Genomic DNA, 68,582 nt, shown 5'->3' with positions numbered 1-68,582 from the left:
AAGACAAAAGTCAAGTGCTGCAGATATCAATTATGCAGCCTTTGCTGTTGACCTGCACTATGGAAGATCGGGTTGTCTTTGCACCTTGTGTCAGCATGCACAGTCAAACTTGTTTAGTACAAGCATCTACAAGAACATTCCTGGGTGTTTATTGCACTCTGTGTTTAAAGTGATCCTGATATTGCAAACATAATCCTCCCCTTCTCTCACTGACTCACATACTGATGTGCTTTATATCGATTTCCTGACCAGCCGGGTTTCCTTCTCTCCCCAGTCTGTGAGCATCCTGAGGAGTCAGTTAATGGTGCGTTACTAACTCCAGCTCAGTCATCCTTTACATGCTGCTCTCACAAGAGCTCCTTCACCCTGAATATCCATTACTACCGGACTGCATAGTAGCGGCAGGCCGTGCTCATAACATATTTATGAATGCTGCCTCAGGGAGGCTCGTGTTCTGAATGCTGATGTGAAGTTCAGGCGTCACATTTTTATTACTTTATCACTTTTTCCTCCGGTACTTTTTTAACCACAATCTTGACACTTTAAGGATAAAATATCTGTTACACCATAATGACACTGAATTGCCAGGACATGTTGTACTGACACCTTTTAGCAAATTGCAAACTAAGAGTCCACTTGTTTCAAAGTTCTTTAAAAAATAAATGTCAAGTTTCAGAATGTCAAAATGATAAAAAAAATCTTTGTTTTCTAAAAAGGTTTGTATTATAATCATGAAATATCAGGCTATATTATCTATACATTTCGAAAATTCATGATAGAAATATGCTTTCAATAAGTGTGCATTTACTGGTGTCTAGTAATGAAAGAAAAACATAACTAGTTTCTATCTTCCCCCCAACTATGTGGTATTTCCTTTATCAATTCAATTGTGCAAATATAAACACGTGCAAGTCTTCTTGGTTGTGTTTGATTTAAGGATGAAGAAAGAAAAGACACAGGTTTGACCTGTATCTGCCAGCATTTTAAGCAATATACACATGTCTAGCCACTCCATCTTCTCACCATGAATCACTCAGTGTGAAAGAATCGGCTACATATATAATATGCTTGTAAATATATCTCTAAGTCGTGATCCCTCTCTCAGCAAAAACAAGTGGAAAACACTGCTTTGCAGTCAAGCAGGATGCAGATGAGCAAGACTCTGAGGCAGATAACAAAACAGGTGTTGAATGTTAAAGTTTATTGTGAAACACAAAGGATTGGATAGCAAGAGGGAATGTTAACAATGAAGCCTATAGTCATCACAGGTGGGGACCATGAAATAAAGCGCATTTGTTTAGGGCAAATACTTCACAAGTTATTTCAAAATTAAATGAATATAAAAACTGAAATTGTGGTCTGCTTGATTCAGTGTTTATTTTATTAACAGCCATATTTTATTCCAGTTTTCACCTACAATATAACACATTCAACAAATCACAACAAAACCACACACATGGCAACAGCTACATAGCAACTAACTGTACTATAACAGCAAGAGTGGTTCGCATACATTTTTGCATTTCATTGCAGCTGGCCCTCAAAAACTGCACTCAGATAAGAGCACTTGGACACCACTTAGCAGTCTAATGACAACATGTCCTTATTAAAAGTTAAAATGATGAGTTTTGGCAACTGGTCAATTATGTCCATTGGACGCTCGCTCACAGAGACTGTGTGCTCCTCCGTGGTGATGGCGGCTTGCGTTACAAAATTATAAACAACATAGGCCTATTTTTAAAGTGGGGGGACACAAACGGGATTTCGAAAAGTGACACGGTTAAACTCCTTATGAAGTAGTGAGGTGCTGCTCCACTTGCTTTTTCCCGACTGCAACGCTGTTTGTGTGTGTGTGTGTGTGTGTGTGTGTGTGTGTGTGTGTGTGTGTGTGTGTGTGTGTGTGTGTGTGTGTGTGTGTGTGTGTGTGTGTGTGTGTGTGGTGTTGTGTGTGTGTGTGTGTGTGGTGTTGTGTGTGTGTGTGTGTGTGTGTGTGTGTGTGTGGTGTGGTGTGTGTGTGTGTGTGTGTGAGCGTTTCACATGTGTGTATGAGAGATTTTTACATAGGCTATGTCTGTCAATGATTTTGGTTTCCGTTGTGTGTGTGTGAGCAGGCTCGGATTGGCCATCGGGAGATTCGGGCCTTTTCCCGGTGGGCCGCTGCCTTTGGTGGGCCGCTGGCTCTGACATAGGTGGGCCGTGGTCTTTCACAGCGCCGGTACCCACCCCCCAAACACCCGCCTGCCACTCTGGCGGCTCCGGATCCTATCCGCGCTGTGAAAGTCCACCGCCGTTGCGAGTCTCCGGCTGTAACAGTCCACTAACGCCTGCGAGGACCCAGGTTCGATTCCGGCCTGAAGTCCAAAAAAATAAAATAAAAAAAACGTCCCGCTCATCGCGTCCATCACATCTCTGCGCCCCACCGGTGGGGCGCGCCTCACACTTTGAGAAACGCTGGGCTAAAAGATCGATTGTTTTAGCCGCAATGCATGTCGGGATATGGTGTTTATATGAAATCGGAAAAACATTAAAAAAAAATTAAATACTTTATTCCGAGTGTTCTTGCTTTTCTCTTTGGAAGTCATCACATAACGGCATTGTAATACACGGTTCAGCTGCATTAAATATTACATATTTAATTAGAGCCCTGATCAGAAGACCTTTTGACAAACTGTAAGAAATGCCGCCAAAACTGAATACGTGACGTGGATCATAAATATATTAGCAATTAAACAACATCTTCCATTTATTTTCACACAATACGTCTCCTTGCGGTATCAACACTAATTATATTTGATCCAATTGATATACAGATTATATTTACACCATAACGGCACAGCTGATAGAAAGGGATTTTTTTGTAGTTTTTAAAGATATTATTTACTGAACTACCTTTCCAACTCCTCATGCAGTTGACTGTTACAGGTCTATACCAGTGACGTGCGGTGAGGTTCATGGCTGGTGAGGCACTGACTCTTTCAGAGTCAGATTTACAAATATTATATTTTGACCTTAATCGAAATGTTCGGTTATTTTCAAAAGCTTTTTTAGTCTGATGCTTCGATTCATTTTAAACAGACTGTTCAACAAAAGGATACCCAAAATCTAAATATTGAATTGTTCTTTCTTAGTAAGATGTTCATTACAATTGTGGTCTTACCTTGACTTGAAGATGAAGTCGATGCTCTCCTTCTGGACAACAATCTCCATTACATTTTTGTAAAAGTCCTGCTTATCTTCCTCTAGTTTCAAAAGTCTAGCTTGTTGTTTGTGTCTGCGTAGAATAACAGTAGCAACAAGAACCTGTGGGCTCACGTGCGCCCCCTTCAGTGCGGCAGAGGTTATGGCTGCCTCTCCTGGTGCTTTTTTCATTGCCGTTGTATGATGAGACCAGCGGGCCTAAATATCATATATACGTGAAATAAGTTATTTAGAGACTATGGATGGCTAGGATAAATGTAATAAAGGGATCTATAAACATTACATTGGTGACATACAGTGAGATGGTGCAGGCATGCGCTTAGGGCCCGCTTTCCAGCCAGTTTTTGTGGGGTGACGCATTCTGAGGTGAGGCAGAGCTCATCTGTGCCTCACCTCACCACACAGTAACTGGCTTGAGCGCGCTCACAAAATAAGTGCCCGCGCTACATTAGTGCCCGCGCTCCAGCCAGTTACTGTGGGTTTACGTGAGGCAGAGCTCGTCCCTGCCTCACTCCTCATCGCTCCCATTTAGTTGTAGCGGAGCTCGGCCAATTTGCTGATTTTGACTATAAAAAGCGATTGGAATCATACAGAAATCACACTTACAACACAGATCAGTGGAGACATTTTATTATTATTACTATTTAGTTTTTCTTTAGTTGTTTTTCCGTTACATTGGAGTATGACAGGTCATGGCACGTCGCTGGTCTATACAGGTTCATCATGGTACAATGCATAAGCTTCAAATCGAGAGACTGAAACTGTACTTTCCTTTACCGTTCTGTCATATTATGTTTGATATTATTATATGTTTTATTAACTACAACTGAACACTTCGAGACCGTAAAAACTGTTTTCACCCACGCTAAATTTACATGGAAGCTGCATACACGTTATCCTGGCGAGACCTCAAATCATCTTCGTAATATCTATGAAACTATAGATCCTACACATCGACTGGATGTGGATTCTAAGAGTACAATATACACTTCTCGCCAGAAGTCGAATCAAAAAGCATTTTAATGACCAAACTATTCCACAATCTAGGATTTTCCAGAGAGGGTTATTTGTGAATAAACGTCCCTCCGAGCGTTTGCAATGAACGGGCCGGGAGCATGTTGTTTCTTACACGACCACTAGAGTGGTCGTGTAAGAAACAACATGCACTTTAAAACGTGTCTCTGGGTCTTAACTTAAGCCCCGAGCCTGTTTTTCAGGTCTCAGGCTTGAAAATGACATTCCCAGAACAAATGACCATATCTTCCCTTCTAAAAGGGTTAAATTAATAATCCTTTTTCTCAAAGCAAGGTTACACCTGTGAGTTGGATGTAGAAGTGTCAGAATCAATATAGATGTTTTTATTTGAAAGTAAATTCAGATTGAACACAGTAAAACAATTTTAATTATTGTGTCCGTCCAAAAAAAAAAAATTACTTATAGTGAAAACCACGCTTGAATGATGGGATGGTAGACTAAAAGCTTTAGGAATCCAAACTACAACATATAATAAGTACCCTGTATCAAGATTGATGCAAAACAAGTGAAATTTGACCTTTTTAGAGAGATTTAGCACAAAAAACCCACTTCTGGGGTCATTTGGGTGGATTTACATTAATATGTTCTTAAATATTAAGATCCCCTGAGACACAGTGTTGTGAATAAGAAAAAAAAGTACCCGCCGGCGGGGACCTTGGGGCTTAACAGGTTTTAACCTGTTAAACCCCGAAGACCCTGGTTTATTTTTTCACGACACCATTTTTTACCAAAACAAAACACAAGTCTCATAAGAAGCATCTAAATGACCCCTTAGCGAAAAATGCTAACGGACATTGGCACAGAACTCAAGATAAAAGTACCCTTATTACTTATCGTAGCTGCACATACAAGATATCCGACTAAAGCTGAGGTTCCACAGATTATTTAGGTATATAGTATCATCACTGAGTCATCCGAACTCGCGACAGGGGAAGCAAACACAGACATCACAACACTAGGGCTGTGCAATTTAATCGATCCTGCGATATATATCGATATTTAGTTTTCCGAGAAAGTATCGATATTTCAGCCGCGGGTATCGATACATTAAGTCTGATAACTGTGTTCGTTATTCTCGCGTCCAGGAGAGAAGATTTATAAAAGGAGACTAATTGAGTCTCTGAGAAGGTTCAAATGTATACTTTAATTAATAAAAAGCGCGGTAATGTTACAAGCAGAAGATGGTTCAGTCAGAAAAACAGCTGTGTTCTGGCTCTCGTGAGCGAAGGGAAGAGAGCGAGCTCCATCTTTCCAGCTGTTAAATATCCTCTGCTGGCTCCTCCCCGTGGGCCGGTTGGCGCTGCTGGGGGCCGGCCCTCCACGTCTCCAATGTTCGTTGTTGCGCATTACAGAGGATAGACGCATTAAATATCTAAACACTTTTCTCCTCCTTATCTCTTTCATGACTTTTCATTTAATACATTTTAAACGCTGTAATCAATACTCCAAAAATACCTCACGGCTGGTATCATTTCCGGATGTTGTCTCATGCTACCCACGTCTGTAAACAAACGTATTCAAATAAACTACCTTCATTTAATATTCAGCAATAATAATATCTCGACGTCTATAGTTGTAGTGTTGAAATCAGTAGGTTTCGGTGTGCAACACTCCGTGTCATATCGCTACTAAATTCACCGCTATAGTAAATGGTATATTAGCCACATGCTAAATGCTAACCGGAGATGAAGGATTTTCAGAATAAAAGCTTAACAACTGGTTGTGCACAAGAACTTCTGGTTTTTCAGTATAAAACAGCATTTAAACTGACAGTATGTTTAAGGTACTTTATGCCATCAAAACATTGATTTTAATTTCGAACAAGTCCCATTCAAATCCCCCGTGTTCCGCCACCTGCTGCACCTTTTAATTCTCCATTGTCCATTGTGATACTGCACTTTATGTACTTACGTTTCAAAGGCTTGTAAGCTACAGTTTGCACTGTTTCAATAAATTAAACTAATTTTCTCACCACATCTTTTGATTCATTTTGTCCAGCATTTGCAAGCTGTAGACTCTCTGTCAGAGCCATATATTGTATAATTGATGCTTTCAGTTTTCAGTTGAATTAATTCAATCCAAGTCAATGGAACACTCACAAGATGTCACCAAAATCACACTGTCCCTTTAAAATCTTTCAGAAAATGATATAAGTGTATCGAATGATATCGAAACGTATCGAATCGTATCGTTGGCTGAATTTCGTGATATATATCGTATTGTGAGCTGAATATCGTGTATCGTATCGTATCGTGAGATTAGTGTATCGCTATAGCCCTACACAACACGTACCTTTACGGAGCTTCTAGGGAGATCGTCTCACCGTAGCTGTCAATCTGATCAAAATACGTGTTCAATGGCATTACAACGAGAAAAAACGCGGCTGAATCGGTTAATACATAGGTTTTTAACGTCTCTGTATAAACAAATTATTTCATTTATAATCCATAATTCCATTTTAATGTAAAAATCGGAGAGCAAAAGTTAGCTGCTAATGGTAGCCACCAGAGTGGCTGCTGCTTCCGGTCTTGGCAATGTAGCAGTCTAACACACACACATTACCAAATAAGGACTATGTGGGAGTTCCCCTCGATTCCATTGGCTCTGACGGTTAGAAAGATATGTCACATGTCAAAATCCAGCAAGGGGGGCCAGAGATATGAAAATGCACCCAAATGGCCCCAGAAGAGGTTTTTTTTTGCTAAATCTGTCTAAAAAGGTCAAATATCACTTGTTTTGCATCAATCTGGATACAGGGTACTTATTATATGTTGTACTTTGGATTCCTAAAGCTTTTAGTCTACTAACCCTTCATCCAAGGTTAGTTTTCACTATAAGTACAACATATCTTTTGGACGGACACTATAATTTACAGTTTTTTACCATGTTCAATCTGAATTTTCTTTAAAATTAAAAACATCTATATTGATTCTGACTCTTCTACATCCAACTCACAGGTTTATCATTACTTTGAGAAAAAAGATTATTAATTTAACCCTTTTAGAAGGGAATATATGGTCATTTGTTCTGGGAATGTCATTTTCGAGCCTGAAACCTGAAAAACAGGCTCGGGGCATGAACAATCGGCCTATATGGTCGTTTTTTGTAGGAGGACAGGCTGCCTCAATGTTTGGCACTGACTTAATCAAAGGTGAGATTCTCTTTTGATTAGGACATGTTACTTTTCACTTGAGATCCATACTAGATGTGTTAATTAAAACAGAATTCAGACAGTGTGATGGCAATTTTTAATGTTCCAATGTCCTATATCCTATTGCCATTACTTCACAGGAGGGTTTGGAGTGATCCAGACGCAGACACAAACAGATGAATCTCCAGTCTTTTGCTGCAGTTTAGAATGATGTTTTATTTAGCGTTTCACATACCAAGGTTTATCATACAGTCAATTGTTGTGGTGAGCATCTGCCGGGCTGGTGGAATCGGTATGCTCCATAGGTATGCTCTCTTCCTCCTGCGTCCTCGTCATTTCCTGTCACCTGTGACCCCTTTTATACACCCGGTGCAGCTACACCCCGCCACCAAGTGTTACAAATAATATTGCACTATACATATAAATTAAATAAACTGAGACACCAACAACACCCATAAAATGGCTCCTACAGACAGTAATGAACGGAGACACACTCAACAAGTACAGAATCTTTTGATGTTATAAATTGCTTTTTCACAGTCATGGACATGGCAAATATTTGCATGTGCATAACTCCCCCTGATGGCCTTCTGATGAGTCTACCTCTTCCTTAAAAGACAAGACAATTCTGCTCTCAGAAGCCATTATCCTATAAAATTACAATGCACCAATACAAAAATGTGAATAACCTTTTCCTCACCAAAATCTGTGATCATTATCGGATTTGAAAAGAGGGAGAACATTACGCCTTCTAGTAGAGGAATTTAAATAAGCCTGTCGAAAATCTCCCTGGAACCATAGTCCATAAATAATATTTTTGGACCAGATTCAAAAGTTAACCAAAAAACAGTCCATCATTTGGTGGATAGGTAAATCTTCTCTCTGACCTGTTTTAACTGTCCATAATCCACAATGTTAATATGCTCTTAAAATGGTTTAGTTTTTTTAGAAGCTATAATGTAGGCTACTTGCAGGATTCTTGCTGTTCTGAATTTGTGTTCTAATGGTTGATTGCACTTATTGTTAATCAAAATAGAAAACGATGGCTTTAAGCCTAACACACCTTACTTTCACACAAACACGCATCATCGTACACCAAACAAGAAGATTTGAGTCACTTCTGCCCTCACATAATGGATCACAGAAAGAAGGAATACAGGAAAGCGAAGCTCCCGCTAGCAACCATTAAGACATGGAACAAAGGAGGAAGCTAGTCAACCTCAGAAAATGTTGTTACCTAAGCCCTAAGTTTTCAGTTTTAATTGTAGTGCTCACTTAAACTTGTACAATGTAGTAGGAGCAGTTGCACCTAACTACGTTTTTAGAAAAGTAGCAATTACCACTGACACCTATTTGCATTCTAAATGAGTGCCACTGAGCAGCACCTGCACAAATATGCACATATGGCCTGCTAGCTTTTGTTTACTTCAGTGCCATATGTGCTGAGAAGCGTATGCCGCTCTTAGCATTCCTATTTACACATATTATTTGTGGATGCACACAGCCACCTATTCTCAATGCACAAATACAAATAAATACACCCACTCCTGTTTGAAAAGGCAAAAGGAGTACAGTAATGTTTTCATTATCAAAACCCAAATCAACATAAGAGGAAATCAACGCCAGATGAACACTTGGTACAAAGAGCAGTGAAGAATAGCAGAGAGTGGGGCAGGACAAAGATACTCCAGAGATCAAAATGACAAGGCTGCAGTCACTCTTTGTTTTTCTCCAGATGATACAGAGTTGGCTTTTATCATTAATTAAACATTAAGCACCTCAGCTCCTGAATGTTGTTTTTTGACAGATGCAATTGTTTGCAATGTGCCACAGAGCCATAATGTCACACGAGAAAGGAAGTGAACCAGGTGCAGCTGTAGAAGCATTCATCTGATTTCTGTGAACTTTTTTAGGTGACAATCCGGATATATTCATTCCTTATAGAGCTACAGCATGAAATTTGTCCGATGATTATTGGGTCAGCAAGTTTATAATCCAACAATCATAAGATGCATCCATTTTCAACCATTCAAGGCTTCTCTTCGTTTCATGAATTAACCTTAAAATCTTCCAATGCCAATGATTATTCAGAACAGCACTGTGGAGGGGGAAGAAAATCCTATCCATCCCCAAATAAATGCCTGATAAAAGCAGAACAAAGACCCTGAGTAGAATAGGGAGATCTACTTGAAGCTGCACATGGACTGTGTATATTGATTTATTTTTCCCAGACATATACATGATTTTACCAGTACGAAAATAGACGTGTCTGAACTTAATAAAAAGACCATCGTGATTACATTTGTGCTTAATCCAGATAGCACTGATTGAAGTATCAATAGCTTCTACTTTTAGCTAGCACTTCAGTTTCACTAATAACTAGTGTGTGAGGAGGATGTGATTAGTAGTTGGTACTAAATGGATTTTCTTATTTGATCAATAACAAATTTGGTTGAATAGTTCAATCCATCAACGGCTTTACTCATATATGTGTATATATATATATATATATATATATATATATATATATATTATATTAGGGCTGTCAAACGATTACAAATTTTAATCAGATTAATCACAGTTTAAAAAATAATATCATGAATTAATCACCATTCGAACTATGTCCAAAATATGCCATTTATTTATGTATATTGTTGTGGGAATGGAAATATAAATGAAAGAAGGCGGATATTTCCATTTAACATACAGTATCTATGTTATTATAACATTTTTTCTGCGTGTCAAATGAAAGACAACCCACACACCTATCAATCATTCAACAGTGGGGTCTTAATTCATTACGTGTTTGATTTCTATCAACGGGGGAGTAATTCAGGAAAGTCGACAGAGGGGGGGGCGGCGGCGGCTAGTGAGTACTTCGTGACCACAGAAGTGTGAACGTTGTGATCAGCTGTTTTAGCGCAAGTTCTCCAGTGAAGGGGGGGGGGGGGAGTCTCCCTCCGCAGCCGGTTGGCGTAGTTTTGGCACAATTCCGTTGTACAGACCGACGTTAACAGCAGCCCTGTCTGTGCACATGGAGACCGACTCTGTCGTCCGGTGATCTAACCGCCTTCTGGAAAAGCTTCACAAGTACGTCGGTACGCAAATGCGGCTTTTGTGACACAAGTGACGGTACGCATTTCAGAGAGATTACGCACATAACCTGCGTACCAGTTATGTGCACCCCTGTACTACAGCAAAAGTATTCTCCGTCGGGACTTCCTGCAAACAACACCACGCCGTTATCAAATATGTTCTATTGAGAAGACGATCACTACGTGACAAAAGTTTTCAAAACCGTGGCTCCTGAAATCAATCTTACTAGCTGCTGTCTGTGCAATTTACTACGCGCGAGTTGGCAGACTTTATTTTGCTTACTTTAACATCATTTTTCATGGTGGGGCTAAGCCATTTCTGGTGTAGCCTACCCCAGCCATACCCTGGCGCTGCCACTGGTGGCACATATGGGGCGGGCCATTCTGCACATGCGTTAAATGCGTTAAATATTTTAACGCAATTAATTCAAAAAATTAATTACCGCCGTTAACGCGATAATTTTTGACAGCACTAATATATATATATATATATTAGGGCTGTCAGTCGATTACAAATATTTAATCCGCGATTAATTGCATGATTGTCCATAGTTAATCGCGATTAATCGCAAATTATCGCACATTTTTTATCTGTTCTAAATGTACCTTAGAGGAATATTTTTCAAGTTTTTAATACTCTTATCCACATATGAGTGGACAAATATGCTTTATGCTAATGTTTTATTATCATTTGAACAATGGACAAATATCCTCATGATATTAAACACAACAACCTCTGAACATTACAAATATTCGCCTCCAATTCAAACTGGAACCTCTCTCATACAATAATACAATACAAATGGTGTGTGGTGTGTGTGTGTGTGTGTGTGTGTGTGTGTGTTGTGTGTGTGTGTGTGTGTGTGTGTGGTGTGTGTGTGGTGTGTGTGTGTGTGTGTGTTGTGTGTGTGTTGTGTTGTGGTGTGTGTGTGTGTGTGTGTGTGTGTGTTGTATTGTGTTGTGTGTGTGTGTGTGTGGTGTGTTTGTGTGTGTGTGTGTGATGGATCGTTGGAGCTAGTGCACACTCAAGGCAATATGCTCGAACGGGAGCTGCCTGGACGCTGCAATCGTGGTTGCGCACTATCCGTGCTGGAGTGTGCTGACTTTTCGTACAATGTCCCACTGTCTGGCTTCCTGCATAAAGTCAAGTGCTCGGCGCAGTTGTGGCGAAATGTCGCTCCTCTGTTTTAATTTAAACAGCTCCATATCCGTTAGCGCCGCTAGCTAGCACCAGATGCTAACAACAACAATGCACGTAAGGTCTCTCTCTCGCTCGCTCGTGCCACACATACACACACCCTCCCGGTCCTCCCAACAGCCAGTCGGTGCCTGCCGGTGAGCGTGGAAGTGTGGTCTGCCCACAAGCGGACGGCAGGAGCGGGGCTGTCAGCATCAGCTTGGAGATGGTATTTTAAACTCGATGCGCTCTGAAAACTACGGGGCGGCCGAGAAAAAAAATACACATGCGTTAATCGCGTTAAAATAATTAGTGGCGTTAATTTTTTTTGCGTTAACGCGTTATTAAGCGTTTAACTTGACAGCCCTAATATATATATATATATAAAATCCGAGGCTGACTGCTCATTTGTCATCATGTCCACTTCTATTCTCATCACTCTAATGATTGGATGGTCGACACACAGGGATATTCTTTAGCAACTCGGTCCCTGTGTGAATTTCTCTTAATGAGGTGGTCGGCGGTATTGAATTCAGCCCTCGATGGAGTAGGGACGTTGATGGCGGGTAAAAATAACCATAGTTATGACTTCTGGCGGACTAAAGACAATTATCTGTGGAGCTGCTCTTGATCGAGGTGACAGATGGATTTGACCTGGAACCTAATTAGATTGTTAAGTGGACCTAGAGCAGTCTTCACACTCTGAAGGCTGGTAATTGATTATTATTACACTGGAAGTGTTGAAGCTGAAATAACTATTGTCCACACATTTAAAGTCCAAAGCTATTTCAAGGGTCCTGAATATGTTGTCTTTAGTTATTCTGATTGTCAATGCATGTATCCTTGTTTCTAGTATGTGTGAATGTTTTACTCGATGAAAATAGAGTTCATCATCAATGCACTGCCATTGGTTTTACAAAGTTTCCATTGGGTTGAAAGTGTAATACATAAAGTTTAAACAAACAACAATATTAATAGAGTTCTATTTAATTAATATTAATTCGTTTTTTTTTTTTTTTAAATGTATGGACTATAGCCCAAATAATTCTGGGACAATAGTTGAAAGTTAACTGGTACTGTGGCTATTGTTCAGGTTACAGGTCCTGTTTAAAGTACACAGCTAGGGTTCTGGGAAATGATTAGTTTGGAGAAATGGAAGGTCTGAAAGCTGACAGCCAACAAACTCGAGACCAAGGTCAATGTGGGCTAACAACTTGATATCAGGAGTCTGATGTGTCCAGACATGAGGCTCCAGTATGGGATTCAGGTCAGTACAGGTCAGATTCAGATCCAATCAGTGGAGCACAGAGAGAGAAAAGTTGTCCTGTAGAGGTCAGGACTGAAGAGGTGTAACACTCCTAATTGGTGGTGAAGTGAAGAGCAAAGTGCTGCTGACTTGATAATATAAAATGTCAGATTCAATCTATGTCAGGTCCACTGCAACAGGGGAACACTTTGTTTTAACCTGACTGCCTGTGATTTATCTTTCTCCACTACGCACACCACACTCAAGCGCACGCATTTGTACCCACTACCCATGCACATGCACACACACACCACACACACACACACACACACACACACACACACACACACACACACACACACACACACACACACACCACACACACACACACACACACACACACACCACACACACACACACACACACACACACACACACACACACACACACACACATGCACACAATACCCTTCGCTCAAGAATGCTCACTGACCCATGAATACAGTGTGAGAATCAGAGACATCTCCAACCAATACCTGCCACAACAGAACAGGGGGAAAAGGAGGTGAAAGTTAATCCACTAGCCCCTTGAAAGCTTTCTTTGACGTCAAAGAAAACTTTCCCTGTTCAATAACAAAGTTCAACAGGGAAACTAAACCATGACGTTTGGATAATTTAACAATATATGCTTACATCAGGCTGAAAGCAGTAGCTTTCAGCACTATTTGTCTCAAGTTTTCACAACTTTCATTACAATTGTAGCACACTCACAAAGTCCTGTTATGGGACTTTCCTCCACACAAAAACCCATGTATGAGAATGGAGCCTAGTGGGGTACATATATGATATATTCTGAAAGTGCACGCTTCATTTTGTGTATGGAGAGTGAAAGAAAGAGGAGAATCAGACCCAGAATACCCACATAATAAACAGTCTATGGCTGCGATGGTGCCCTCCATAACACTCCCCTCCCTTGCTTTTGGGGAAATCCATCATGTAGAGCAAGCTGCTTCAGGCTCCGGCTGATCAAATTATAACCTCCCTGCATATGACCTGCCTGCTGCTTTGTAGTTCACAAACATGAGGTAAACAAATCCCTGGAAAACAGCTTCATACCCCCACAACTCTGACTTGAGTTTAACATTTTTGTCCTTTGAGATAATTGAATGTGGAAAAAACGTAATACGAGGATGAAAAGCATATTTACAAATCACATTCAGAGAAGCTTATTACAACTAGTCAAATTACAGAAATGTGTGCCTGGTTACTCTAAGTTTGACCCATCCCACAATTCTTACAAGCAACATGGACCAGAAAACAAATGAGTCTAGCTCCTCGGAACAAATCATAATACAATAACCCATCAGTTCCATTTAAATGCTAACAATGTGACCGCTTTACTCCATAGTAAGTTAATACAGTTTCAAATGTAAAGGTGACTTCTGACATTTTTCGGTTTGGGAGATGTTTTTATGTAACCCATTCGTTAATTATGTAACTGTTCGGACATCATTTTACCTAAACACAGAAGAAAGTCAAAGCTATCAACATATCCTTGAGGCCTAACAAATGCATTTCCTAAAACATTTGCAAAGCATTGTTTTGTGATGTTCCCCTTCTTTTTTGACTTTGTCCATTTTGTTTTGATTAGTCAATAAACCTTAAATAGAAAGTGTACAGAGTAGACACATCTTTAACAATCACGTGCTTCCTCAACCTTACTTCCACAGCCTATATACTATAGGCTACCAAAAAATGAGAGTTCAACCCAAATATGTTAAATGAAACACTGCATTACTGTCGTTCTATGGAGTTCCAACAAATATTGCAAATTGGACAGAAGCAGTGACTTGCAGTAAAGTGAGGTGGCTGCTGTTCTGATCATTATTTTGAAAAATCGTTTGACACTTTATTTGTTTGACTTATTAATATCTACTAAACATTATAACCACTGTAAAAAACTAGATGGATCACTAAACCTTGTAGTTAGAAAACTAGTTTAAAGTTCAGCGATCAAACAGATGTTGGTATTAAATTGTTTTTCTCCCTTCCGGCAGTGATGCTGATTACACTCGGAGGTGAGCAGTGAGCCTGCCGATACAACTCATTTAATAGCACACTCTATGCTTTCATGGTCCCATTTAAGTGATTGATTCTGGGCAACCCTACCAGCTCCATATGCATTAGTGTATGAATGCCGCTTTGATTTAATGGTCTCTTGTGGAGGCACTTTCAAATCATGCTAATTTCTTAAACAACACAAACACCTGTATTTCTAGTGGTCTTTTCTATCATTGGTAAGAACACTGAATGTCAAATAAACATGATTTCACTGAGGAAATAGAACCGTATGTTTAAATATGTTCTCTTAGTCCTCAATCTTGGTCTGTTGACATACAGTATGTCGCCTAAGTTGGAAATTGCACTCAGCATAGAGCACATTATATCTCCTCATAGTTATTGCAAACATGACATTTTATCTGAAATGTCGTATTTTGAAATGTATGTAACTGCCAGCTGTCACACATATAATGTCTTTAATAAAGTATCTCTTTACATTCTGTATTTGTGGGTTAAATGGCTGCATGCTCGAAGGAGATTGCTATAATCTGCCTTGATAAAAGTGTGATGCTCGGAATGAACAACAAAACCCTGAGGGTACAATGACAAAAATCCTCTGTTGCCTCATACTCAGAGCACCGATTTGTGATTTGTAGCTCTAAACCATCCATAGAGGACATGTTGCAGGGACTGTCAACATTATTATTGGTATCAAGCACACATCATTCCTTCAAGAGCAAAGGACAAAAGAAACACTTTCCCCCTCTTCATCACAGGCATATGGATACAAGTCTCTAAGCAGGCCAATTCTGTGTCTGGCAATGCTACAAAGGAAGAATCAAAATCCAGAAATCTCAATTGGATGTGATTGTTACCCAGCCGGCAGGTTTTTGTATATTACATTGTCAGGTAATTCATAACCTGCCCAGATTGAATTGAGGTTTTTTTCTAATGTGATTTACCTGTTTAAACAACATAAACTAACCTTTGATATCACTTAAAAACTCTTTATATCAACAGTATTCAATGTTTTTTAACTGTTGTTTTGTGTGCATTATATCCCATTTAGCAGACAAAGACCATGGTTATCTTTTTCCTGCATGATTATAAACTTACGATTCCTTTTTTTCCTAATTTTCTTCGATTCAATAGACCATTTATACCTGTTATCATAATACGTTGGCATTTACGAAATACTTATCCTCATGCTGATCCTGTACCTGAGCTGGTACAATATTATCTATATATATTTGATGAGCCAAATCACTGATACTTGTAAGACAAAGATAGGGAGCAAGGTTATTATCAAAGTTATGAGCCAAATGTACTGCTGTTAATAAATGCGACTTTTCAAGTGATCTTCTGCAATAACTCATCAAGGGCTCAATCCATTATCCCAGAACCAGTTGGGGAATATATCAGCATATTAATTGGTTGACATTATAATTTATTATCAACACTGATTAGCTCTGCATCTCTCAATACATTTGGAAGTCACAGGGAGATGTCATTAAACTCCAATTTGAATAAGTTAATAAGGGGGCAAGGTATAAAAATACCAGGAGGACGCAGCATTAACATTAACCTCTCCCACACAAATCACCTCTTATTTCCTCTGAAGGCCTCATTAGTCGCGGGTGGAACTTCGACTGATATATTTTCCTGTACCTCTTGTTGCTACATTTATATATTTTGGAAATGCATTGTAGGCTTACGGTGAGCAAGGTCATTGCTAATACCCTTCTGAAATTGACAGCGCTTTTTAAATGTTCTTAGCATGTTCGCCAGTTAGAGCAATTCAAAATTAGCAATGTTACATTTGCTTTGAGGGGAAATCAGTCATAGTTTCCATCAATATGCTGTTACTAAAGTATGCATTAAAGGTGTCCTATTATGCAATTTTTAGGCATATATTATGGGTCTCAGATATATACAAATATATAAAAAACATGTCTATGATGTGTTTTGCTCAAAAACAGATCATGCATTTTGGACATCCCTCATATCCCTCTGTTTTAGCCCTTGTAGGTACCATATCTGCACGGCCTACCAGATCAGCACGGGGTCCCATTACGCTTACTAATGACATCACACATTGGCTGTACGGCAACCCAAGAGGACATTTTACACGGCCAAATTCCGCAAAGAATATTAAAAAATAACAATCGACAGTGAATGTATGTTAGTGGAACTGTGTCAGGAGAGTGAAGTGTTAATTAAGTAATGTTATTGAAAAACTGAAATGCATAAAATTGAAAGTTAATATGTATCATATCCCTCCGAAATGGTATCTGGTGTTTCCATAGCAACAACAACTTCCTGTCAACAGCGTAAACTCCCACAGACAGTACACACATTCATCTTCTGTGTATACTGTCTGTTAAAAAAATTGTAGGAACCCAGAACACAGACAAAAAAACATAACCCCCTTCACATCTCAACTATTGTAAATGTTACGTGTCCCCAATGTGACCACAGTAGCAGTGATGATAACTGTATTAAGCAGGTGAAACAGGAGCTGTTGACAGGAAGTTGTTGTTGCTATGGAAACAAGATGACGGTATCTGATATCATAAAGACAGAAAAAGTAAAGAATAAAGTTTATGTTTAAATGTTAGCACCCCCCGAAGAGGCACAAGCTCTTACGTTGAGTCTGGAGTTTCAATAAATTCTAAATCATCAGTAAAGTCTACGACCATATTTCGGAGGGATATGATACATATTAACTTTCAATTTTATGCATTTCAGTTCTTCAATAACATTACTTAATTATCACTTCACTTTCCTGACACAGTTCCACTAACATACATTCACTGTCGATTGTTATTTTTTAATATTCTTTGCGGAATTTGGCCGTGGAAAATGTCCTCTTGGGTTGCCGTACAGCCAATGCGTGACGGACCCCGTGCTAATCTGGTAGGCCGTGCAGATATGGTACCTACTGTCACTACCCGATCTAAAGCTCTGCCCGATCTGCAGTGCGCATGTGCGAGATGGTCTGCCTGTTAGACAATTATCATACTGAATACAGTTTTTCTTGATTGCTAACACACTTTTTTTTTTTAATTGCTCAGTTTCTCAGAACACTAAACACAATTCACAAAACCACACACCCAAAGTGCAAAACACCTCATTTTTCCTGCTAAGTGAAGAACTGCACTCAAAACTACATAAACACTTTCCAAATGCAAACCTTTGCACCAAATATAACACACTTCATTCATAATACTAGATTGTTTGACCACCCAACTACACACTGCTGAGCATACTCTAAAGCACTTTCATCTGTTATGGGCTGTGCTCTGTACATAGAGGTTTCTGCAGAGAAAGTTGCTTGAGTTTACAGAAATACAGTAAGTTGGGAAATACAAATGAGTTGTTGAAAAAAAATCACATTGTATTCAAAGATAACACTGTGCAACATGCATCTCAGCACATAGTTACTATGCTTAGGATCTCTCTAAGTGTGATGCATTGTTTGCCAAAACCCAGTTTGTAACTGCTGCTTCCTGTGCCTCATTGAAAACCCTTAACCTTCCACCTGCACCTCTTTTTTTCTCAGTCCTTCAAATAAACAACAAAGACATAGTGGTTGGTCAGTGTCTGTGTTGCATAAAAGTAAGTTTACCACAGTACATTGTGCAGGATGTTTGTACAGTTATAGTATGCAACATGCTAACAATTCAATTACAGTAATGAAGTAAATACGTTTCACACAACAGATATAAGCACTGACATATCATGAATTAGGCAGAGCTACAAACTGGTAACTAACCTGTTTTCAAGTCTAAGTGTCCGGATTACAGAGGCGACAGTAAATCGGCTGAGATTAGACTGAACCCTGTGTCCAGCCTCTCTCATCGTCACACCATGTGATAACATTTCATTAGAGAGTATTCTTCTTTGTCCACATTCTCTCCCTCCAGCTCTACTTCTACCTTTCATTCTTCCTCCTCTCACTCTCACCCCAACTCTTCCTCCTCCTCTCACTCTCACCCCACCTCTTCCTCCTCTCACTCTCACCCCACCTCTTCCTCCTCTCACTCTCACCCACCTCTTCTTCCTCCTCTCACTCTCACCCACCTCTTCCTCCTCCTCTCACTCTCAGCCCCAGCTCTTCCTCTTCCTCCTCCTCTTGCTCTTGCTTCCATGTTGGCTTCCATTGTTTCTGTAAGAAAGTTCTCACCTGTGGTCTTTTTATAGTGCTAACATCCTGATTGATGAGCCAACAATGATGCTATCAGGTGTTTGGTCAGGTGGAACGTGTTTCTTGATCATTGGTCCATGTGTGAGGCATTTTGAATATCAGTGTGTTAAACCAGCTAACACGTGACTTTATGTCAGATTCCTGTGTCTTACGTGGAGAAACGTGTGCAGTGGTTTGCAAAAAGTGCCATGTTGATTTGCAAATTGTGTGAAAAGCTGAAAACATGTTTAGAGTTTTGGAGATTTGAGCCGATGTTTTGCTCTTTGAGTGTCAGTTAAAATAATTGTGCTTTATGTATAATTTTAGTGTGTTAGCAATCGAGAAAAACTGTAAATATTTACTGTGAATGTATGCAAAAATGTATGGCATATAGCTGTCTAACAGAAGTTAAATCCATTTCTCACTTATTCTGACAATGCACTTAACCCCAAATAAAAGAACCCAATGAAAAGAGTTGTTAAATAATAGTGAAGTCACGTTGTAATAACAATAACTCATCCCTCTCGAGTTTTATTTTTGAGCTTTGCTAAAAGCCACTGTGTCAAGTGTCCTACTAGGGTTGCCGTCCGGAGTTGTCCAATATGGCGGACCATCTCGCACATGCGCAGTACCGATCGGGCAGAGCTGCAGATCGGGTAGTGACAGTGACACCTACACCCTGTTAGAGAACTGCTGATTCGGGGTCCTTAGCTTGAAAAATAAAAAGAGGTGGAGTTAATGCCTGCTCAGAATTACACGGCAGATTCAGTTCAATGCAGCCATGACTAAATGCCATCATGTTCCAAACCACATCAAGGATTATTTCTGAAACAGTATGGAGCTCAAATGGTTTTTTCTCTTGCGGGTTTACTACAAGGTGAGTTCCTTTTTTATTGCCTGCTGTTTACACATGTGCTCTCTCCAGTACAGGTTAGCTCTGAGTGTTAGCATGCTTGCTAATGTAAACAAAAAGACCATATTATGTCCAAAACAGTTGGGCATAGTTTCTGATAGCAACTTTCTGACAGTGCAGTGGGTCCACATTGCCGATATTACGTCATATGGGAAGCAAATCTGGATCAGCTCAGTTGTACCCCCGTTTTTAGAGATGTGGGTACGGAGGAAAAGAGAGAGGGTTTTGTTTTCTGACAATTTGTGAGTTCCCTGACACACCGAGGACACATATTTATGTATAAAAGACATACAAAAGTGCATTTTGCATGATAGGAGACCTTAAAGTTAAAATTACTAGTCAGGTGGTTACTGAAGTCTCTAAAGTTAAACATTTGGTAGCGTGGTAGATAGATGCATATAATGGAGAATTTAATTGATACTATCCGGATATTCAGACTCATTTATAGGTTTCACTTCAACATTCAGTCTGACATTGTGTTCATGTCAGCCATTTCATGTTTGAGAGGGTCACAAATAGGGTTCAAAATCACCTGTATCATCACCATTTATTTCTTTCCAGTTCTGGAACAGGAAGATGTCGCACACATGAATAATTTGGCCTAAAAAGCTGTGATTATCTCAGCTGTGTATTCAACTGGGGAATGAGCAATCAATGAGCACAACACCAGACGTGTAGTATAAACTGTATAGTAGTTCATTCATTAATGTTGTCTGGCTGTGTGCATGGTCATATTTATGTATGGGAATAAACAGTATGGCCATGAATGTAAATGTGATTACATGTACGATGCATGATATGTGCTTGGAAATGCTGCCCTGTTTATTTGAAGGCCTGACAATTTAGAAACGTCAAGATTAATACTGCAGCTGGCTGGTAAAGTATGTATTACTTCAAAGTGTTAACTTTTCAGGAAATAGGAATAACAGTCAAGGTTTGGCCTGATAATTTTAGCTTCACTGCACTGGCTGCCCATACATTTTAGGAATAATTAAAAAAACATTTTATTTACTTTTAAATCCCTCAATGGCCTGGCCCTGACCTCTCTGAGCTGCTACACCCCTACACGCCCACTCACCTTCTCAGGTCAGAAGATAACCTCCTGATGCTCCTGGATGTACCTATAGTCAAAGCTCATAGGGGACCGTGCTTTCGCTGCTGCGGCCCCTGAACTGTGGAACGACCTGCCCCTCCACATTAGACTTAAACTCACCTCTTCTCCTCAGCTTTCTACACTTTGTTAATTGTTGTTAAATTATATATTGTTTTACTATATGTCTGTTATTTTTTCATTCTTGTTTATTTTGTGTTCTTACCTTTATTTGATTTTGATTGTGAGCTGTGCTGGGTGATTTGATATTTCTTTGTACAGCACTTTGGACTCGAGGTTTTAAAGTGGATCGGATTGGAATGGTTTTTGTGCGAACTCAGTAGTGCTATTTTCTAGCTTTTAGAGATTTCTGCAGTAAAGACTTATAACCCTTAAAGGGATAACACAGACTGAAGTCCTTGATTTATCAGGACAATGACATATTGTGTTGTTTTGAAAGAAGTGTTAAAGACGTTTGGAAATCACTGAAAAAAATGTGTATTAAACTTCATGTTTTTGTAAACAAAAGGGATTCATTCGACTGCAGTTTTACAGATCAATAACTTGAAGAAAAAAAACAATTACGGGCAGCAAAAGACACACGATAAGTGTGATAACCGCTAAGGAGATAGTGGAAAGACAGGGTGAGAAAGAAGGAGGAGGAGGACACATTGGAATGTCATTATCGCGAAGACGAAGGTTTGCTTTGGAGCAGCATCTACACGACAAATCGACCTTCCAAGTCTGCGCCGCTCAGGAAACTGTTTACACAATTTGCTTATGCGTGGCTAATGTAATAACTCACAGCAAATACGCAGCCTGAATAAACACTGTCGTTTCTCACAAGTGCAGAATTTGCAGAGATTAAAGCTCTATCCAATGACAAATTGTCCCTGTTTTGAATTTCACAGAATCAATAACTTGGCAGAGAAGCTAATTGTGTTGTTTTCCCATTTATATCATCAACAGAGTTTGCCATCTGCGTTTCATTAGGCTCATTTGATTGCAATATGTAAAAGATGAAAGAAAGTTCATTCAACACGTGGTCATGTGATGTGCGGAGTAGAAAGCCGCTGTTTTCACTGTGCCTCTTGTTTACAGAGGCGTAGAAATTGATTAGATTTGCCTTGCAACGTGTTGTCGAACAAAGCCGTCAGTTGCCCGGGGACACACTGCGCTTTCTAACATCAATCAGTGGTAAACATCCAGATATGCTTTAATCTTGGGAACTATAGCAATAAGCCAAACAAGACTATAGTCAAACTGAAGCACTTCTGAGACTGTAATACTACACGCTGTCACAAAATACCCTGGGTGTAAGAGCCACAAAATGATGTCTGGGAAAATGTTTTATGTTGGCAGGACAGATTGTGTATTCTTGAATTTCATTTGAATTGACACCACCATTTTAGTTTTGCTTTGTGTTTTGCTATGGTTATGCTTTTGTTGTTGTTAACAACAGGTGATAGTCCCGTGAAACAGATTTCAGAGTGCATGTCTTACAGTTTAAACTGAGTTACAACAAGTTGTGCGTAACAACACATGGTGGAAGACTGCAAGCAAGGCACAAATAAGTATGAAGGGCCGTGTAGGCCAAAATTCAAACTCACCTCGCACACACACTACTGAAAACATCTGGCCTTGCACACACACTACTGAAATACTCTCACATTCACTACTGAATCAGTAGTAGTAGTATCAGTATGAGAAAAACGACACCCTCTATCCTCATGAAAAACGATTCCAAAATAACAGTAAAATAAAAAGGACCCCAACTATACAATAATACACAATCCAACTGATAAGATACAATAAGGGCTGTGATATCCAGCACCTTTTTTTAAGGATAACAAAAAGATTATGACATGACATTTGCATGTAAAAAAAGTCTGTGACCAACACATTGTTACTTTACATATATATCTGTTTGTTTAAAGTTTCCAACTGATGCAGACAGACCAGAGGATGCTGACCACGAGAGACAGACCTATTCCTAACATCAGTGAACTTCAGCATGGACTCAAAGGCACAAAGACTCCTTTCATACTGTACAAAGAATCGAGAAACGTTCTGGTTTAAATAGATAAAGTAACAACTATAATCAGCTTTCACATTTCTATGTATTTAAGGCAATTATTATTTTACATTGTGAGAATTCCTACCATTTGTCTCTACATGATTGTCTGTAAAAGACGTGGTAAAAGTGGTTATTGCAGTGAGACAACCGAGCAGTTGAATATTATTTAATAATAAGATATTTTAATGTTGATTAAAGGTGGGGTAGGTAAGTTTGAGAAACCGGCTGGAGATACACTTTTTGTTATATTCCATGGAATGCTCCTTAACATCCCGATAGCAATGAATATCTTAAGTGCTTTGACAAAAAATCCATAAAAAAAACGTCATCTGTGGAAGCCGTAGTATGTAAAAAGCACGACCAATCATTTTAGCCGGCCCGGCTAAAATAACTGGATGGCCTACCTGCCTGTCAGCCTTCCATCTGTGCACAAACTTATCTCGTTCCCTCATTGGTCATGTGCGCGTTCGTGTGTGTTGGAGGAGGGGCTCTGTAAGGAAGTTGCAGATTTTTTCCGGTTGTGTATTTTCAAATTTTAGCGCACTCGAGCTGGTTTCTCCAAAATTACCTACCCCACCTTTAACTGCAGACTGTTCATTCATAATCTGATTATCTTTGTACAAAGTGATGAATTTAAAAAACACATACAAAAAAAAAATTACATTATTTCGACAGCCGCTAAATAAACAAACCTCTTTCATAAATAACACACTTACTCTGCAATAATGTCATAGGTTTTATGTTTCTTGTCATTTCTGTTAGGAAAGGACATACTTGAAGGACACAACTGCCTCACCGTTTTCTCAGAGGGGCAAGAAGAAAAGGAAAAACTGATTTCAGATTAAAGACCAATACAGGATATTCACTAAGAAACTACTCTTTTATTGTGAACACAAAGTCAAACAGGACCATCATTTGTTTGTGACAGCTGTGCCCAGTATGGGCTCACAGATGCAGTTGGGGTTTCTTCATCATGCCTGATCCTCCTCCATCAGGCCTGGTCCTCCTCCAGAGAAAGACCTCTCCACCCTCAGTCCTCTCCAGCCAAACCCACAGACCGTCCGTCACACTGAGGTTTCTCCCCAAGTCTCTGCAGCTCTCTGGACTCCACGCTGTCAGTTGATCCACACTGTGAATATGAGAGGGGAATAATAAATGCTTTAGACAATAAGAAATATGAAGTTAACTGTTGAGTGGCTCATTCTTTTTTAAATAGACCAAAACTATTACTGTATTTCATATCTCACGTCTGAAAGTTTAATTTAAAAGAAGAAGAGACCCCAAAAATAAAGATTGGTATGTCAATAAATGTAGTTGATTTTGTCTTTTTAATTGTTTAAAGTAGATAGAACTGGTGCTTAAGAGTTTTAATACAGTCTGGTTGTGGAGGAGGCACACAGGTAAGAGCACTAACTAGCTACCATCACATGTAACTAAGCTTGACTTGAATTTATTAAAAGTATAATTAAGTAACAGCAACAAATCAATAACTAAAATCATGCAAAAATGTGAATCTTTGCTGGATACACTGTTGCATTTACAACATGTTGTATATTTTAGAAACCTGAAGGCATTTATAGATTTGTATGCAAGTAATATCCCAAAACTCAATACCTTAGATATTATAGAAAGTTTTGCTGAATAGTTTTCATGTTCACTTACCTTAAGCAACGTAAAAACGTGCAGACCGGGAGCAACAGATGTAGGTTAACCGGCTAGCTGGAGTACATAGGTTAGTCTTATATTTACTTACTGTTAACTAACTAATGCTAACATAACTGTCGGCTAGAAGTACACAGCTTAATCAACCATATTTAACAGGCCATTATCCTCTCAGCCTGAAATATCAATCACTTCAATAAATGGTAAAACAAAAAAGGAAAGGTTCTCGGTCAGTGTATGTTTGGTCATTGGATTTTCTTTTCACAAATGGAAATTCAAAAACAAAAAACGACTGGATATTTGATTTTCGTTTTCAAATTGAAAAACCAAAATTGAAGTACAAGGCGTTTTTCTTTATCATGGTCAAAAATGGATTTACTAAACTTAAAAAACGGGATGATTTTCATTTTGTGCTACCGGAAGTTGTCTTTCAAAATAAGAGCGCAGATGAGGACGGTCAATCCGTGTATCTACGGTCCATTTGTTTTTCACAACGAAAACAGCCAAGACAGATATTGAGCCCAGAAAATGAATGTTATTAAGGGCTGTAAATATAATAGGCCTATGCAGGGTCGGCTCTAGAACAAATCGAATGGGGGGGCAATCATTTACAAAGGGGGGGCACACACTGCCGTCAACAACCAACACACAAACACCAACGCAACTTCAAAAAACATGCTGTAAAGTATATTGTTTTTCACACACATTGCAGGGGTGTAGTGCTATTGTATAGCGCACCTATGACTTGTGCATACATGCACGGTTGTGGCACGACCACCAAAACAGAAACATATGGACATAGGCCACCATACAAAAAGTGTGCAAATGTATTTAGTATCCTATCCATGTGAACATGTTTTAGGTGGGGGTGGACCTAACGTCCTCTAGGAGGGTCTGGGGGCATGCTCCCCCGGGAAGATTATTTTAAAAATATTGAAGTTAAATCTGGTGCACTTTGAGAGCAAAATGAAGAGATCTATGGATAGTCTACATCTCTCAGCATCCATATGAAACAGAACTGTACACAGATTTACTTTTTCTTTATGGATATTTTACTAATCACTCCCCTTTTAAACTGTATTCTTGTGTTACTGTCCTATAGTATTTCATACCCGTTTTTTATGTATTCTCTTATTCTTTAATAACTATAACAGCGACGTGCAGTCAGGGGAGGCAGGGGAGGCAGAGCCTCACCTGTCATACTCCCAGTGGCGTTTCTAGGTGTACAAAACTGGGGGGGCAGAAAGAGGTCGGGGGAGAGAGAGAGAGAGAGGGGGGGGGGGGGGACAGAGAGAGGGAGGAGAGAGAGAGGGGGGGACAGAGAGAGGGGGGGAGGAGAGAGAGAGGGGGAGTGTCAAATTACATACTGAAGACCACAGGAGCAACACTGTGAGCGCATACATTTACGTACACAGCGTGGGGATGTCATAATAATGCACCTTCATACATGGAGTAAAGGTCACCATCACAAAGTAATTCTTAACAATAACAACAACCGTAATGCTTTAGCATTAAAACACCATAGACTGTAAATATAAGGAAAACACAGACACTCATCATCGAGGTCACAATATCAATCGATCAAAACACAGAAGATCAACAAAATATATGACATAAATGAACTTACCAAAGCTGAAGGCTCACTTGAAAAGAAAAGCGGCACGGCGGTCCTTCCTCTGACAGAATGTGTCTATCACTTTGGGGATGAAGTCCTGTAGTTGCTGGATCAACTGGCTTTCAATTGAAAGCATGGCCAATGCGTTAAGTCGCGGCTGTCCCATGGTGTTGCGAGTGAAAGTCTTTATCCTTTTGAGGGTGGAAAAGTTCCTCTCTGACTCGGATGTCGTCATCGGAGTTGTCACTATTATTTTGACCAAAATAACAGTCTCAGCAAACGTTTCCTCCAAGTTGTTCTCGTGAATGGATTTTCAAACAGAGACAGGGCAGTGTTTCCAGTGTGAAGCTCACTGTGGCGGTAGAGCGTGGTCAGCTCAGACTTCAACTTCTCCTTGTTTCCCAACGCAGGCCACAGTTTCACGGCGCAGTCAAGCTCAGGTGTAGGAAATGACAGGACATGCTGTGGGAAGAATGAGCTGTCAACAAGCTTTGCAGCGATCAAATGGTCACTCTGTGAGAACCTCTGTTCCACCTGTGAGATGACTGTGTCACAAGCCTCCTTCATCACCGGCGCTGTGCTGCTGACTCGTCGGCCTGGCTCGTCTGTTCCATCATGAGCAGTGGCGGCCAATGCATCAGTTTTCTGCCTCATTTTCTGAACATTTTCCTTGAAACGGCAGAGCGCGCTGTTGATCCCAGGTGCATCGATGCTTCGTTTTTGCATAGTGTTGTATAGAACATCCACTTCTGGCATAAGCAACGAAAAAAACTCCAGGAGCTGCATAAATGCTCGGTCCCGCAGTTTCTTTGACAGGCCGTATGCCTCACTTATGGTGACCGCATCCCATCCTGGTTGTGCGCGTATATGCTTCATACACTGAAGTAGTGCATCTCGGGTCTCCCAAACCGCGTTCACAGTTCTGCTTTTAAAGTTCCATCTCACAGCCGGTGGCCGTGGGATGCGTCTCTGTGTTGCCTCTGCAAGAGCTGCAACACGTTTTGGAGCACCGGAGAAAAAAGTGGAAAAAGCAGTTAGATCTGCAAAAACACCTTCAGGATGCTCATCCTTGCTGAACACAGTTGCTGCAGGGTCAGGTTCAGTTGGTGGGCGTAGCAGTGAACAAACTGAGCGTTTGGGTACGTCTCCTTCATCACCGTCTGTACCCCGCGCACGTTACCGCTCATGACGGCCGCCCCCGTCATAGGTCTGAGCGATTAGCTTTTCTTTCAGCTTCAGGGGTTCCAGAACAGCCTTGATGCTGTTAGAGAGACCTACACCAGTTTTGTCCTTTACTTCCACAAACTCCAAAAAACGCTCTGTAACTGTGAGGTCAGGCATAATGTATCGCAGCACAATCACCATTTGCGATTTACAGGAGACATCGGTTGTCTCGTCGGCCTGAACAGCAACAAATGATGTGTTGTCCACTTGCTTGGCTATTTCCTCCCTGTACACATCATACATGCAGTCCAAGAGTTCATTCTGTATGGTGCTTGATGTCCCTTTGAAAACAAGCTGAGCTTCGTAGTGCCGTTGAAGCCTGGAATCGCCCTCACACATTGTCTCGAAAATTGACCTGAATATCCCTGGATTCAGAGAGTCCGCCGACTCGTTGTGGCCCCGCAGTGCTGTCTCACATTTCCCACACAGTTTAATACAGGTGATGATCCGACCAAGCACGTACCTGTTTTCTTCCACCTTCCTATTATGAGAATCAATGCCGCGTCTGTAGGCGCTGTCAATTTGAGCTGCAACATTCACCCTTCCAAGTAATCCCAATTTTACGGCATTTTTCAAATGACTGTTGCTGCTCTCATGCTTCATTGTCCTCTCCGAAAGATGCTTTAAGTCCTTGTAACCTGTCCTCGACCAAGTACCTTGATCTTCACCAAAAAGCAGGCAAGGAAAGCAAAAGAGGGAATTCTTCTGGATGCTCGCCGTTAGCCATTTCTTTTTAGCAAACCACTCAGCGTTAAACCCACGTTTAACTTTGCCCGCAGTCTGGACCATTTGGAAATCCGGTGGATGGTGGGCACCGAGGCGCTTTACCTCCAGTTTCTCTCCGAGACTAAGTGTCTCAAATGTGTGCTCCAGTAAATGGTCAACTTCATTCATTTTCTTTCAGTTGTTTACTTCTTTTAATCGCTGGTGATGTTAGCTATATGCTGCTCTCTCGTCTCCTCTTCAAACTACACGTGACGTTTCCCAGCACTGCACACGTGAGTACTTACAGCCAATCAATTCTGAATTATGTGAGATGACGTATGGTGGGGATGGGAGCACTATGCCCCTACGGTCATTATTTTTTGCCACACACATTAAATAGAAAATACTCTGAGCATGCGCAGTGTAGTTTTTACAATCACCGTTCACTTAGACTGTGAGAGGGAGGGGCAGGATCGGGTTTTGTCCCACATGGCTCTAAACAGCTCAAAACGGCACTCTAGACACTAATTAGAAGAACACAGACTAAAACAGAAATGTACAGACGAATCAGATTATTAAACATGACCTTAAAATATATTTTATATGTTTTTTTATTTATTTTTTTGTATTTTTTTGTAATCATTATTTGTAATACTTTCTTCTGAAACTAGGTGGGGCTGTGCCCCACCTGCCCCTAATGACCCGCCGCCACTGCATATTCCAATGTAACGGAAAAACAACTAAAGAAAAACGAAATAGTAATAATAATAAAATGTCTCCACTGATCTGTGTTGTAACTTGTAAATGTGATTTATGTATGATTCCAATCGCTTTTTATAGTCAAAATCAGCAAATTTGCAGAGCTCCTCCGCTACAACTACGGGTAGCGATGAGAAGTGAGGCAGGGACGAGCTCTGCCTCACGTAAGCCCACAGTAACTGGCTGGAGCGCGGGCACTAATTTAACGCGGGCACTTATTTTGTGAGCGCGTTTCAAGCCAGTTACTGTGTGGTGAGGTGAGGCACAGATGAGATCTGCCTCACCTCAGAATGCGTCACCCCACAGAAACTGGCTGGAAAGTGAGCCCTAAGCGCATGCCTGCACCATCTCACCGTATGTCACCAATGTAATGTTTGTAGATCCCTTTATTACATTTATCCTCGCCATCCATAGTCTCTAAATAACTTATTTCACGTATATATGATATTTAGGCTCGCTGGTCTCATCATACAACGGCAATGAAAAAAGCACCAGGGGAGGCAGCCATAACCTCTGCCGCACTGAAGGGGGCGCAAGTGAGCCCACAGGTTCTTGTTGCTACTGTTATTCTACGCAGGGACGGGGTAGACCATGGCGGTAGACGCGACGCAAACAACAAACAACAAACTAGACTTTTGAAACTAGAAGAAGATAAGGAGAACTTTTACAAAAAAGTAATAGAGATTGTTGTCCAGAAGGAAAGCATGGACTTCATCTTCAAGTCAAGGTAAGACCCCAATTGTAATGAAAATGGGATCATACTAAGAAAGAACAATCCAATATTTAGATTTTGGGTATCCTTTTGTTGAACGGTCTGTTTAAAATGAATCGAAGCATCAGACTAAAAAAGCTTTTGAAAATAACCGAATATGTCGATTATGGTCAAAATATGATATTTATAAATCTGATTCTGAAAGAGTCAGTGCCTCACCAGCCATGAACCTCACCGCACGTCACTGAACTATAATGATCATATAAAGGTGTTCCTCGCAAATACTTGTTTACATAAATGGTGACCAAACCGTTTGAGACCCACTGAGATAACCTACACTAAAGTTAACTATCTAAACACTGAGAGAGTCCTTACCTCACTGAGCTGACGTTATAAGATCCTCTCAGTCTGACAGGAGAGGACTCTCCTCCACCTTGGTGTAGAAACAGCTCTTTATATCCGTTAGCATAGCTAGCTAACCAGATCACGCTAACATCAACATTCCACGTTACCACTTGCGCACTCACAAAATGCGCTCGTGCCACACACACACACACACACACACACACACACACACACACACACACACACACACACACACACACACACACACACACACACACACACACACACACACACACACACACACACACACACACACACACAGAGCCGAGCTTGAATGAAACACAGAGACCCAGAAGTAGGCTACTTGTACTGTACTGTATATCATATTATTTTCGATGGCTTTACTGTATAATCAGTGTAACAGATGAACAGATCGCCACCGGGCTTTCATCTGAACACACAGCCACGTAATGATAACAAAACAAAGGTTGGGGGGCATTGGTCAAGCAACACACCAGGGTCGGCTCTAGAACAACTTGAATGGGGGGGCAATCATTTACCAAGGGGGGGCACACACTGCCGTCAACAACCAACACACAAACACCAACTTCAATTTAAAAAAACATGCTGTAAAGTCTATTGTCTTTCACACACATTGCAGGGGTGTAGTGCTATTGTATAGCGCACCTATGACTTGTGCATACATCCACGGTTGTGGCACGACCACCAAAACAGAAACATATAAGGACAGAGGGTGTCGTTTTCTCATACTGATATTCTGCACAAACTGTGCTGTTGTATTTGCTGTAAAGTGTCTTTACTGTAGGTTATTTTTGTATTATACTGTATATACAGCACTTTGGCTCGACCAAAAATCGTTGAAAAATGTGCTATATAAATAAAACTTGATTTTATTTGATATGGACATAGGCCATCATATAAAAAGTGTGCAAATGTATTTAGTATCCTATCCATGTGAACATGTTTTAGGTGGGGGTGGACCTAACCTCCTCTAGGAGGGTCTGGGGGCATGCTCCCCCGGGAAGATTATTTTTAAAATATTGAAGTTAAATGCATCAATCTGGTGCACTTTGAGAGCAAAGTGAAGAGATCTATGGATAGCCTACATCTCTCAGCATCCATATGAAACAGAACTGTACACAGATTTACTTTTTCTTTATGGATATTTCACTAATCATTCCCCTTTTAAACTGTATTCTTGTGTTACTGTCCTATAGTATTTCATACCCGTTTTTCATTTATTCTCTCTTTAATAACTATAATGATCATATAAAGGTATTCCTCGAAAATACTTACATAAATGGTGACCAAACCGTTTGAGACCCACTGAGATAACTTACACTAAAGTGAACTATCTAAACACTGAGAGAGTCCTTACCTCACTGAGCTGACGTTATAAGATCCTCTCAGTCTGACAGGAGAGGACTGTCCTCCACCTTGGTGTAGAAACAGCTCTTTATATCCGTTAGCATAGCTAGCTAACCAGATGCTAACCACAACATTCCACGTTACCGCTCGCGCACTCACAAAATGCGCTCGTGCCACACACACACAGAGCTTGAATGAAACACAGAGACCCATGTACTTGTACTGTACTGTATATCATATTATTTTTGATGGCTTTACTGTATAATCAGTGTAACAGATTAACAGATCGCCACTGGGCTTTCATCTAAACACTCAGCCACGTAATGATAACAAAAAAAAAGGTCGGGGGTCATTGGTCAAGCAACACACCAATCAGAGAGCAGCAGTGAGCACACCTCAGGCTGTGTTTTATAATTGTATTATTTATTTCTGATGTATTTCACACAAAAAACCTTTAGTGGAAACGTTTTCACTTAGCCTATATGATAAAAAAAAGAAAAAATCGGCAAAGTGACAAGGCTTGCCCACCCTGCGTTGGGGGGGCACAGTGACTCATTTGGGGGGGCATGGCCCGCGAATGACCCCCCATGACGCCGACCCTGCAACACACCAATCAGAGAGCAGCAGTGAGCACAGCTCAGGCTGTGTTTTAAATGTTGTATTCTTTATTTCTGACGTATTTCACACAAAAAACCTTTAGTGGAAACGCTTTCACTTATATGTTTGTTTGTTTTTAAACGGCAAAGTGGCAAGGCTTGCCCACCCTGTGTTGGGGGGGCACAGTGACTCATTTGGGGGGGCATGGCCCGCGAATGACCCCCCATGACGCCGACCCTGGGCCTATGTCTAAAATGGACAACATTGTTAGGAGATTTAAACTATACAGCCATTCTGCACTGCGGTCAGCCGTCTCTCGAGTTTGTTAAAAAAAATTCTGCCATTAGTTCTTCGTGAGATCTATCCTGTTGGACTCAGTAGGCTAGTAGTGAAACTACTCCCACAAGTACTATGAAGTAGCCTAGTACTTACTGTGTACTTTTTGACTAATCCTCTGTCAATGTCCCCTCCTGAGAACAAGAATGCATGTTTCTCTGCTATTTTGAATCAACGTTAAAAAACCTTTCTTCATGCGACTGATATTGTTGGACTGAGTATTTTAAGAGGATATCAGCAATACTTCCAGTCAGTAGTACGGCAGCAGCATTTTTACCCCTTGGAAAGTCTTGCTCGCTAATTAAATTGACTTTGATTGAAGTTAATAACAATATTGATATTCTATAGATATATAGATATAGCATATTTGATGCAGTCTGAACACTTTTAAAATAAAATACTGCAAATGAGGAATATTTGTAATGTTCTGCACAAATTTGAAAACACGTGGCAGCTTTATCAATACAGCAGTTGAAAAGATTTGTGGAAGGATACATTCTTCATTGGCTTCAATGGCTCTCTCAATAAAGGGCGTGGTTGCTTGTATTATCCTCAGATTGGGGTTTGTTTAAATAACTAGTGACATTTTAATAAATATTGCAAAAAAAGGGCTCCAAAAAAGGCATATATCTTTAGCCAGTGTGTATTTTTTCAAGCACCACAAGATTCATAGTTTATAAAGTACAATTCTGGGCCATTGATTGTGTCATTTCTCCAAACACATACAGTAGAAATGCCTGTTTTGAAGCCTTAAAATGGTGCAGGACTTTACATTGGGTTATACTTAAAAACAGGACTATTCAGTTAAGAGAAGAGAAAAAAGGAAAGAAAACTGTTATAATGGGTGATGTAACATGAATGACAGACATAATATGAGGTCCTTGGCACACATTGTGTGATCATGGGGCATCACCCTTACAGCATCAGGACAATATCATATGGACACTGGAAGTGTGCTGGAGGCGTTGACTGGGACTGATGGAAGGATGAGGCTGATGAGACTGAAGAATCTGCGAGGAACGAATTAGCGGCTGAGAAATAGTTATATATTAAAAGACACCAGCATCATAAGAGGCCAACCAGAGTGTGTCAGTGTGCTGAAGGATATTTGTGACCAGCTATCCAGGCCAGACTCTAAAGAAGTTCCCAGGTGTAAAAATGCTGCTGCCGGAGTACTGACTGGAAGTATTGCTGATATCATGTCTGTCATCCTCTTAAAATACTCTGTCCAACAATATCAGTCTCAGGAAGAAATGTTTTTTAACGCTTATTAAAAGAAAAACATGCATTCTTGTAGTCGGGAGGGGACATTGACAGAGGATTACTGGAAAAGTACACAGTAAGTACTTCATAGTACTTGTGGGGGTAGTTTCAGTAGTACTGAGTCCAACAGGATCAATCTCACGAAGAATTAATGGCAATACAAATAATTCCCTCATCAAACTTAGCAGAAGTGGCTTGATTTTGTTCTCAGCAGGGGACTTTGACAGAGGATTTCTCAAAAAGTACACAGTAAAATTACTTCAATGTATTGTTAGTAGTAGGCTAACTAATACAAAGTCAAACAGTATCAATTGCATTCAGTGTTATAGCAGAATGTTTAATACAGCGTATTTCTGATATTCATTAAAGATCACATGGCATTCCATATGATGTCAGTGTTTCCCCTATGCAAACAGCAAACAGCCGCTGCTGAAATATGCGCGCCGCTGCTAGGGGGCGCAAGCCCTGGCAACTTTTCGCGCCACCGATACGCGGGAAAGCTGTCATTTTCAGAGCTGCCTGACAAGACAGACAACAGCAAGTTGAAGCCGACATAACTTTATTTGGACACAATCACCTCAAGAAGAAGAAGAAGGTCATAACGCCATAAATGTAAGTTATTATAATTTAAAATGTTGTTACATTTAGATTAAGTAAATTAATACTTTGATAAAAGCCTACAGTTAAGAATGAATGACAGCTAGCTAACTTAGCTAGTTTAGCTAGTTAACACCCAGTGTAATAGATTGTTCATCACATCTTATGTTATTTTCAGATGAGTTTAAAAGGCTGGATTGTCAGCAAACGAAAGAGAAGTGATGATCGTGGTGATGAGGAGGAGGTTAGTTGGGTGAAGTTAGGGAGGTGGGTCTCTGTTGTCTGGCAGCAATGTTTTGAAAGGGGAGCAAATGGATACACACTTTTTGGGAAATAGTTTTTAAGTAGTTGTTTAAATGTACAATTGTATTGACTGATATCTCGTACTAGACCGGACATGCGATGAGAGTAGGCCAGAGCAGAGGAGGTGAAGGAGCAGGTCAGGATAGAAGAGAGGAGCAAGGTGCAGCTGCTGCTGTCAGAGGGTCAGAGGTAGGAGGATCAGAAAGAGCAGGGCACCGGCAATCAGGATTTGATCCAGGGTGGATGGAGAACCCGAGGTTCAAACCTTGGCTGTACAACACAGCTAACCATGGTGAGTATCTAACATATGGAGCAGTTAGGGGCTTGATCTCTCAGATGTTTTAACGATCATACAGTAGCCACAACCTCTTAAAGAAAAAAAATATATATCAAAGATCTTGTCCCGACAGGAATGTTCTGCCGCTTGTGCCGCCAACACAAGCAAGCACCGAAGCGGGGGGTTTCTACACGGCCATTTATTGAGGTTGGGTGCATGCTTTTCCGAAGCGACTACCTTGATAAGCATGCTGCCACTAAGCACCATCAAGAGAGTGTGAAGGCACACGCCGCACTGATTCAAGGTAAAATTCACTAATACTGTAGGCCTACTGTTTCAGTTTATTTATTTAAAAGAAAAGAATGCACATTAATCAACATATCAGGTTTTACATCAATGTAAATGTGACAGATTTAGCTAGTTTTCATCTGCAGTCCCTCAGCAGGTCAACATAGTACAAACAACACAGTAGGCTATAATACATTACAATTTTTATTTTTATTTTGTTTACCTTTCAACAGGGTCCTCAGTGCTGGTCGCCTTTGACCCAGTTATCACCCTTGAACACGAAGCGGTGATTGGTGGTTTTAAGTGCCTCTACCACCTCACGAAAAAAGAACATGCTCACCATACGAACTATGCTGACCTTTTGGAGCTCGCAGAACTACTTGGCTGCCAGTATTTTGAGAAGTTAAAGGTAAGTTAATGCTTTCTTTAATCAACTTCATCATAAAAAAAGTGTGCAATATTTAATCTTAAATGCATTTGTTTTCTTTAAGATCGGGAAGACCTACTACACATCTCACCGAATCATCGATGAGATGTTAGAAATCCTGGGCAGTGTCGTTAAATAGCCTATCTTGGCAAACATCAGTGCTTCTGTGGCAATTGGGCTTGAGGTGGACGAGACCACAGATGTGTCTGTGAAGAAGCAGCTCGATGTTCACGTTAGGTATAATTTTATTCCAAGAATGACAACAATTAAGACTTAAAATAATTTTGAATGACGTGTCTTTATTATGTTTAATATAGTCTTGCATAGCCAGACCTAGGAACCTGGGACCTGGGAAACGCTCTATTTCTTTAAACCAATCACAGTTGGTTGGCGGTTGCAAGCTTGTTGTTCTTTCACGTAGTCTGGATTGAATCTGATCGGGGCAACAACATATTCCACCGCCACTGATTGGGTAGTAATAATAAACAAATAAGGCTTATCCCAAAAACCTACATCTGTTGAGTCAGTCTGACTGTTTAATATGTTCATCAGATACATGGACAAAAATGGGCTGCTTTACAGCCAATTTCTGGACCTGGTGACAGTCAGCGATGGCAGAGCTGACACCATAGTCAAGGCAATAAGAACGATCCTCACAAAAAAGAACATTCCCACCCAGAGGATTTATGGCCTGGGGACAGATGGAGCAGCTGTCATGACTGGTATGAACTAACAACAAAAAACAAGGTTGATATTCACTGCAGCTTAAAAACTAAAACATGTTTGTCCTGAAACAGGGAGAGTGAATGGAGTGGCCAAGCAGCTACAGGACACCTTCCCATGGATGGTGTCGGTTGCATGTGCCGCACACCGCCTCGCCCTGTGCTGCAAGGACGCCTCATTAGGAGTGGCTTACATGAACTCCTTCAGGGACCTTCTACAGCAGCTACACCTGTACTTCAGGAACAGTGTGAATCGCACAGCTGTACTCCAGGCTTCAGCAGAGTGCTTGGGCCTGGATAACTTGAAAGTGAAGGTAATTTAAAAGGGAAAAAACATCTTCCATATTTGGAGGCACCTGATATGACTTAATATGCTTTCATCTTGTGGCTCTAAATATTTTTAGGAAGTGAAGGACACACGCTGACTTTCGCAAGCCATGGCTGTTTCCAACCTACAGCGGAACCTGACCGCTGTCCTAGCAGCCTTGGCTGAGGAGACGGAGCATAAGAAATGCCCAACAGCCAAGGGGTTGTATGGCTTTCTGGCTGCCTACAGCTTTGTGGCGTCGGTCCACCTGCAAGCAGATGTGCTGCCACATATCAGCAGGCTGTCAAGGCTGTTCCAGAAGGAAAATGTCAACTTCCTTGCTCTGAAAGTGCAAGTATACTTTCCAATGTTTTATTTTTGACACCACTGTCCATACACTGCTCATACTAACCAGATATCTGCTGTTGCTGCATTTACACCTACTCTGTCTTTGTTATTAGGTCCCTGTGACAATGGCCTGCCTCCGAGCAATTAAAGATGCTGGAGACCATCAGCCACCAGGGTCTTTCCTTTCAAAGCTCCATGCAGACCTGGACAACCCTGCAGGACTTGGGGCTTACAGTATTGTCCATGAGGAGGAGAGGAACAAGAGAGGGACAAGAAAGCGACTGACCAGGGAAGAGCTCTGGGGCCGGTTCAGGAGCCAGGTATGTTTGTTTTAGATTTAGCATTTAGCAGACGCTTCTACTCACCAGAACTCACAAGTATATCTCCTTTCTAAACAAGCGACTAAGAGCATAATCTAGAGCTAAAGTCAAAGTGCAATCGTAGCAAACAATAATACAAAAGGTGCTTAAGAGGGAGGATCCTGTTAATACTAGATGCCTATTAAGTGGTTTGAATATGGACACAAGTTTCAGTTTAATAATCTGTTGCTGTTATGGTTAGGTGATGGATCCATATTTCGATGGCCTGCTGGGGAGCCTGGAGAGGAGGTTCCAGAATCTGGACCTTTTAGGGGCCTTCCATGTGCTGAGCCCTCAGGCAGCAACTGGAGATGAGGCCATTTACGTAGCCAATTTGCAGCTCCTTGCCGGCAAATTTCTACAGGCTGACTGTAATGAGGTGCTGCAGGAATGGTCCTCTTTTAAACAGCAGCTGATAGTTGGGCCATTCAAGGTATCATAATGAATTACAGTAACATTCCTTTTCAGGAGTTCTATAGCCTGGATTGATGTTCATGTTGTGTTTCATGTGTCTCAGGACTTGGATCAGCAGCAGGTGATGCAGGAACTGTCATCAGAGGTGGGTGAATGGGGGCTGCTTTACCCATCTCTGAGCAAGCTGGCTGCCATTGGCCTGGCCATCCCAGTTTCCAGTGTAAACTGTGAGAGGGATTTCTCAACATTGAACCGGGTAGGATACTTGAACAAGTGATATCATTATTTGACTTTATTCAAATCTCAACCCCATGGGCTCCACATCCACTTGTCTGTTGATTATTATGTTTGTATTTACAGGTGAAGACTGACTTGAGAAATCACTTGCAGGGGGAACACCTTGCCACCTGTATGCGATTGAGCATCAATGGCCCCCCAACCAGAGACTTTCCCTTTAGGAGAGCCTTAGAGCTATTCTTTAAGACCCCCAGAAAAATAAAGTGCTCTCAGGCAGGATGCCAACTGTGCCATCATCACTAAATCGAATCAAGTCAAGTCATTTTATGTATAGAGCATAACAAAAACATATATGGATCAAGAAACAAGGCAGGACAAATGATATATGAGAGAAAAACTAAGGAAGTAAACCCCTTGGCAGAACCCAAGATATTCAAGTCACTGGGGCAGTGGAACGAAGTGGAGACATTTGGCACATTCATTACTACTGTAGGTGCCATGCTCTTTTGACACCTGATATTAAACTAACAAATTGCCAGATGAAAGTGATGTAAATGAACAACACAAATAAAATAAGTTACATATATGTGTTATTGGCTATGGTAGGTTATTGGTATGTTAAATTATTTGATTATTAAAATGTAAAACGATCTTTTTCATATGGGTGTTTAGAGTTAGATCTAGTCTCTAGTCATTGTGTGCTCAAAGTGCACCAGATTGAAGCATTTCAAGCATTAAAATGTAAAAAATAATCTTCCCGGGGGGGCATACCCCCGGACCCCCCTAGAGGATGTGATGTCCAACCACCAATTATAAAATGTTCATACAATACTGAATACATTTGAAGCCTTTAATGATGTATGTGTCTTTCTTGTGCTGGCAGACACATAGAAACACAATGGCGGGGCGCACTTCGCACGCGCACACACACTTAAAATGTCCACACGCTCCGCGCTCACGTTTTGCTGGGCCAGCGTGCCTTAGCACCGCCGCTATGACTCCATCCTAGGGGAAACACTGGATGTGTGTTATTGAGTTGGGTCACACAGTTAGAGAGACAATGGTCGTTCTGAATTATCAATAGATGTATTCATTTTAAGTGAGCTGACACCGAGGTTAGAGAAAGTTCAGAGAAGGCCTCAGGTTATAAAAAACAGTTCACCTTTTTGTTTGTTAACTACTAAAGATGTCAACGATGACGTTTAAACATATACAAGTATAGCTTTCAGAGAGATAAACATGTGGCATTTGTGTGGTAGGCTGCATGATAAAATGTGTGTGCGTTAAACATGCTTAGGGAAAAAGTGTGTGTGTTCATTACAGTGGCTATATATGCTGTATGATTGTTGCACTGTGGGGGGCATTTCCACGATTGGCTGCTGTGGTAGCAGGTGATGTACTTCCCATTATTGTTTGTTTGTTTGTTGCAACAACTAAATAATAATTACTGATCAGCTATGTCTGTGTTTTATTGATTCCTCTCTGTTTCATTCTTTCCTGTTGTGTTATGCTGGAACGCCACAACAAACTAATGGTAACACTGTCTTTTTATCATTCATCAAAGATAGCAGAAAAACATGCATTATGTAGGCTACTATATGGAGGGGACTCTGACAGAGGATTACTCACAAAGTACACAGTAAAAGTACTTCATTTCATTTCTGGTAGTGTAGCACCCATAAGGTTGAGGTTGTCTACCTGCACATGCATGTTTATACCACAAGGGGGCAGATCACCTGATGGTTCATCTTTGTTTTATGCTGGAGATGAACAGAAGAAGTGTGTCTGTCTGTTGTGCTTTGAGATCGTTTGAGATGCTGACATCTTGCACATGTGCTTTGTGGAAGTTAATAAATGAACGTTTTCTACACCTATAATACCCTTGCGGTCTGAGTTGTGTAACAGTAGCAGTCAAATTAGTACCGAGTCCAACAGTTTCAGTGTTATTAAGAACTTGTGGACAAAAATATTTGTATCACTCATTGAATATAGCAGGGAAAAAAATGAAAAGCAGCTGATTTGAAAAAACAAACTCGAGAGACGGCTGAGGTGACCAGGGGCCTTATTTATAACGCCGTGCGTAGGACTCACGTGGGAAGGTTGCTTACGTAGTAGAAATCCAAAAAATAGGTACAGAAATTTTCCAACATTTTCCGATTCACCAAACATTGCGTACCGGCGAGGAAAGTGCGTACAGCACTTCCTACACCGGTTTCCCTTTATAAATCACAACCGACTCGAAATGCTGTGCAGCTTTTGCGGGCTTCACGTAACGCCCATATTTGCCTATAAATAGTCAAAGAAACGCCCATTCATTCATTCATTCACTAGGCTTGTTTGAGACGCGTTGCGGCTCGCCTCGAAAGTAGACGAGAATAGCTGATTGCAGCCGTGGGAGGTCTCAAAAAGCTCGCCTGAAGTCGGACAGCTCGGAGTCGGCTTCGTCTTCTTCTTCTTCTTCTCTCGGATTTTTGGCGGATTGCAAACAACTTTAAGGTGCATACCGCCACCTCCGGAGTCGGCTTGACTCGGTTTGCATTTATAAAGAATGCACACATGTGTTTAATCGTTAATGTCAGATATGTACTAAGTAAATGCATTTGTTCCTGCTCAAGATTAGATTCAACTTTATTGTTATTGCACAGATTACAGGTACTGAGACAACGAAATGCAGTTTAGCTAGTTCTAACTAACTCATTATGCTGCTGTCAAATCCGTGTTTCAGTGCTGTACGATACCAGTCACCTCTGTGGAAACATTGGTATAACTGCCTTTTTTAATTTATATTTGAGTGTTGTATGTTTTTGTAATAATGGACCAAGAGTCTCTTTAAATAAAGATGATTAACCAGGTGCAACAAGCAGTAAAGTGAAAAGTAATGTACACAATAGACAGAATAAAATATAGAATGAATTGAATGATGACTAAACAGTGAGGGGTATGAATACACTAGATATCAGCCTGTGAGCAGTATGATTGAACAGTGTGTATGAATATGCTAAGATATATAAAGTATGAAAACGGTAAGCAGTGCAAGTATAGTATAACATATATAGATATTAATTTCATGATGATAAACATTGTGGAACAATGATGAAAAATGGGAATGCATGTGGCGACGTAAAACTGACACAAAACAACAACAAACTTTTGCCGAGCCAATTGGAGAGTTACATCAGCAGCACGGGGTAAAAACCACCAATGAGCGCTCAGCTCGAGATACCAGCGAGTCGTTTCCCATCAAGCATTTAGCTTCCGCAGCCCATGGAGAGGAACTGCGCCGCCTCGCCTCGCCTCACTCTCAAGGCTGCGGGCGTCTTTGTCCCGCGAGATTTCAACGTCTCATGTAGGCGAGCCTCCAGAGCAAGTCGGACAAAATGACTAACCATCATGCAACGCACTAGCAAGACGTTGATCGCAACTGCGCAGGTCTCGCTTGTCTCAAACAAGCCTGTTTTGAATGACTGCATGAAGAAGATCGCAGGAAATGATGACAGAACAGCTAAAAAAGACATCTCGCACCGTGTCAGATTTTGGTTATTTTGGGGAGGTCGAGATAAATCATATTGTTTGGTGGATGCAGTTTGAACCAGAGTAGCAGCATGGAGGTCGGATCGTCACCAAAATAAATAAATAAGTGGTCCGAAAAAGGTTAATGACAAAAAAAATACACATAGCCTTCCTCATGCAGTGTGTTTGTACCGGGGACAGGAGACACCCCTTTGATGAGAAACTGTAAGAAATGATCGGGGAATCCCTCCAGAGTGCCCCCCCCCCCCGCAGCAACTCTATATCCACCAGTTAAAGGAAATACAACTAATGTGTTGTGTTATATCAGCTGTACAATTGACCAGATATGGTGTTCTTAGCTTCCATACCTCCTGTGTTTTACGAGCGACTTATCAAGTCTTAGCAAACGGCATAAAACATGATTAAACGTGATAGTATATACAACATGCTCGTATCTACAACCTATAGAAATGCAAAACGGCGTCAGTTTAGACGTAATTCTGTCCTCCTGCTTACCGCATCATTTATGAGAAAACATTTCATAACATTAACACAACATATTCGAGGTGGTTTTAAATAACATATCCGTATTTATTTATTTCTCCAAGTTATGTTTTTGTGTGCACTGAGGAGTCGCAAACAGGCGTTATGTTTAATAATTGTAAGATTGGCTTTAATCAATGTTTGAAAATGAATTCTTCATATATGATGAATGAGAGGTAACATTTTATTTATGGTATTATTTCCACACATTTCTCTCCATTCTTCCTTCTGCCAACGGCGTCGCAGTTTCTCGTCTCTCCCGTTGTTGTGCTTAGTGCGTACGCATGGGTTAGAGTTTGCGTGGAGGACCGCACATTTTCCCGTCAAGTTAGTATTTTATAAATCGCAAACATTGCGTAGAAACTGGCGTACGCCATTATTTGAGCGTATATTCCTTTATAAATTAGGCTCCAGGTGCCAGAAAGCCACAAGTGGGGCAGAGCTCTGTCCCACTTGTCAGAGTCCCCTCCATAGTAGCCTACATAATGCATGTTTATCTGCTATCTTTGATGAATGATAAAAATACAATGTTACCATTCGTTCTTAATGAAATTAATAGGATACTGTTTGACTTTGTATTAGTTAGCCTATACTTACATTGAAGTAATTTGAATCTTTACTTTTTGAGAAATCACCTGTCAAAGTCCCTTGCTGAGAACAAGATCAAGCCACTTCTGCTCTAGAGTATGTTTGTGTGGGACGTGGCCCGTGGGACATGTAAATGCAATGTCGACGCGTGAACTGTCAATGGGGGGTGGAGAGACACTATGGGCGCTCGTGAACTGTCAGCGTGGGGGGGGGTACCTCCTCGCCCTTTAATAATAAAGGGCGGGACGTCAGCGAACTGAGCCGGCCTTTCTCCGCATCTGATTCATGTCATCAGATTTTTAGAAAAGTGTTTTAGCCAATCTAAATGAAATATGCGGGACATCGTCTCAATGTGCGGGATGTACACATCGTGAAAATGCTGTGCAATACCGCACAAAGCGGGACATCTGGTCACCCAGACGGCTGAGCTGACCGCAGTGCAGAATCGCTGTATAGTTGAAATCTCCTAACAATGTTGTCCATTTTAGAAATAGGCCTATTAGGCCTATATTTAGCCCTTAATAACATTCATTTTCTGGGCTCAAAGTGTGTCTTGGCCGTTTTCATTGTGATCGCTAAATTCCCCTTGTTTATAATAATCACAGTTCCTTCAACAGGATACTGTAGTGATTCAAAGTGTGATTTTAGCATAGCCTACGAGTGCTTTTGTTTTGAAATCACTTTCGTGAGTTTCGTCTGCGCTCTTAAGGTAACTTCCGGTAGCAGAATATGAAAAAACGGTAGTTTTTTTGTTTCTGTTTTCTAGTGATTTTATTTTTTGTTTTGAGAAGTAGAAAATGAAAATCATCCCGTTTTTTAAGTTTAGTAAATCCCTTTTTGACCATGATAAAGAAAAACGCCTTGTATTTCAATTTTGGTTTTTCAATTTGAAAACAAAAATCAAATATCCAGTCGTTTTTTGTTTTGAGAGGATTTCAATAGTGTGTGTGTGAGGCTTAATTTTCATTTGTGTGTGTGTGAGGTGTTCAGTAGTGAATGTGAGAGGATTTCAGTAGTGTGTGTGCAAGGCCAGATGTTTTCAGTGGTGTGTGTGTGAGAGTATTTCAGTAGTGTGTGTGCAAGGTGAGTTTGAATTTTGGCCTACACGGCCCCTCATAAATAAGTGTTTGACCATGTACACCTGTTAAGCAATTTTATATTTGAGCCATAATGCAGGATTGTAGTTTTGGAATCATCAAGTTGAAAGTGGACTGGCCAAGATGCAATTGAATGGAAACAACTAAAGGTTTTAAATGACATGCAGATATCTTTGCAGACTAAGTGGCTCAGGAACTGGATAAAAGCTCACTTTACTGAGTTTTATGGGAGTGGCTATATACAGGACCGTCCTGTACACAACGCCAAATGACTATATACAGGACCGTCCTGTACACAACCCTCTGAAATGGCTATATACAGGACGGTCCTGTATATAAGGTCTCTGAAATGGCTATATACAGGACGGTCCTGTATATAAGGTCTCTGAAATGGCTATATACAGGACCGTCCTGTATACAAGCTCCGAAATGGCTATATACAGGACCGTCCTGTAAACAGCTCTCTGAAATGGCTATATACAGGACGGTCCTGTATATAGCCATTTCAGAGACCTTATATACAGGACCGTCCTGTATATAGCCATTTCAGAGACCTTATATACAGGACCGTCCTGTATATAGCCATTTCAGGGCTTCTGTGCAGGACCGTCCTGTATATAGCCATTTCAGAGAGCTGTGTACAGGACGGTCCTGTATATAGCCATTTGGCGTTGTGTACAGGACCGTCCTGTATATAGCCTCGGCCGAGTTTTATTATAAATAAAGAGTGAAGAGTCACTTTCATGGGCACCATCAATTTACCTTTCAAATTACCTACAGCATGTCTCTGCCGCTTCGGAAAAACCTCATCTTACCTTGAAACGGGACTTCTGAAGTCCTGTTTCAAGCACCTGCAGTTATACAGTCAGTCACACTCCACTACAATCACAGCTCATATCACTGCCAATTTTCACATCTGCTCTTTTCACTTTCCTCCCCCTCATGAACTACCTGTCCTCCTGTCTGTCTCCAATTTCATCACGAGCGCTGGCTTCTCCCAAATCTGTTGTGATGGTGCACTTCATCATCCCACACACACTAATGTGGAGAAAGAGAAAGAGATAGACGGAGACCAATTAGCATCTGCGTGCCAGACTTAAACCCCAGAGAGTCCCGGGTCGTTTCAGGGTTTTCATTATGCAGAAGATCTTGTTATTTTCATGGAACTTGATTTAGCTCAATTCAAGACAACTCAAAACTTCCTCAAAGAGAAAACAAATACTAAAAAGCTGTAATTTCTTACTTTTTCAGGAGGGGAAACGTGCTACCTGTCAATCAATGCCAAGTGCCAGAGCAGTTTGAAATGTGTTGGAATATTGCAACAATCAGAGCTTTTAATTAAAAGTTCAATCAACATTTCAAACAACATGAGTGCTTTTAGTTTCAACCAATTTTCCCTACATGGGTCATTATACCTGTAAAAAATCGAATGTTATTTTTTTCAATAAATCTTTGGTTGACTGATCTGTGATTCATTCAAAAACAGCTGGACTGTAATAAAGGTATAATGTACAGTGTTATCATTAAAAGACCTAATATTTCCAGTTAATTGCTCTCTCATGATGATAATATTTTCATAATCAATCAATCAATGTTTATTTATATAGCCCAATATCAGAAATGTTACATTTGTGTCAGTGGACTTCACAGTTTGTACAGAATATCAGTATGACAATACGACCCCCTCTGTCCTTAGACCCTCACATCGTACAAGGAAAAACTTCCGGAGAAAACCCACAGTTTAAAGGGAAAAATGGGAGAAACCTCAGGGAGAGCAACAGAGGAGGGATCCCTCTCCCAGGACGGACAGACGTGCAATAGATGCCGTGTGTAAATCGAAGAGATAATACATTTTACAGCATATAGACCGAATGTTAGGAAATGCATGTGTCTGTAATAAGAAGATGAATCCACGAGGATGTCAACAATCCTGTTGTCATAAGAAAGTATACAAAGCAAGGCAGCTAAACCACCTGAGCTTCAGCTGCTGTTCAGATAGAATTGTAGAAACATATTACAGGGTTGTTTATCAGAACCCCACTGATTGAAAAATAATCCAACATTTTTATTTTACTGGGTTCTGAGAAGCGAGACTGAAAAAGTCTCAGGTGGGCAAGTCAGCTTTAAATGAAGGCAACTTGCTGTGAAAACAAGGCAAACTAAAAGTGTAGTCATTTGACAGGTGTGTGTGTGTGTGTGTGTGTGTGTGTGTGTGTGTACACAACAATTGAAATGTGTTCTTTTCTCAGATGTTGCTGAATAGTATTAAGTCTTTTTGATGATAGCTGGTAATCTGACATTTTTTTTAAAATATTCTGTTGATTGTTTTGAGCAGCTATTGCAATACAAAATGATGTGTGAACAATTACCTTTTTATCTTATCTTGTCTTTTTAGTTATATATGAACCAAACAGAAGAAGAACATTTGTGCATTACAATGTGTTGTTTGTTAGGCATCTAACAATGTTTTGAAGTGGACAAGATGTGATATAGTCCAGGGTTGCTAAAGATCTAATATGCATTTAAAAACAACTACGTACACACCAGCAGAAACCTGCATCAGCAGGCCAGATCAAAGGCTTCATCAGAACTAAAGTTTAGATTGATTGCAGGCAGTGGAAGAAATAATGATCTCAGCAGGCAGAGAAATAACAACAACTGTAGGTGGAATTGCTATGAAACCTGTTGAAGTCGCTGACGCTTAACTGCACACAAATAATTGACAGATTGCATCTATAACAACATCTGACATCCATCAGCAAAAGAACCCCACACTGCCTGCTAACACAATCCCGGAGCATTTAATTATCCTCTGATTTTCTCTCTCTCTGTGAAAAGACAAGAATGGAATTAATCAAAAACAGCATCAGAGCTAAACACACTTGCATGCACATTGTAAGACAAGATGTAACCTTCCCAACAAAGTAGAGATGATTGTAAAGATCAAAATGAAAGTCATGTGCTGCAGCTGAGCTTCTCACAGGCGCTGTCTCAGTTTTTACTTTCCAATCATATATTTTCCATCTGCATATGCAATACTAAGTTAAAATACATCAATATGTCTGCATTAATGTGTGATTAATTAATGTGTTCCCACAAATTATACATTTGAATTTAAATGCTCAACTACATGCATATCACTTGTTGAGTTTTTTGCTATATTATCCAATTAAGATTGAGTTACTTTTTAGCACTTTAAGTAAAAAAGGGACAATGAACCATATAGTAAAAAAAAAACATGAACTAAAACAGGATGAAACTTGGACCATTCTCCATTTGTTCATCACTGAATAGATGTATTTGATTGTTTTTCCATTCATGTTGTTTTTAACTTGTAGAACAAACGGCCACACCAGATGTCTACATTTAAAAGGAATACTGTCACTACCTTCTGACACTTCCAAAAAACAATTGTTTTTTTTCCGCTTAAAGACTCTCCACCAAGCTTTTCATCCGTACATCTAAAATATTTATATGAAGGTGACGTTGAAGTTCACACTGTATTTTCAAGATAACTTTCAGGATAAGATATCTTTCCTCGAATCCATACCTGATTCGACTGTAGGAACCATATGGAGAGGAAGATGTTGAGGATGCTCTATAACTCTCACCTGTCAACTGTATCGATTATATTTTCCCTTCAGTGGACCTGTATCCACGCTGCGTTTCAGCAGAGACACTCACATCGGTGAACCCCCCCCTCGTCCCTCCCCCTCTGTAACCGACACTTTGCTGTTGAGTATGATACATGTTGGATGAGCTCGAATGCCCTCTATTTCCATGCTTTCCAACCCCAATCCTCCCTTTTCCTCTTCCCTCGTCCCCCCCCCCCCCTTTCCTACCTCTCCATCTGTTATTCAGATGAAAAATTGTCTAAACATTGTTCTCACCACTTTCCATAAACCAAAATAGACCTGGCCTACTAAAATGGCCCCTTCTTCACCTTCCCACTAGAATTTAGATAATAATATTTCCTTGGAAAAAAGTAAATATCTTGTTCTCTAGTTTTCACTTTAATTAAATTAGTTTCCATAACTGGGATATTTTTAACATTTTCTGGCCGGTTTACAAGTATATTTTGACAGCATGGTAGGACCTACTTAAGATCTTCCCAGGCAATTTTCAAAAAGTGTGTTTATTTAGTTATTAAAATTGTTTGAATCTAAAACACATTTTAAATAAGTTAAATACAAAATGTCTGAAAAGGCTATTATACATTTGAAAAAAATGTAAAAGAGTTTATAATGCCTACTAAGAATGGATTACACATTTGAATAAAAGGATGCCTTATGAAAAACATTAGCAGTAGAAAATGTTGGCACTAACACCAGTCTCACACTAACCACTGCGTCAGAAAACACTTTTTAAAAAATGGATCTGAATAAATGTTCATGCTTTTCTTCTAATCTTCAATAAAAAGTCCCATTCAATGTATAAATAAGTCAGTACAAGAGGGCAAAAAGTCCTGTCGAAACCTAATACATGACACTGACAGACACACATAGACGCACACATATACATGCTCACTCTGGCATTCACTCATACATATTCACCAACTGCAGTCTGAGTGGAAGCAGTGGACCTAATCTCTGCCACATACTGTTGTGTGTAACACGGCATGAAAGATGCATGCACGACATTTTGGAGAGAGGTTACACCCCACGACTGAATGGCTTTCATTCTGTCTAGTTCTGATTGGTCTGATGTATTTTTTTAGTAGTAGATTAGTAGTTGATCTCTTTGTGCAAGTCTGCAGACTCAGTTAGTCCCGAACTGAGCCTTGCGCTGTTTTTAAAGAACAGAGTTCTATCAGCCGAGAAGAGGAAGGGTTATTTTGTGGTTTCTCTAACTAGGTTTTTCTGAGTAATGAAGGTCGTTCGGTATCTTCTCTGTGAAAAGGCATTGAGCTTTATCTCTGAATTGCGAATGGAAATGACTGCAGAATTAAGGTCACCCTGTGGGTCCATAATAATGTGCTGTAATGCTGAAATGAATTGAGTACTTCTCCCAAGGACCTCCACCGCCTCGGGGGTTGAATTGAATCCATTGTTTGTTTAGAACAGATAATATTTAAATCGGTCCAAATATATGTTTATGCTAATGTCAACAGCTAAAAGGAACAAACACTTAGACATGAAAGGAAATCGTTTTTAGTTGTGTTTTTGCATTGAAGAGTGCACAACTGTAAATAACTGATTAAAAAACTAAACTAATTGCAACACTTTTTACACCAAGACTGCAAAAGGTGGTGTCACATTTTCAAATAATTGTCAAATTGATAGATATTCATGTCTTACGTGCCTTTGAATGTGAATACATTGGTTGTAATAATAGCCTTAGCTTTGTATTTAAATGCTTTTAAATGAACAAGATTAAAACAATGTCATCAGCTTGCAAATGTAATGCACAACCTTGGTTCCCTAACATTTGACTTATGACTATTTAATAAGAAGTAAGGACTTCTGATGGACCCTTGTCAAAGGTTACAGATCTATATATTGCAAACAATTAAACCAAAGAGCAATGTCCCTATCTCAGGTTTATTTTAAGGTCAATGTATCCAAGGTGTTAAGGTGAGTAAGGGGAGAAACTTTAGAAAAGTCCTACTGTAATGCATGGAACGTAAGTCTTTTTAAAAAATCTTATTAATAATCTCTTCAACCATCAGATTTATGACTTACAGTATCTCCACAGCACTGTCAGCAGCGCTAAAGCAAGGTCTGGATCCACACATTATTATCCTATGAAGAAAAAATACACTGGCTTGTTTGTTTTTCTTCAAACAAATCACAATTGTCTTGGGCGCCACTAAGGCCATGATTGAGAACAACAGAGCCTGTGCAAAATAGATAACGGTGATAGCAGAAGTACAAACTGCAGCAAGGAATTTATTTGCTCCATTAGATATTGTTTTATGTTCTCCGGATTTCTTAGGATAAAGATCACTAATTACAGATGAGAAAATCAGAAAGGGCTGGAAACATTAGATACATAGTGTTACAGAAAAAAAAACTATTATTCATTTTTTGTTGTTTCTCATAGATCAATTGCTTTGGCTAAAGTATATTACAGGATAAGCCCAGATGTTTCCAAATATATCCTTAAAAAATGCTTGGATGCTATATACAGTATACAATGGAAAAGTTATTGGTCACTGTAATCACTCACCTCCTTCTTTCTGGTCATAAAGAGATTTCTTCTCAGTGCAATCCGCCGTAAGAAATAAAGTACAGAAGTCCTGTGCAAAAACGCATTTTTAAATGTCAGCCGAAGATAATGTGACGATTCAGCAGTTTCAGACAAAAGGTGGTTTTGTATTATGATTTAGTGCCGTATTAAAACGGAAAAAAATGAACTTGTGCTTTTGGTCAGTCCATTTTTCTGTCAAGCATAAAGGTTCCATTATGCGTGTGCAATCATCAGTAATTGCACAATTGTAAACCTGTCGTAAAGCTTTGTGTACAATTTGAACTTTTGCCCCACCAATGGTAGTAGCCAAAAGAGAAATACACTGTGTCATACAGAGCTGTGTCATTGTGTTAGTCTGAATAGGTGGCCACTTTGTGCTAGGAATGTTCAATTATTTTTCCAACATATATACATCTCTCTATGATGATTCCATTTTAGTAATGCTTTCTGGCATTTTGTGCTGCCCCTTCGATATTGCAAAATGAAACAAATACAACAAGAATAACGTTTTATTTTCCTCAGACAAACACACCGTCACAAACTTGGATACTCAACAGTAAGGACTCAAATGCACGACCCGGGAGCCAGAGGTAAAGCATAATAAATATACTTTATTTTTTCCACAAAAGATATACAAAAGAAAAACACTCTTATGAGGTGACAAAAAAGGGTCCAAAAAGATACAACAAAAAATCGCTCACAACGTGAGGAATTACACTTTCAATAAGTTTCAGAAGCATAAAGTAGGCTTGAATAAAGAAGCAATCGATGACAAGCAGAGTACTGGCATGAGGACAGGACAAGACGAACTGACAAAGAACACATGGGAGACAGGGGAATTTAAACACAGGATAACAAGACATAGGTGGGATTGGGAACAATCTATGTTCCCACCTATGGTCGAATAGTCCATTTAGCTTAGGAACCTTCCTAACGGAGTGAAATGACCCGGAAGTACGTCACTGGCAGCCATGATAAGTGCCGTTCCAATTCTCCAAATGAAAGGAAAGGAGGTTTCAAACTTCCTTTATAACCTCCTTTAGCTTAGGAACCACTGGACCTCCCTAACCGAAAGGAGAGGAGAAAATGCTGCCCCACAATGCCTTGCAGCCGCAGCATTTGCCGTCACACAACAGTCGGCCGTTCACGGAAACAACCGATTATGGCCGAGAAATTATATCATGAAAGTTACGGTGCTTATTAAGCATTTTAAAACATATGTGATAAGTTGCCAAAGTGCTTTGTTTTGAACGTTCATCAGTATTATAATCAAAAAGAGAAATATGAACGTTAGTTTTTACTGAAATTATCAAATAAAGTCAACATTTCACAGTGTTTACTGAGCTGTGTGGGGTTTGTTCAACTTTTAAAAGATGTTTGAATGGTGATATACACAGTGATAGGTGTTAAGAACTAACGTTTATAATAAATACATTTGTATTGATTTTAAGATCTTTTCATACAATCATACGTATTGGGATCATTTGTATACATGTGGACCAGAGGAAGAGGGTGAGGATCATAAGTTTCACTTTCCTTTTTTATTTAAATTCCAACTTTGGTCATGAAGAATATGTTTCTCTGTTGTCCACGTTCAGCATAAAGCAACAGCATCAGAGCACGGTGCAGAGTCTCTAGATGAGTTTACAGTCGTCCCTCGTTCTTATTAAACATCCATGTTGTAGTCCGCTGTATAGAAAACTGTAGTTTTCATAGTTTCCCCACAGCAGCAGACGCACATTCATGACGTCCGCTGGCGCATCATAAACACGTCGGATAGTGAAAGTGCAGTCGGATTCTCTAAAGTACCGCAGTCTCTTCTCCTAAGTTCTTTTCAATTCTCCTATCCACTATTCCTTAACCCTGTGACGTTTCACTCAGAGGTCAAGGAATAGACGTTAGGAGCTGATTTTTGGATTATCCGACCGCAACCCAGGATAGGAAGTGGGAGACAAAACAGAAAATGGTTAAACAAAACATGAAACATGACTAGACTTAACATTTCTGTCGGTGCACAACACACACATTTTGCCTGGCTCTGTGGCTCAGCTCAGATACTTGTTAGATGCTTCTTTAGCTTGAAGGCCAACGTACATAAAACTCGAGAACAAAACCCGGCGGCTTGTTACATTTACAGGGCAGTATTGGCTCCAAAACAATGTTTTAATGAATAATACATTATTAGACAGATGCAGCTTTTGCCCTGCCAAAGTTCCAGATTTCTACTGCAAGCCTGCAGATCTGCAGATAAACTTTTGCCTCAGAAGCTATTGTGAACCTGATGATGGCCTTCATTAAGATGACATACAGTTACGTTGATTTGGTCACTCCTGAGCTGGGAAATATTTGATATCTCACCGTAGACTTGTTTAATTGTACTGTATAAGTACAGTAAGTAAAACATGGTTATTTTACTTTTGGATGCGTTTGATGTTAGCAAATAAAATAAAGGGAAGGATGATTGAGTGTTATCACACATATATTTAGAGGAATACAATCAGTTGACAGACAGCCCTTGTAGAGTGTCCTTGTAGAAAAAAACAATATTTAAAAAAATAAATAAATAAATAATGCTCCATTTATTTCAACATCATACAGGTTTTGTGTGCGTCATTATGTCCAGGACCTCTTTGTATAATTGCAGACTGCCAGACCCATTACGCACTAATGGTAGTACTAATACAAGGTAAATATAAAAAATAAAAATGAGCAGAACAGAAATTGCAGTTCACTGTGTCCTTCCTTATCAATCAGAAAATAAGAAGAAATCTATTTTTTTGCATGTCATCCATAGCCCTGTTCACCATTAACTGTGTGGCTGTGTGGCCCATTATAGGCACAGTTCAATGCACTTTACAATGTAAAGATAAATGTACCCCAGAGACCTTGATGGGACTAATAATAATGTGGTTATGGCAGTGAACAGTATCCATAGCAACAAGCCTCAATATGTTCCAATTAGCAGGGGACTATGGATCTATCTGAAGCTGTTTATATCTGTCGCAAGGTGAAAGCATGAATGAGTAAGGGCGGCAGTGGCAGAGAATATAGGTTAGAAAAGCACAACCAAAACATCTAAATGAATCTCTAGTTAAACTGAAGGACACAGATATGCAAAGCTGACACTTTGAAACATTGGGATCTTTTCATCATGTAGCCTTCACTTAGGCATCAATACAACTGGCTATGTGGAAATGTTAATGCATATGAAATCACCTATGAGGCAATTAACTAAATATTATTATTAATGTTATAAAATTGTGTCTTTTTGACATGTAAAGTAAAAACACAGGATTTCTAATTGTTCATCTATTTTTAGCAGGCTGTCACTATTGCAACAGTACTACTATATGAGCTTTAAATCTAGCCGCTCAGAAAAGAAGACAGTGGAAAGGTTTGTTCAGATTTAAATCAAGGCTTTTCTTTCTCATGCTGTTGACATGCTCTCTGTTGATTCTAGACAGTTTGTGCTACATCCATTACATTGGCTTGTACTTCTATTTTGCCAATTGATTAAGTTTGTTGTGAGCCCAGGTCATTGTGATTCTCACCTTGTGTTAAGTGTTTTTTTATATAACTTCCATTGCATCACAAACCTTAACATCCTCACAAACTACTAGAAAAGTTTCAAGCTGTGCATGGATGTAGTATGAGTTAATTTTACATGAACATGTTAGCTAAGCCAGTGCATTATTAGCTATTGCATCAGTGAGTCTTTCTGACATCAAAGGTTTATTTTGCTTCAGTGTGGATGATTGCAGCTGCCTTCACACATTATTTACATCAGCTTCAAGCTGTTTATTTAGACAATCTGAATTTCTCAATAGGCAAAGTCTACATTCAAAGATCTATAAACACAGAATAAACACATTTTCTTGTTGATCTGGTGTAGTTTTTTAAATTATATAATAAAGCCAGTATATTATGCCATCAGTATTAATTAGAAAATTGTTGTTTGATATGTTGAAGGTTTAGATGTATTAAATAAACATTTGCATGAATCCAGGACACTGGAGAGAAGCCTGTTATGTACAGCCTCCACATCAATGCATATTTATATACTCACAATGATGTTTTGCTGATGCAACACAGACCCAATCGCAGCATGTCAATTACCTACACAATTTTGCTTCCTGTCTTTTGTAGCTATAGGTTGTGGTTCATATTTTTGCTCTCAGAGCCTCTCTGGCTCCCAGTTATCAGTCATTTATTCTCTAATCTCTCCGTCCAGCAGCAGCCTTGGTCTGGCTCCATATGGCAGAGAACTGGGGTGGCAGCTGGCCCTTTATCACGGCACAGAACCCGGCCAGGTTACACACCAGGAAAGCACACACATGCACACAGGAGACATTGCAGACTGCACCCACACCTGCAGGCCCTAGCCAGATAACACACTGTGTGACAAACACACACATGCGGTTTGAAATGTAGAATGAGACTAACATGCAGTGGCACAAAAACACAGGTTGTAGAACACAAGTGTTAGTGTGCACAAACATTTTCAGAAACTGGCACAAACCGCAAGGGAGAAGGTAGACCAATGTACACAACACTGACACAAAGGAATTGTATAACCATATTAGACAAGGGCATAAACACAGTTTGGTGACATGTTCTGGTAAATGTATTAATTATTGGACACTGGTGAAGGGAGCTTGAAATAAATCCAACAGTAATCAAGATGGAAGCCAGCATGAGAGGGCAGGGGTACATGTTGACCACATAATCATGATGCACTGTTCAAAATCTGCCTTTCCATTTTTCTGCTACTCTGTCACACTCCCCCTCCATCAAAGGTTTATTTTTTGCATTTTATTGAAGAGGGTTCAGCTGTTGGAAGACATCCTTGTGCTGGTGCCCCCTCTGTCATTTTGAACAGCTCCACATTGTTCATTCAAAGTGATTCACTGCTTTTGTTGTCTCAGTTAGAAGTCACATCCCTGTATACAGTCCTGCACAGTTTGTTGTATTACTTTGAGACTTGAGTTTTAACCAGAAAAATACAACCGCTGTCGTTTAATAATCTTAAAACACTCTTTAAACTAAATATGCCTTAAAATAACATATTTTACACATTTACAAATCATCTATCGTATCATCAATGTTTGAAAAACCTGAAGTGTAAAAAGCTCAAATTCAACGTTTGAAGCGGAGTTCTGTACCAGTCTAATTATTCAAATTATTGTCAAGGAACAGTTGCCAGGCAACCGATGGAGGCACCAGGAAGTTGAAAAAAAAATAGTGTTTAGAATTGTATGGAAAATCCCAAATTCTCTTTGGCAGACACAAAAGAGGGACATCGTTGTATTCACTGTTAAAACATTTATTGAGGGATTATAAAAAGATAATAATAATATTGAATGGCTCTGGCACACATGAAGGTCAGAGTTCTTTATTTATTCATCAAAAATAGAGCATTTAATTTATATCCAGTGCAAAACTTGTTTCTCCACCTTTGATGATTGTTTGCATTTACAGATCATTAAAAAAAAAAATAGGATAATTGATGGGATGTTTAAGCAACTTTGAAGCTTCAAACCACTTGCATATTGGAAACTGAATCTGGTATTTATTATTTGTATTGAGGGTTGGATATTCTTGGGGATAATGTATATTTAACATTTTTGAATCACCTTAAACCAGGGGTGTCCAAATGCATTAATACTGTGTGACATATTTTTACATATTTAAGAAGTACAACATAAGTCAAGCACAAGTTTGATGTGTGGGTCATATTGTCAGGATTTTCATGTTATGTCACGTTTATAGTTTTGTATGTCTGGTTATGGGTATTGTCCTCCTTGTATATTGTCTGGTCCTTCTTCCTGTGTTTTCCCCCTGTCGTTAGTTTCCCTGGTGTGTCTAATTGTCTGATTGTGTTCACCTGTTGCCCTTGTGTTTCTCCTCCCCTGCCCGGCTGTTTCTCGTCTCGTGATTACCCCTCCCTGTATTTAGTCTTGTCTCGTCCTGGGTTCAGTGTTGGTTCGTCTTTTGTTTGTGACTAAGTCTCCGGTGAGTGTTCTGTTTTGTCTTTATTAGTATCCAGTAGCCTTGAAATAAAGGAATTTTCAGTTTGAATCTGCATTTGGGTCCTGCCTGCTTCACACACCGTAACAGAACCAACCAACCTAAATATGGGCCCAGCAGATCCTTTTGAGCAGGAGATATTGGAGTTTTCCTTTGCTGCCCTAGTCGAGCGTCCAGGGCTCAGCAGCGAGAGGCTGTTCTGGCAGAAGCACGCCAGATTACGATGGAGAAACACTTGGTTCAATTCTTACCGGACGGGATTTTGAATTTCCTCATGGTGTGTTATCCCCTGCCTGACAGCCCCAGGCCTCCCAACTCCCGTTATGACACCACACGCATCGGTGTGGTCCGTTTGGAGTGAACCCTGGCTTCTGCCGCATTGCCTGCTCCTGTCCAGGAGCCGTTCTCTGGAACTCGTCTGGCCTTTGGAGGTCCACAGAGCCTCCAAACGACTCCTAAAGGAAGGAGTCGCAAAGCCAGGTTAGCAGCCCGAGCCCAAAGATCCATGGTCCCGGCCCCAGTTCTGGCCCAAGCGGCCATGGTCCCGGCCCTGGTCCCGGCCCCAGCAGCCATGGTTCCAGACCCAGTTCTGGCCCCAGCGGCCATGGTTCCGGCCCTGGTTCCGGCACCAGCAGCCATTGTTCCAGGCCCAGTTCTGGCCCCAGCAGCCATGGTTTAAGGTCTAAGGATAGAGGGTGTCGTTTTTCTCATACTGATATTCTGAACAATCTGTGCTGTTGTATTTGCTGTAAAGTGTCTCTACTGTAGGCTATTTTTATTATATGTACAGCATTTTGGCTCGACCAAAAATCGTTTATAAATGTGCTGTATAAATAAAACTTGATTTGATTTGGTTCCGGCCTCAGTCCTGGCCCCAGCAGCCATGGTTTCGGCCCCAGCAGCCATGATTCCGGCCCCAGTTCTGGCCCCGGCAGCCATGGTTCCGGCTCCAGTACAGGCCCCAGCAGCCATGGTTCCAGCCCCAGCAGCCATGGTTCCAGCCTCAGTCCTGGCCCCAGCAGCCATTGTTTAGACTCCAGCCCCTCGTCTCCGGCCGACGCCAGCTCCCCGTGTCCTGTCGGCATTCCGGCCGACTCCAGCCCCCCGTGTTCTGTTGGCGAACCGACCGTCTCAAGTCTCCTCTCAAGTTCCTTCTCAAGTCCCCTCTCAAGCCACATCTCCAGCTCCCTCTCGAGTCACCTCTCAAGTCCCTTCTCGAGTCTCCTCTCAAGTCACCCTTCCAGTTCCCTCTCGAGTCCCCTCTCGAGTCATCTCTCCAGTCTCCTCTCCAGTTCCCTCTCAAGTCTCTGCTCGAGTTCCCTCTCGAGTCCCCTTTTCAAGACACTTCGCAAGTTCCCTCTGGAGTTCCCTCTGGAGTTCCCTCTCAAGTCACCCCTCCAGTCCCCTCTGGAGTCCCCTCTGGAGTCCCCTCTGGAGTCTCCTCTCCAGTCCCCTCTCGAGTCACCTCTCGAGTTCCATCTCTAGTCCCTTCCCAAGTCCCTTCTCTAGTCCCATCTCTAGTCAATTCCCTAGTCCCACCTCTAGTCAATTCCCTAGTCCCACCTCGAGTCCCATCTCCAGTTCCCTCTCGAGTCCCCTCTCCAGTTCCCTCTCGAGTCCCTTCTCCAGTTCCCTCTCGAGTCACCTCTCCAGTTCCCTTCTCGAGTCCCTCGTCTCTCCTCTAGTCCCCCCTATAGTCCCCTCTCTAGTTCCCCCCTTGGTTCCCCCCTCGAGTCCCCTCTCGAGTCCCCCCTCAAGTCCCCTCTCGAGTCCCCTCTCGAGTTCCCCCTTGGTTCCCCTCTCGAGTCTCCTCTCAAGTCTCCTCTCAAGTCTCCTCTCGAGTCACGTCTCAAGTCCCTACCCAATCTCCTGGTCCGTTGGAGGTTCCGCTGGGGGTCCTGCCAACTCCATGTACTGTCCCGTTGGAGGCCCCGCCGACTACTCCTCTGCCGGGGGTCCTGCCAATCCTATGTCCGTCCCGCTGGAGGTCCCGCTGGAGGTCCTGCCAACCCTATGTCCTGTGCCGTTGGAGGTTCCGCTGGGGGTCCTGCCAACTCTATGTCCTGTCCCGTTGGGGGTCCCGCCGACTACTCTTCTGCCGTGGGTCCTGCCAACCCTGTGTCCTGTCCCGTTGGGGGTCCCGTCGACGACTCTTCTGCCGGGGGTCCTGCCAACCCTATGTCCTGTGCCATTGGAGGTCCCGCCGACTACTCTCCTGCCGGCCCTAGTTTTGTGTCAGTTTAGTTTTTTTTGAATTTTCAGTCTTTATTTCGAACAGATTAAAAAACAAAAAAATGACAAATGTGAAAAACAGAATACCGTACCGCTTATTAATTCCCACCCCTTACTTGATCAATGATTGTCCTTTAAATCATTATGCAAGTTATTCCTACATACATTTACATTTATACATACACAATCATTTCTCATCAATCACCTTTCTTCATTCTCATATTTTTCCAAAAAAGTGTTTCTGTACATCCTTTTAAACTGAATTATGCTTGTGCTTTGTTTTAACTCCTACTCCAAACCATTCCATAAAACCACCCCACAGATTGTTATACTCATACTTCTCAGAATTGTTCTGACATTGAGTTGTTTACAATGTAGTTCTCATTCATAACACTCCGTTCGATGTCTCACTATGGGATGCGCCTCAACGCGTATGCAAACAGAAGCATCAATCTCATTACGCCAATCCTGGCTGGTGATCTTGACGTCAATGTCAGGGAATCCACCCACCCTTTAGACGCAGCGTCATTCAAACACCTCTTCTCGCTTCAGAGCACATCTCGAACTATCAGTAACCGGGCTAGCTTAACGGTCCACAGACTGAACCCAAAGCTAACATTCGGTCGACGGGCGCTTGCCGGTTACTTTTTTGCTTTGCAAGAAGACTGAACAATATTAACACACCAGTTAATATTGTAATCTGCCTCGCCGTTTCTTTCTGTCAAAATAACGGTAAGGTTTGATTTTTTTCTTCAAGCTAGTAACATACCTGTTGCTAGTTTTTTCTTCCCTCCACACCGACACCACGGTAAAGAGGACGTTCTCTTTTCTCTCTCACACCAGAGGAGACAGAGATAAAAAAAAAAGGTATTAACACACCAGTTAATATTCTTTAAAGAATCAAATCTACACCGTCGCCTTTTTTCCTTTCGGACTAACGGCAAGGTAGGATTTTTTTCTCAGTAACGTACCTGTTACTAGCGCGTCCACTCCGCGCCGACACCCTGGCGAACGAAGATGGACCCTTCTCTCCCTCACACCAGAGGAGTCAGGGACTCTGAGGATCGGCTATGCGGCTGTGGGTTTAAGATTTCAGGCACAGACTCACACCGGGTCTGCTCGTCCTGCCTCGGGCTGGAACACGCCCGGGAGGCTATCGATAACCCCGGCTCGTGCGGGCATTGTACCCGCTTCACCATTAAGAGCCTCCGGCGACGGTTAGCACGCCAAGCTAGCTTGTCGGGACGGGACCCCCTCATGTCTGCTGATTAGCCGGCCGGCAATCAAGACATGGTGGCTGGCGTCCGCCGCAGAGATTGATTCCCGCGCTGTGTCAGACTGGGGCTCAACAACAGCGACAGCCGCTGAACCGGAGCCCCACGCCGTGTCAGGCTGGGACCCGGTGGCGGTAAGAGCCGCGAGAGCGGAGCCCCACGCTGTGTCAAGCTGGGGCTCACAACTGGACCTCACCATGGTTCCACCCGCGGAGGATGTCCTGGAGTTGGACTATATGGAGGACGAAGAGGATACCTCTGAGTTCCTCCTGTCTGACTCGGATGAGGATGACATCTTCGTTTCATCGGCTCAGGCTGCAAAGCCGGGAGCGATGTCCGCTCCCCCGGGCGAGAGCACACCAGCTTCGCCCGTCCTAAGTATGGACTTGCAGGCCGTGTGTCAACGCGCTGCGTCCAGGCTGGACATCCCATGGCCTGAAGTGGCCAAAGAGACCTCCAGATCTCGCTACGAGGGGAAGAACTTGCCCCAAGCAGCGAGGACGAAGAGGCAGCTCCTTCCAGTCTTTCCGGAGATGCTGGATGAGGTGTCGGTCTCATAGAGAGACCGCCCTTTTAGCATCAAGGCCCCAATCCAGGGTGCCTCCTCCCTGGACTGTGACGGTATGGAGAGGCTCGGCCTGCTCCGCATGCCGCCCATGGAACCGCTGGTGGCAGCCCACCTCCAACCGAGGCTGGCTTCGACACCGAGCAGGAACCCCATGCTACCGGCAAAGGCAGACCGGTTCCAGTCAGCGATGACCGAACGGGCCTATAAAGCCGCAGCTTTGTCCGCCAGGGCTCTCAACGTCTCCTCGCTGCTGACCGTCTACCAGGCGGAGCTCTGCGAAGACATGTCGAGCAAACCTGAGCCTGCCGTGCGGGACGAGATCGCAGCGATCACGGACATTTGCCTCCGTGTGCAGCGCTGTGCAGTCCAAGCCACGGGCAAAGCACTGAGAATGATGGTGGTACAGGAGAGAGCCAGGTGGCTCAACCTGACGAACCTTCCAGACCGGGAAAAAGAGGATGTTCTGGACATGCCTATTGTTCCCGAGGGCATATTTGGCTCCGCTCTAGCTTCAATGCAGCTGAGATGCGAGTCAAAAAGGAAGGGAGACGAGGCTCCAGCTCTGTCTCCCCCGAAGGGTCCAGCCGCCACCTTCAATGGTCCCGCGGCAGGCCTTCACTCAATCTGTCTCACGTCCTGCCCGGTTCAAGATACCGAAGCAGCAGAGACCGCAGCCCATCCCGGGTCCCCAGCCCATGCACGAGGCAAGGGGGAGCTGGCCAAGAAAATCTCCGGTTCCGGCAGCTGCCGCTCAGGCGCAGCCGACCCAGGTTTTCAGCCACCAGGCGAGGAAGAAGAAGCGGGCGGCCTGACAGCCTCCTCTCCTCTCCTCGATGAAGGAGCTGGAAGTTCCCTGTTCCCCAGCTCCAGAGCACGTTCCAGTGTTAGATGCTCATGTGTTTTCGGGGTGCCACCATGCCCCCATCTTCCCGCCGCCTCGAGTGATGCCAGAACATCATCCTCAAGTTCGCGCCATCAGGGAAATGGACTTAACATCGAAGACAGCAAGTTCCGCTGCCTGTTTAAGTCACACAAACACATGTCATCATTGTTGTTTCAGAATAAATCATTTTACACCGTAGTTTCCAGGCTTGAAGCCAAGGGCGCAGTCAATAAAAATGAAAAGAAAAACAATAAAAACAATAAACAGTCTGTCGTCTGCCCCTCTTTTGAGAGTGGCAACGGCCTCTCTCAAAAGGCGAACAATAGACGGGATTGTGAAGGCACCACCGCCACGCGCATGCGCAGTGTCGGCCGGGGTTGTCAACCTGGGGTACCACCGTGTTCAGACACTAGAGGGCCCCATAACACAACAAATAGAGACACTGAGGGCAGACGACAGAGCTGTGACATCTCCGCTCGCTTGGAGATGCGAAAAGTGGAGGATGCTCACAGATTCTGCTGTTTTCAAGACAGTAACACGGGGCTACAGGCTCCAATTCGCTGTCACCCCCCCTCACTTCTCGGGCATTCTGTATTCACAGGCCCGGGGAGAGTCGGCCAATATTCTAGGGCAAGAGACACACCCAGAGCACTTGGCACTATGGGCCTGGCCCGTGAGTGGTACAATCTGAATACAGTGGGGCTCCCTCAGAAGGTGATAAACACTATTCAGAGTGCAAGAGCTTCCTCCAACAGGGCTCTCAATGACTGTAAGTGGAGGGTGTTTGAGGAGTGGTGCCTTCAAAAAGGACACATCTATTTTCAATGTCCTGTCGGGGTGATTTTATCATTTCTACAGGACTTAATTGATAAACACAGAGCTTTCTCTATGATCAAAGTGTACCTGGCTGCTATTGCTGCATGCCATGTGGGCTTTGAGGGACGGCTAGCCAACATCCTTTGGTCTGCCGTTTTATGAAAGGGGCTCGCAGGCTCCTCCCTGTTTCCAGGTCACTGGTGCCCTTATGGGACTTGGCAGTGGTTTTAGATGGGCTCACTCGACCTCCATTTGAACCCCTGGAAGAAGCTGTCACTGAAGACAGTGCTGTTACTGGCTCTGGCATCTGCCAAGCGAGTCAGTGACATTCATGCGCTCTCTGTACATCCTTCATGCACTCAGTTTGCCCCAGGGCAAACGAGAGTGTTGCTGAAGCCCAACCCTGCCTTTATACCTAAGGTGGTTGGCTCATGTACCCCCATTGACCTTGAGGCATTTCCTCCGCCGCTGTGTTCCTCTGAGGAACAGCGGCCGAATTTGCTGTGTCCAGTTCGTGCTTTACGCATCTATATGGACGGGTCAAAAGAGTTTCGTTGTAATGACCAACTCTTTATATCCTGGGCTAACCCTCAGAAGGGCAAGCCCGTTACCAGGCAACGGCTCTCCCACTGGATTGTGGAAGTGATTGCTCTGGCTTATACGAGTCAGGGTTTGCAGGCACCATCGGTCCTGCTTGCTCATTCTACTCGTGGACTGGCTCCATCCTGGGCTTTGTTCAAGGGTGTTTCCATCCAAGACATCTGTGCAGCAGCGAGCTGGTCCTCGCCGCTCACTTTTGTCCGCTTTTACAGGCGAGATGTATCTGCTCCAAGTGTGGCCCGCGCAGTGCTGGGCCCCGTGTTGAGACAGGGTTCTACCTGTTAAGTTCTGGTTGTTTTGGTGATTTTCGAGATAAGCATGTCTAGCAATACGGGAGTTTCAATATCCCATAGTGAGACATCGAACGGAGTGTTATGAATGAGAACTATAGGTTACTTACGTAACCCCAGTTCTCAGAGTAACATGAAGTGAGATGTCTCACCAGACGGCCCTTCTTGCTAAGGCGAATCGGGAAGAGGTGCTTATTTTGAATGACGCTGCGTCGTAGCGCAAGCTACTTAAAGGGTGGGTGGATTTTCTGACGTTGACGTCAAGATCACCAGCCAATCAGGATTGGCGTAATGAGATTGATGCTTCTGTTTGCATACGCGTTGAGGCACATCCCATAGTGAGACATCTCACTTCATGTTACTCTGAGAACTGGGGTTACGTAAGTAACCTATAGATTTCCTCTCAAATTATAGCCACCCTCTCTGTCTACGAACAATGTTTTTAATTTCCTAGGAAGTAGATTATGTTTTATGTATGGCTCTGTACATGATTTGTGCCGTTTTAAATTTAACCAGATCAATGAACTTCAATATGTGTGACTTCAAAAATAATACATTAGTGTGTTCAAGATATCCAACATTATTGATAACTCTTATAGCCCTTTTTTGTAATGTGCATAACGGCTGTAGGTTGGTTTTGTACGTGTTTCCCCAAATCTCCACACAGTAAATCAGATATGGCAATATTAGTGTGTTATATAGAGTATACAATGAGTTATAGTCCAGAATGTATCTGGCTTTTCCCAATATTGCGATAGTTTTAGCCAGTTTTGCTTTTACATGAGTGATATGAGGTTTCCAGCTGATTTTGTGGTCTTAAACCACACCAAGGAACTTAATTTAATATACTCTTTCTATGTGAATGTTATCTAGTATTAATTGTATCTGTGGATTTGTTTTATGTTTTCCAAATAACATAATCTTTGTTTTGCTTATATTTAATGATAATTTGTTTGTGTCAAACCAATGTTTTACTTTAATAATTTCTGCTGTTATCACTTCCCTTAGCTCTTTCAAATTGTCTCCGGAACAAAAAATATTAGTCTCATCTGCAAATAAAATAAATTTCAATATATGTGATACTCTGCAAATGTTGTTGATGTATATTATGAACAGCTTTGGACCCAACACGGACCCCTGAGGTACTCCACAAGTTATGTTCATGTATTCTGATTTATGTTCACCAATTTCAACAAATTGTTGTCTGTTGCTTAAATAATCTCTCACCCAGTTTAATCCCACCCCTCTGATGCCATACCGTTCCAGTTTTGTCAGTAAAATATTGTGATCTATGGTGTCAAATGCTTTTTGTAAGTCTATAAATATTCCCACTGCTTGTTTTTTATTGTCCATGCAGTTTGCTATTTCCTCACTTAATTCCATTAGTGCCATAGATGTTGATCTATCTTTCCTGAATCCATATTGACTGTCGTCCAAAAGCTGATGTGTTTCCATGAAATTGTCAAGTCTTTTTGTAAAAAGCTTTTCAAGGATCTTGGAAAACTGAGAGAGCAATGAAACAGGTCTGTAATTTGTGTAATGGTGTTTATCCCCAGTTTTATATAATGGTATAACTTTTGCTATTTTCATTTTATTTGGGAATTTACCAGATTGAAAAGACAAGTTAAAGAGATGAGTCAATGGTTCTGCAATTTCTTTAATAATGTTTTTTACTATAATCATATCAATATTATTCCAATCGGTCGAGGACTTGCTTTTAAATTTTCGCACAGTATCGATGATTTATTTTTCTTCGACTGGTGTGAGGAAGAAAGAGCTATTGTTTTCATTCCAGAGGTCCGTATCTTCCCCTTTAGTTGTTTCTACGGTTTTAAATTTTTCTGCCAGATCTGGCCCCACATTTACAAATAATTCATTAAAACCATTAACCACATCTTCTGTATTGTTAACATTATTTTTGTCCACAAAAAACTCAGGGTAACCAGAGCTTTTTGCTCCATTTCTAATGACACCATTTAATACTTTCCATAAACCTTTCATATGATTCTTATTATTCTCTAATATTTTATTATATTATTCTTTTTTACATATCCTCAGAATATGGGTTAATTTATTCTTATATCTTTTATATTTATTTTCTGCTTCTGAAGTTCTATATTTTATGAATTGTCTATATAATGTATTTTTCTTTTTGCAGGCATTTTTTAGGCCAATAGTGATCCATGCACTGTCAATCAATCAATCAATGTTTATTTATATAGCCCAATATCACAAATGTTACATTTGTCTCAGTGGACTTTACAGTTTGTACAAAATATCAGTATGACAATACGACACCCTCTGTCCTTAGACCCTCACATCGTACAAGGAAAAACTTCCGAAGAAAACCCACAGTTTAAAGGGAAAAATGGGAGAAACCTCAGAGAGAGCAACAGAGGAGTGATCCCTCTCCCAGGACGGACAGACGTGCAATAGATGCCGTGTGTAAATTGAAAAGATAATACATTTGCAACATAGGTAGTCCAAATGTTTGGAAATGCATGTGTGTATAATAGGAAGATGAATCCACGAGGATATCCATCCAGGACCTATGATCCAGGACCACAGCCACGACTCAAGATCCAGGACAGAGGAGCGCAGGATCATCCATGACTCCGGATCCCGGCGTATATAGACACCAAAAAGAAAGACATTTGGGGAAGCTGGGTTAATCGGAACATGAGAGTACACAGGTATAGACAGAGAGAAGGAAGAAGTAAGATGTCCCCCGACAAACTAAGCCTATATCAGCAAAACTAGGGGCTGAATCTAATCAGCTCTAACTATAAGCTTTATCAAAAAGGAAGGTCTTAAGCGCACTCTTAAAAACGGATAGGGTGTCTGCCGCCCGATCACAAACTGGAAGCTGATTCCACAAATGTGGAGCTTGATAAGAAAAGGCTCTGGCTCCCATTGTACTTTTAGAGACTCTAGGAACAACCAACAACCCTGCATTCTTGGAACGCAATGCCCTAGTAGGACAGTAGGGTATAATGAGTTCTTTAAGGTAAGATGGCGCCTGCCCATTAAGGGCTTTGTAGGCGAGAAGAAGAATTTTAAATTCTATCCTGTGTTCTATAGGGAGCCAGTGTAAGGCAGCCAGAACAGGAGTAATGTGGTCCCTTTTCCTAACTCTGGTTAGTACACGAGCCGCAGCATTTTGAATCAGCTGAAGCGACTTGACTGACTTCTTGGTACACCCTGATAATAAAGAGTTACAATAATCCAGCCTTGAAGGAACAAACGCATGGACTAGTTTCTCTGCATCGTTTTGAGGCAAGATATGCCTGATTTTTGCAATATTACGTAGATGGAAGTAGGCGGTCCTTGAAATTGATTTTATGTGGGCGTTAAAGGATAAATCCTGATCAAATATAACACCAAGATTCCTTACAGTCTCACTGGAGGCCAAATTAATGCCATCCATAGTTAGTATATCCTTAGATAATTTGTTTCGTAGATTCTTCGGGCCAAGTACAATAACTTCAGTTTTGGTCGTGTTTAACATCAAAAAGTTTAAGGTCATCCACGTTTTTAAGTCCTTAAGACAGTCTTGAATTTTATTTAGATGATTAATTTCATCAGGCTTGATTGATAAATATAGTTGAGTATCATCCGCATAACAATGAAAGTTTACAGAATGATTCCTTATAATATTGCCTAACGGAAGCATATATAATGTGAACAAATTAGGTCCGAGCACTGAGCCCTGTGGCACTCCATGGCTAACTTTGGTTTGCGTGGAAGATTCATCATTGACACGTACAAACTGAGAGCGTTCAGATAGATAGGACCTAAACCAGTCTAAAGCAGTTCCCTGTATGCCAACTAAGTGCTCTAGTCTTTGCAATAAGATATCATGGTCGATAGTATCAAATGCAGCACTGAGATCGAGCAAAACAAGAATAGAGACACGTCCCTTGTCAGAGGCTATTAGAATGTCATTTGTGACTTTAACCAGAGCTGTCTCTGTGCTATGATGTGTTCTAAAGCCAGACTGAAAAGCTTCAAATAAATCATTGTTTTTTAAGTAATCACACAACTGTTTTGCGACCGCTTTCTCAAGAATTTTTGAGAGGAACGAAAGATTGGAAATAGGTCTATAATTGGCTAAAACCTCTGGATCGAGGTTGTGCTTTTTAAGAAGCGGTTTTATCACTGCTACTTTGAATGATTGTGGAACATAGCCTGATAATAAAGACATATTCATAATATTTAATAAATAAGTGCTAATTAATGGAAAAACTTCCTTCAACAGCTTAGTTGGAATTGGGTCTAACATGCACGTTGATGGTTTAGAAGAGAGAATCATTGAATTTAATTGTTCAAGGTTTATGGCTGAAAAGCATTCTAGTTTACTGTAGAGGAAACTTCTGTGTAGCTATGCAATGGGAGTCACCGACTCAGGAAGGAGACACGGGAAGAGCAGTAGCTTTGATGTCAAACACATGATGGTTTATTTGGAGTTAACGGCCGGAGGATTCACATCACAAGTCCAAGAGTCAGAGGTTCTGACTTCACGGTAGAGTTGCCACGTCAATTCTGAAGAACTCTACCCCAGACCCATGTATTTAGCTAGTTCAGAGAGCATCATCAACATGCTGCATAACAAGATAGAATGATAACACCTCTATCAGCTGACGCCAACAGGCAGGAACAGGGAGACAAAACACTGAGAGCACAGCAGCCAAGGTTACAGGTGCCTGTGCTCAGTCAGGACAGTTTGAACTGATACACTGGGTCAAAGTTATGGGCCTTGGAAAATATTTCCACAACATTTACTATCTAGTGTAATATTAGAACTTACGTTTCCGGGAGCTGTTGATAACACTATACTGGTCAAAGGCAAGAGGTCATTAATTTTGTTTCTAAGAGTAACAATTTTATCGTTAAAAAAGCACATACAAATCATTACTACTGAGTGCTATGGGAATAGAAGGCTCAATCGAGCTGTGGCTTTCTGTCAGCCTGGCTATAGTGCTGAAAAGAAATCTTGCATTATTCTTATTCTCATCTATTAATGAAGAGTAGTAGGCTGCTCTCACTTTACGCAGTGCTTTCTTATATTCATTGAGAGTAATATGCCAAATTAAACGAGATTCTTCAAGTTTAGTGGAACGCCATATCCTTTCAAGTTGTCTCGACTTTTGCTTTATTTTGCGGGTTTCGGCATTATGCCATGGAGCTAATCTATGTTGTTTTATTTTCTTCTTTTTCAAAGGAGCAACAGAGTCTAATTTTATTCGCAGCGCATCTGTAGCACTATCAACAACATGATCAATTTGGGGTGGTGTACATTTTGTATAAGTTTACTCCCTTACATGCTATCGAGTTAAGTATTGGTGGAATCTCTTCCTTAAATTTGGCTATAGCACTAACAGATAGGTTTCTGCTGCAGGAGCTTTTGACTAATGCTTTGTAGTCTCGTAACAGTACTTCAAAAGTTACTAAGAAATGGTCGGATAAAGCAGGATTATGCGGTTCGACTAATAGTTGCTCAATTTCAATACCATAAGTCAGAACAAGGTCGAGAGTGTGATTATAGCAGTGGGTTGGTTTATTTACACTGACAAAAACCAACAGAATCTAATATAGAGTTAAATGCAACAGTAAGGCTATTTTTATCATCGTCAACATGAATATTAAAGTCACCTACGATAATTACTTTATCTGTTTTAAGAACCAAAGTTGATAAAAACTCAGAGAATTCAGATAAGAATTCTGAATAAGGACCTGGTGCACGGTACACTGTAACAAATAAGATTGGCTGCAAAGTTTTCCAGGTCGGATGCGTAAGACTAAAAACGAGACTTTCAAAGGAGGTATAATTTAATTTTGGTTTAGTATTGAT

General features: G+C 41.2%; 1 protein-coding gene across 1 annotated transcript; it reads left to right on the top strand.

Annotated features, from left to right (window-relative positions):
* The first annotated feature begins 36,283 nt into the window (after positions 1-36,283).
* On the top strand, positions 36,284-38,624 carry LOC117560329 (zinc finger protein 862-like). Its single transcript, XM_034237184.1, has 7 exons — positions 36,284-36,449; positions 36,525-36,763; positions 36,908-37,111; positions 37,218-37,424; positions 37,666-37,896; positions 37,981-38,133; positions 38,238-38,624. The coding sequence occupies exons 1-7, from the start codon at positions 36,284-36,286 to the stop codon at positions 38,415-38,417; spliced, it is 1,380 nt and encodes a 459-aa protein (XP_034093075.1). The 3' UTR covers positions 38,418-38,624.
* The last annotated feature ends 29,958 nt before the right edge of the window (positions 38,625-68,582 follow it).

The sequence above is a fragment of the Gymnodraco acuticeps genome, unplaced genomic scaffold, assembly GCF_902827175.1.
Source record: "Gymnodraco acuticeps unplaced genomic scaffold, fGymAcu1.1, whole genome shotgun sequence".
Lineage (NCBI taxonomy): Eukaryota > Metazoa > Chordata > Actinopteri > Perciformes > Bathydraconidae > Gymnodraco > Gymnodraco acuticeps.
The sequence above is the reverse complement of the archived record's forward strand: the minus strand, read 5'-3'. Positions and strand labels throughout refer to the sequence as shown.

Coding starts and splice junctions, on each gene's coding strand:
- LOC117560329 (XM_034237184.1), top strand. CDS start 36,284: ATGGACAAAAATGGGCTGCTTTACAGCCAATTTCTGGACCTGGTGACA. Junction 37,112..37,217: donor TCCTTGCTCTGAAAGTGCAA/GTATACTTTCCA, acceptor CTTTGTTATTAG/GTCCCTGTGACAATGGCCTG. Junction 37,897..37,980: donor TGATAGTTGGGCCATTCAAG/GTATCATAATGA, acceptor CATGTGTCTCAG/GACTTGGATCAGCAGCAGGT.